The following is a 72,089-nucleotide window of genomic DNA, read 5'->3' on the forward strand; positions in this document are numbered from 1 at the left end:
ATCCAGAGGGACGCTGTTTCCTGCAGCGGATCTTGAGATGAGGGAGGTCGCACAAGGGACAGTTGTGTTTGAAAGTACAACAGGGATGTGCTGTGCAGGTTTTTCCTGTATGGAAGGCAAAGCAGTAGCCTTTGGGAACCCCACGAAAGGGCTGATTGAATCCCGTTCTCACCCCTGAAGTGGTCATCGGGACCGATTGATATGTTACTAGCTTTAGCATCAGTTCGGTGTGCAGTACCTCCCACTTCAAGGAGCGTCCTTGACGGGCTCTTCTGAATTGTTCATCGTATGCTCGCCATGCATTGTTCTGTGCAGTAATTGACAACTCCAAAATGTTGTTCGCATATTTTAAAATGTTAAAACATTCCTTTGGGAATTTTTCCAAGAAAATGGCTGCATAGATGTGGAACGCCTGTTGCCATTCTAAAACCGTGAGCGGTTTCCGTTTTTGGTCGCTCTCGACTCGCACTTGGTTTCCTGCTATAGTCACCGACATATGCGGGTCGCGTTGGTTGGGGAGCAGAGACCTTATTTCGATATATTGATCGTTCCAAATTTTTGTTTTGGTGGGAAGAGGAATGTCCGACCCCAAGGCAATAGTGTCCATCATTGTCAATTGACACCCAGTTGACGGCTCACCTTGGAGAAGGTCGCTGATTAAAGGGGTAACCGCTTCTTCCATCGCCGATGGTCCATCTCCCTCTGATGAATTAGTAGCAGGAGGCGCATCGGTCGGTTTCTTCATCTGTTTTGCTACGGCCTCTGCCAATTTTTCATAGTCGATATTAGCTGTTAGTTGTTCCGTTGTGGTTGGTTTTGGTGCCGCTGACCGGCGGGTGGACTTTGATTTCGGCATTTTACCTAGATAATAGTAATTAAAGAACAAAAAAAATATATATCTATATAAAGTAGTTGCGGGTTTATATCCCGTGGTAACATGTATGATTCACCCATCGATTTGCAAGTAACCTGGTGGCACAGCATAGCTGGTAATTACCCAGGTAAACATCCAAACGTGGGTGAGCCAACCAACCAAAAAGAAATATAATTAACATGGTATAAAAAGCTATATAAGCATAGTATGGTCGGCCCCACCACTTGGCCTGGAGGCACAGCATAAAACTGCTGGAAGTTACCCAGGACCGATAGTTGGTGGCTACGTTATTATAAATAAAAATACATTCGGCGGAGAGTAAAAAACTGCCAATCGATATGGCATAGTATAACACCATATATATTTTATCTGTATTTTATTGTTAACCGTTTTTGATGTTGTATTGTTTTATGTTTCAAACCTGTTAGTGGCGGTATTTATCGCTGTTGGTTTTGATTGAATAAAATAAAAATAAAAATAAAAAATAAAGATAAAATGGCCGACCATAAGATAAAAAGCCTGGTAATAGCTGGAAATTACCCAGGAAAACCATGTAATGAGTTGGTGGTTAGGTAGGCCTACCGTAATCATAGGTAGTAGACTACTAAGTAATAGTAGAAGAAAGATAATTATACTGTATAGTATAAAATACTATATCTATATATATAATATATAATAGTAGTAGCAGTATTATTGCATATTCTTATAAAAAAAAAATATCATCAATAAATTTTTTATTTTTATTTATTTTTTTTTTTTTTATATTTACTGATGATAGAAACATTTATTTAAATACTGGCCTTTTAAGAATTTTTTCTTCGTGCATCATCGCTCCTCTTACACTCCTCATATACTTGTACATGCCTGATGGACCGAGATGGACACCGTCTACATGTAGATGAGACAAATCGCCCCATAATCCTCTGTGCTTCCATTATACCTCCATGCATAGTATAACATCATGCCTATTTGCAAACCGCCTTTCTAAAGTTCGGTTGAGTTCAATGATCCTGTCGTTAAAGCGACCACCCACTACGTTCGGCGATCGTTTAAGGAGTTGACAAATCATCACGAGTTTACAACCTGTTCCGCATAGCAGGAAGTCAACTAAAGTGCATAAGCGTGCGACTATGTAGCGATTATCTCGGTCAGCTAGGTCGTTTTCTCCAAGTTGTATAATTACAACATCAGGCGACACAGGCCAAGCATATAATAAAGATGGGTATTGATGAAGTTTAAGACCCCCTCTACATCTGTAGGCAATAACAAAGTTGTGTTTCGATAGTCTCATATTAGCCGCATTGTTGAACGGCGTGTTGGCATAGTCACGTCAGTGGGACAGCCAGTCGACAAATCGTGTCAAATTTCGACTCGGAGAGGGCGCCCTACTTTTCTAATTTAGTTCAAAATTGCTAAATTTTAGGGTGTTGGAAAAACACAATATTTGTAAATTTAGCTGATTATCGGAAAAATATTGTTAGTGAAATAAATTCATAAATGGTTTTAATATAATTTGTCACGTAAAATTAAATGTATTTGAACAAAACGATAATCTGTAATTTAACGGCAAAATCAACCAATGTCTTTTTTCCGAAATTGTACCCTAGAAAATCGTTAAAATAAAATATTTAGAAAAATTGAACAGTCCTGAATTTAAAATCCCTGTTAGAAAAATTAATAATCTACAGAATACGATATTAAGATACAAAATTCGGTGGTTGGGATGCAGCTCCGACTATTCAAACTAAAGGTACCACTATTTGTTCCATCGAAAACTAGCGAAACCGCCATTTTGTAAACACATCGTCATCGTGTTTATGAATTTATTTATAGCGAACGATATACGCGATGTTTATAATTGTCCGCGTATAAGAATTCATATAAATAAATACATTCCAATACAACGTATATTATTACTTGTTTATTTATCACAGTATACATTTTAGTTGAGGAATATTTATCATAACTATTATAATAGCTTTTATACGAGTCCGAGGCCTAGCCCTATTTAGCGAGCGATTGTTCCAGGGGCGGAAAGTCACTTAGTGACGTTGTGATCGGGCGCGTCGGGCCTAGCTAATATTAATAATATGACCTGAAATAAGCGGCTAACAAGAACTGTTATATACTTGCTTACAATTGTTTTGTTATTGATGAACAAACAAGCAATTAGATTGAATAACAAATTATTTATTCATTTTTTTTTTGGGTAAAAACATGTACAAACTAGGCTAGTCCTGTATAATATAAATTAATAGTAATATTAAACTAATACAGTATTAATAAAATATAAAATAGGCCTAACATACAATAAATATTCAATTTTTAAGGTCTACCACATGACAATAACATAATTTACAGAGTATAGTGTAGTAGGTTTGCATTCAACATAAATATTTGTATTGTAATTCATCTAAATTCTCTGCAACATACATATAATATTTGTAATTCAACATTTTGTTTTAAATAATTAAATTATAGTTTGGGTATGACAATGTCAGTAGGTACCGGTGTCATCTTTTTATCCACTTCACTCTCAGTTTGAAGTCACAAAGACAAAGAACTCTGCATCATCAACGATTCCTGAAAGTGTCAGAAAAAATAATAAATATTATTTAAAAAAAAATTTTAATGTCTGGTTGTATATATAATTATAATATTATATGACGACATAAAAGCAGGGAGTTGTAACAACTCCCTGATAAAAGTAAGGCAAATGGAAGCTGTATTTTATTAATTAATATTACAGTATTTGCTATTATTATTTATATAATCTAGGCCTACTAGTAGCCTAGCTAGGCATCAATTGAGCCTAATAAATCAAATAATAAATGAAAAATAAATAATAATATTAGTACTGATTGAAAAAAAGTATTTTTTGGGGGGGATCAGATCACCAGGTTAGGCCGGCCGCGATTTTTTTTTTCGTACATAAGTTGGGGACCCCATCATGAAACGTCACAAAATAAACATGAATAATTCATCAGTTAAATTTTCTTGTTCCGTGTGCACCCAAGCGTATAGCAACAAGAAGTGATTACACAAGTGCGGTTACTAGGCCTATCTCCGCTGTGGTTGCCGCGTGCGATTTCATAATAGAATAGCGGAGTTTTGTGTGGATTGTCGAAATAATCAGCCTTTAGTTTATGGTGTTTTTAATATAGTTTATTACTAAAGAATTACGTGTTAAAATTATAGTTTCTATTGATACTATTAGGCTTAATTACTAGTCTCTAATCTAAACCCCTGTATATTCTAGTAGTAGCTGTGTGGGTGTGTGTGACTTGTGTCTTTGGGCTATGTCCAATTACTACTTAGTTTAATGTCTTGCCTAGCTGTCGATTAGCCTCGACACATTTTGCATAGTGGACGTGTGTGTGAAGAAGAGTGCGCGAAGGCAATCACGTGAATTGACCTAGAATCCTAGGCCTATTATTGTAGAAAGAATCGTATCGCAGTTGTTGTTCCGTGTGCACCCAAGCGTTCTTGGACATAGCCCAAAGAAAGCTTAGACCCACAAGAATAAAGAATGTGTATAATTTGTGTACTGTATTTTTTAAATTCTGCTATCAATTATCAAACAATATGCAATGTACTCAAAGGAACTTTAAAAATGCGCGTATATGAACACATGAGATGGGAAGATTTGACCCACGAGAATAAAAAATGTATTTTTGTGTAATGTTTATTGTTTAATTTTGCTGACTTATTACTCGGATTGTGTCATACCAAAGATAGTGTAACTATTGCCAAAGATAGTTACACTATCTTTGGTCATACCTAACACACACACACGTCACACACATCCACACAGCTACTACTAGAATAGACATGGGTTTAGAGACTAATAATTAGGCCTAATAGTATTAATAGAAACTATAATTTTAACACGTAATTCTTTAGTAATAAATTTTATTAAAAACACCATAAACTAAAGGCCGATTATTTCGACAATCCACACAAAACGCCGCTATTCTTCAACAGCGGAGATAGGCCTAGAATCGTACCGCACTTGTGTAATCACTTCTTGTTGCTATACGCTTGGGTGCACACGGAACAAGAAAATTTAACTGATGAATTATTCATGTTTATTTTGTGACGTTTCATGAGGGGGTCCCCAACTTATGTACGAAAAAAAAATCGCAGGCCGGCCAGGACCAATGATACTCGTAATCAGTACAACTTAACGACTATCGGATCAGCATCAACACAGTACAACACACGTCTCGCTATCGCCTATACTGACACACGTGTCTCGCGTTGCCGAAACCACGCTCACAGCTAGAAAATGTACCTACCTTTCGAGGCCTGAGAATACACCAACACATTTTGAACAGGATAGAAATATATCATACTCGATTAAACTAATATTATTCTTGATAAAACAATTGATTATAATTTTTTTAATTTGTTGGGATGCACCTCCGACTATTCAGAAAATGGACAACAAAACAGTAGTCAAATCGTACCACATTTATAAATTTCACGAGTCCCGACTTCAGTCGCCGAATGTATTGTATTAGCTTCGGTTTCTTTGAAGGAAACCGATTGGTTATTCAATTATACTTATTAGGAAATGCTTTTACCATAATAGGTAATGTTGGGCGGTTCTTAAATATTCATGCGAGCTTAAAATAAAACAGCACTTTTTTGCTAGGCGACGAAAAATCGTGGTTTCAGTTTTCAACGATAGGTGGCGCTTCAAAATCGTCAATGCGGAAGTAAGTCGATTTTACACGATTTAACGGTCAAAACGCGAAGTGGCTTTCCCACTGACGTAGCCTCCGAATAAAGGAGTGCCCGAAAAGGCATACCGTAATTGGCATGATACCTTTATAAATTAAAACAGTTACTTACAGAAACGAGGGAGAATGCGTAAAATACAGTTGAATTCTGAAGAAATCACGAATAGTTAGGATGTGATACGAAAAATTACTCTCCAAATATATAATGACAACGATGAAATGGAATTTGAAAATTGAGTTTTGACGCAGGACGTAGGTTTAGTCTTAATTAAAACAAAGGAGAGGATTAAACCACATGCGCCGCCGCTTATAAAGCCCCTCCAGCGATATGTTATGCATGACTTGGCAAATGAAACACCCTCTATAAGGAATTACAATTATACCTGTCTGCTAAGTGACACAAAACTATTTTCCTATATGCTTCGGAAAATTCTCTTCATGATCAATTTGAAACTCGATGATAGCTCAAACGCAAGCTGGGGGTGGTCCAGTATGAACGTCTGGCTAGTTATCGCATTTTTTATACCTCCATGGTTATCGTAAGGTTCCACTAGAGGATAAATTACACTTTTTCTTCAGTGTTCTCAATGTACATACTATAGTACAAAATTACGTCAGAGTAGGGCAATTATATTACGAATACTCAACCCCCTGACACAAAGATATTCCACCGTATTCAAATACAATTATCACATGTCGATGATGTACCCGCTGCTTACTTGGGTTCGAATCTCATCCTAGCCATCAGCGTCCCATCTGTATTTAAATTTACGTAAGGACAAAATTCGCTAAATCTCGCGTTACCCGGTTTATTAATTAAGTTAAATTAAAATTTAAGTCCCATTTCATCGTATGCAATATCCATATAAAGTCCAGTCTGGAAGAAAATATTTGTAAATTGTCAGAATGCACAGCAGTCACCAATAGGTATACTATTATACCGCGACAAATTATATCGGCGATCTACGTTTTTTTGTAGATAAGTTTCTGAGGATGCGTAGAATGAATTTCTGACTGACTATTTCCTTGTGTTGAGCGCGTCATGAGAGCAGGGAGTTGTATCTCTCTCCTACGAAAGAAGGCCAACACACTGTGTTCTGGAAAAACCCGTCATATGGGTAGTCAATTTGTTCATTTATTGCGTTTTGCCGGTTTTCCATAATTTAAGGTCAAATCATAATTTTGCGTATAGTTTTATTTTTTCGTGTAGTACCCTATTTATCTTAATTTCCGTATACGTCCGTAATATTACGCAGGTAGCAGAGCAAATTTTGCTTCTTTCTGCTAATTTTCTATCATTCATTTCTTTGTTTTATTATTTTTTATTGTACAGTTTATAATGGATAAATGAAAATGAATTTTGGAAATTTTGGTTTCAATTAACTGCGGATTTATTTAGCATTTAATTCAAAATAATACAATTTAAAGTTTTCCTCAATCTTCAGCTTTTTGTTATCTAACTTTTTTAAATCATTAATTGATAATCTATATATAAATTTACGTAAGGGCAAAATTCGGTAAATCGCGCCTTACTTCTAGAATTTTCACTCGATGGTATGTAAAGTTGGTTCGTACTTTCGGTACTGATTTTAACCGCCTGATGTAACCCTGTTTACTAATTAAATTGAGTTAGATAATTAGTTATTGACGATTAAAACGAATTTAGGTTCAACGATTTGCCCCAAATAGGGGTGTTTTCCGATTGTGGTATACACTGTCTAATGGATGTCCATCTTGAAAAATACCCGCCAAAAAAATGCGAGGAGGCTTCGCATTTTTCTATCTCCTCCTACGATAATTGTTTTTAATAGCTGAAAACCGGTTGAACAGCTAGAGTACACCATCATAATGTTGAAGACAGGCCGATTTTCTTTAAAAAATACTATTTTGATAGATTTAATATACGATTATACAAATGTATTGATTTGCGATGAATGGAACATCCCAATCTCTCAGTCTGCCAGAGTTTGGTTTAACACAAGTACTGTAGGTAAATTTATGAGCCCTTGGTTTAACACATACGGTAGGTAAATATATGGGCCCTTTGAGAATAAACTTGCAATACTTTGACAATACGGTAAATACCTATTAACTATTTTTCATTTGAATCGAACATTTCTTACTGTGAATGTTCGTACTGTTAGATGTAATATAAAAATATATACAAATAAACTTTATTACTGAGACTGTGGATAGGCTCTACTGTTAGATATACAAATAAACTTTATACTGACAGTTCCTTCTCAACGTTTGTATTAATTAATAATTACCAAAAATATAAACGTCGTAGTGGTGTATCGTGACATGTACTTTACTATTTCAATCGATTATGACAGTGACAGTTTTAACAAAGTATTAAATCGCAAATGTTTTAGGCCTACTGTATTTAGAGGTATATTATTTATAGGCCTATAAAACATGAACAAAATATTTCGTTACTCAGTGGATAAAGAATATATTTAAAAATTGTTCCTCTTTGTACCTATCCGCTTTCCCATCCCTCAACCCTAATGTTACATAGCGAGGAGGCTTCGCATTTTTCTATCTCCTCCTATACGATAATTGTTTTTAATAGCTGAAAACCGGTTGAACAGCTAGAGTACACCATCATAATGTTGAAGACAGGCCGATTTTCTTTAAAAAATACTATTTTGATAGATTGCTAGAGTACACCATCATAATGTTGAAGACAGGCCGATTTTCTTTAAAAAATACTATTTTGATAGATTTAATATACGATTATACAAATGTATTGATTTGCGATGAATGGAACATCCCAATCTCTCAGTCTGCCAGAGTTTGGTTTAACCATGGAGGTACCTCCATGGTTTAACACAAGTACTGTAGGTAAATTTATGAGCCCTTGGTTTAACCATGGAGGTTTAACACATACGGTAGGTAAATATATGGGCCCTTTGAGAATAAACTTGCAATAGGTTCGGAAAATGTTAAAAACCAATTTCTATTATTTGAATCGGTAAACAGTTTCCATTTATTATACATTGATAATGAAACATGAAATATTCCTATTTATGTCCCTCGAGGTTCATTACAATTTATATTTAGTAGTCCCACGGACTTCATCTTAGCCACTCCCCCGAGTGCTAAGGCCAAATTTATGATACCCTACTTTCTATGTAAGTTTATGTGCTTATAAATTAAGACTCATGTTAACAGCTTGATTACATCATTTTACAGACAAACGAAACTTTTTTAAACCTACTGTTTCAATAACTGAGTATAATACTGTATACGTTTTCATAAGTAAGCGCATATACATTTTCGTGTTTTCATTGACGAGATTGTAATAGTAACTTCAGTAACTATTACAGTACTTATTTATTATACGACACAAGACAATTGTATCTGACAGGTACGTACATTATTCTAAAAAATAAGTCTAGATAGATCCCTTAGGCGTCATAAATCACAGGCCAACAAATCAGTACTCATGACAGAAATTCGACCCAGTTTGGTTCACACAAATGTTTACAGGAATTTCAACACCACAACCGATGATTTGCCCTAAATATTTAGGTAGACTACAGTTTAATTTTTCACTGAATAGGAGCTTGCATTTCCGATTTCCATTTCGCAGAATTTCTAGGTCTATTTATTTAGTTTGGTTCTTATAATATATAAATACAATCAACTTTATTACTGCGGTTCCATCACCACCACCACGTGCCGCCCAATTCCCGTACGCGATTTTTTTTTTCGTACATAAGTTGGGGACCCCCTCATGAAACGTCACAAAATAAACATGAATAATTCATCAGTTAAATTTTCTTGTTCCGTGTGCACCCAAGCGTATAGCAACAAGAAGTGATACACAAGTGCGGTACGATTCTAGGCCTATCTCCGCTGTTGAAGAATAGCGGCGTTTTGTGTGGATTGTCGAAATAATCGGCCTTTAGTTTATGGTGTTTTTAATATAATTTATTAATAAAGAATTACGTGTTAAAATTATAGTTTCTATTAATACTATTAGGCCTAATTATTAGTCTCTAAACCCATGTCTATTCTAGTAGTAGCTGTGTGGATGTGTGTGACGTGTGTGTGTGTTAGGTATGACCAAAGATAGTAATACACTATCTTTGGTATGACACAATCCGAGTAATAAGTCAGCAAAATTAAACAATAAACATTACACAAAAATACATTTTTTATTCTCGTGGGTCAAATCTTCCCATCTCATGTGTTCATATACGCGCATTTTTAAAGTTCCTTTGAGTACATTGCATATTGTTTGATAATTGATAGCAGAATTAAAAAAATACAGTACACAAATTATACACATTCTTTATTCTTGTGGGTCTAAGCTTTCTTTGGGCTATGTCCAAGAACGCTTGGGTGCACACGGAACAACAACTGCGATACGATTCTTTCTACAATAATAGGCCTAGGATTCTAGGTCAATTCACGTGATTGCCTTCGCGCACTCTTCTTCACACACACGTCCACTATGCAAAATGTGTCGAGGCTAATCGACAGCTAGGCAAAACATTAAACTAATAAGTAGTAATTGGACATAGCCCAAAGACACAAGTCACACACACCCACACAGCTACTACTAGAATATACAGGGGTTTAGAGACTAGTAGTAATTAGGCCTAATAGTATCAATAGAAACTATAATTTTAACACGTAATTCTTTAGTAATAAACTATATTAAAAACACCATAAACTAAAGGCTGATTATTTCGACAATCCACACAAAACTCCGCTATTCTATTATGAAATCAGCGGAGATAGGCCTAGAATCGTTGTGTAATCACTTCTTGTTGCTATACGCTTGGGTGCACACGGAACAAGAAAATTTAACTGATGAATTATTCATGTTTATTTTGTGACGTTTCATGATGGGGTCCCCAACTTATGTACGAAAAAAAAAATCGCTTCCCGTACATACATTTCCATTTCTCCCTAATTTCTTTAATCCACATAAATTAATTGTCCTTTATGGAATCCAGTATTGGTTTTGTTGTCTCTATTTCTGAATACCCCAATTAGGGGGACACTTCCGTTTTTGTTTAGTGTCCCAAAAAAGTCCCCGTCCGTGGATTCTACTGTATTCGAGAACCATCTGTGAGCACCCCTAGATGGTTCGCGAGCGAAGCGAGCGTGCCATCTAGTAATAATTAATTTACATTAATTAATTATAGTTATTATAATTTATTACTGTACCAGAAGTACCTTCATCGGGAATTATCCTTGACATTCGCATTGAAGGCAAAATACTGATATCATATTGTTAGTCACGTGTATTTTCAGCTAAAATGTATTCGTGATTTTATTTCATCTCTGGCTTGTTACATTAACCTTACAGACCGGACTTCCAAATCCTTTTACTTTAAAAATATTCGCCCCATTCAATAAATACGAGGAGTTCCTTTTTGGTTTTATGAAAATCATAATGCATTTGATTTTAATATACAACTCCATTAAATTAGATTTACAAATTGAATTGAAAGATAGATTTTTCAGTTCACATTTATTTTATAGACACAGTTAAAATCCTAATTATCTAACAAACTTTTTTTTAAATGTATCTTAACAATTTGCAAATTTACTGTACACAGAAAAAAAAAGGACTATTAAGCAATCGTTAAGTAGTATGTACTATTGCACAACATGTGACCCACAATTGTCCATTCACATGACAGGAATTATTCCTGTCATGTGAATGGACAATTGTTTCCATATTAAATATATGGAAATGGCAAACAGATTTCGATTTGGGTATGGGAATCATAATAACCCATTTAGGCGTACATTTTAAGCAACGTTAAATAGTATGTACTATTGCATGACATTACTCAAAAATCTTCTCAACACTGTATTGTATTCTATACCGGGTCTCTGTTTTGGTTTTTTTAAAAATAGAAACCCCTTCCCAAATAAAGTTCACAGTATTATGTTCAAGAGGGTGGTGTTACTGTGAAATTATGAAAACTGAGATTCTTACTAAAAATTATCAATATTGTATTTTAGGTGGAGTCTTTTGTTTTCAATATTACTTAAAAACATAGACCCCCAATAAACTGTCAATATTATATCATTTATTTAGTACAGTAAGTAGGGGGAGCAAGCTGGTTTCTCCCTAGGACATTTTCCATTGCACATTTTTCCATGGACATTTTCCACAGGAAATTTTTCCCCCGAACATCTACTACTGGGTTTTCCGCCGGCATCAAATGGGGGAAACCATCTCTGTTATCAAGATTTATTGAAAACAAAGACGCCATTAACATTTTTCTAAGTGTGTTTTAGAGGAAGAGGTCTCGTCTCTGCTTACGATGAATTGTAAAAGCACTACACAATATTGTGTTTTAGAAGATGGTCTCTGTTAATAGACAGACAGTTTTGTCCTGTTTTGGATCAGTTTAACCTCAAATTTTGAGTGTTTCTATTTAAATTCCTTAATTCCGTACCATGACAATATTATAGGCAAAATACATTTTTACTAAAAATATAATTCTTGAAAAATTGTAATTTTGGATAACAAAATCAAAAATTACCATTTTCACCGAAAAACTTTACAATTTCAGCATGTAAAACATATCATGTTTGGTATCATTAGATAGATAATTAGAATTGCTATTTGATAACATATGTTACATCAGTCATAAGTTTTTATTTAAATGCCTGTAATTCAGTACCAAATAACGTTTCAGTTTTTATATTGTAAATTTTACATAACTATATTATAGGCAAAATATTTGTAAAATATGGCATTAAGTTATATTTTTACTAAAATATAATTATTGAAAAATTTAAATTTTGGATAAAATTTTAATTTTCACACAAAAACTATACCATGTTTACATGTAAACATATTAAGTTTCATTAGATAGATAATTTAAATAGCTTTTATATATGATAGTTTGATAAAATATGTTATACCAGTCATAAGTTATATCTAAAAAAGTGACTAATACCAACTTTGAAATATTTGACCTCTAATGACCCCTAAATAATATGTTATGTTCCACGAACCAGATCTTGGTATATTTTGAAAAGAAAGTGTCCTACTAGATATTGAATCAGATAAAAAAGGATTGAAAACTATTGCAATTTGTTTTGGGTTACCCCCTTTTTTTTCATAGATTGCCTAGGCTCGTGTATGTAATACGTCATTTACAAATTTCCTACGCATAGAAGTGTTTCTAGCGCCATCACATATTACCTCTAATGGATCGAGCATTCACACATGAACTTTGCATCAACAAAAACATTCATTTGCCATTTATCATGAATTTTACGTACTATTTACGGCCATCTAGGGGTGTCATTGAACAATTCGCTTCGACACAGGCCACACGATGTGGACTGTGGCTCAAATACTCAGTGAACAGCCCTGGATTCTTTGGGCAACTCTATTTAAAAATAGTCCTGCGACCGCCCCTGGTGACAGACAACTGCTCAACGTCAGTCCATTACAGGCTGCAGAGAAGGCAAAACTGAATACATCAATGGGTACCGGTTAGACCAAGACACAACGTTGCGCTGATCACTAGCTGTATTATTATGGGAGTATGTTTCCATACTTGTTTGATCCAAACAATGACCTGGGTAATAATGTGCAGCATAACTCTGAGAGCTTGCCTTAATTATATGCGCTATAAGAATGAACAATTAATTAATTTGTATTATCAACAATGGCGTCGTCTATTAAATCTCTCATGTTAAATATCTTCACGAGAAGAATTTCCTTAATGTGTTATTATCCTAGAAGTTGTAAATGTACAAAAAAAAATAATAATAGATAGATAGATTGATTGATTGATTTCTATAGCGCAAATAAACGATGTCTCTATGCGCTCGACAATAAAGAAAAATAGTGGAAACCAAAAGAAAAAGAACAAAAAGACAAAAACACCAAGCAACCAACCTAACCGGAGTATGGGGATACATCATCACCGCTAACTGCGGATCAGTGTGTAAGTACCCCAGGCAAGACAAGCAAAAATAAAACAAGGATTACAACGATGTTTGAATGCCTTTTGTTATAGCTTCTTGGTTAGTCTTTCTGATGATGTTTATTTAAAACGCGCATGAATAAGTATTCATCCTTCCATGTTAATTGGCAACAAATGCTGTATGTTGTTTTCTTAAAAACTTGAATGAAGTTGGGTTGTCAAAGGCAAATTGTTGTTACATTATTTGAGCCTTTTCAATTTTCATAACTCGAAGTCACCACTTGTTACTTGTATTCTTGTGCTCACTTTATAAACTCGGTAAAATCATATAGATTGTGGATCGAAATTATGAATCTATTAAAGGTAATGTAGCTTCTTTTTTTTTATTTATCAGAATATCTTTAAAAAAACATGCTGAGCACTTATGGTTCTGGTGGTTTGCATTGTAACATGAACGACGTGGCCTTATTAGAGTTTGAGCAATCTCAAGTATACGCATTTACATTTTACATATACTAAAACGCTGTCTGATTTTTTTTCTTAATCTATGTTTAAGTTATGCTGGTAAAATGTTATCTTTACCGCGTTTAACAACTTAATTTTCAACGAATAAATCTAAAACATGTGAAATGCAATCGGCACGTCGATACGCATCAAAATTGTCACAGATTTTTACCCATAACGTATATTAAGCATACGGATGTTGCCCTGCTTATTTGGTTAAGTATGACGTACTTTATACCCCTAACGTTAAGAGTTTGCTGGTGATGATGTGTCGTCAATGGCTTAGCCTTATTCATTTTTTAGATTCAAATCGGATTTATATAATATGTTTTAAATTAGACGAAGCTTCGGGTTGAACGATGAAATGAAACTAAAACAATCCGCAGCAACAGTACCAAGCTTAATATCTCAGAGGGAACAAATTATAACTCTCTTAGAGGCTACAGTATCAATCAAACATAAGTATCATGATAGGAGAAATATTTGCCTTGGAGCTCATTTTTTCATGGACAAAAAGGCTTAAGGCAAAGTCTGTCTAATACGGTTCACCTGAGATTCGGAAACAGAAACAAAAAGTTACAATATAAAGCAATATGGCACCAGGACTTTTTAATGTCTCTACGGTGTCTCCAAATTAACTAAAACATACAATATAGTCTAGGACAAAAATCTGGAAAGATGCTTAGAAACCATAAAATACATGGCATTTGTAAATTACACTTAGTACTTATGAATTGATTGAATGAGAATTAACTATGATACAAACTATTGGTAACACCTTTACCAATTTGAGAAGCAAATTCCAGATTTTCGATTTAATGAACTGATAAATTAGGCAACCATTTTGAAAAACGTTAGCTACTGTGGATTTAATCCTAAATAAAACTTTAACAATTTAGGTTATCAAACAAATTATTTAAATTTTTTTATTATAGATTTAATGGATTCCTAGCCTGAAAAAAAACATGATTATTTATCTAGATTAATTATTTCCGCTTTTAAGCAGTTTTTACAATTATCTTTTAACATAATCATATATATTATAAATCTGAAGAACATGCCTTTACAAACCAAAATCGTGAATTTACCATATTTAGATTATAAGAACATCTGGTATAAAATTGGTCTCCATTTTGAAAAATGGCCGCCATTTTAATACGAGGCAAAAACTTGTCAAATTGGTTGGATTCCGTGTCTGAAGTGCATGTGTTAGAAACCAAGATTGTGTATCTACTGATTTTATGCACATTTTATATAAAATTGGCAGCCAATTTGGAATCCGGAAATTCTGTCGTCTTAACTCCGCTCCGCTCACTCCACTCCGCTCACTTTGTTAAAGCTCATGCAGGGCCCGGGCAACACCCTTATTTCATACTAAATGTTGTTTCTGCCACTAAATTAAAAGTGAGTCCCATTTCATCGTATACAATATCCATATTTATACTTTCTAGACGTCCAGTCTGGAAGAGCATATTTGTAAATTGGCCGAATGCACAGGCCTAATATACCGCGCACAGAGATAAGTGTAGATACATTCCTGAGCATGCGTAGAATGAATTTCTGATTGACTTGTTGCTTGTGGTACGCGCTCCATGAGAGCAGGGAGTTGTATCTCTCTCCTGCGAAAGAGGACCGACACATACTGTGTTCGGGAAAAACCCATCATATGGGTCGTTAATTTGTTCATAATTATTGCGTTTTTTCTATAATTTAAGAGCAAATCATAATTTTGCGTAGGCCTATAGTTTTGTTTGTTCGTTCTTTCTGCAAATTTCCTATAATTAATTTATTTGTTTTATATTTATTATTTATTGTACAGTTTATAGTGGATAAATGAATTTTTAAAATTGTGGTTTTAATTAACTGCTGACTTATTTAGCATTTAATTCAAAATAATACAATTTAACGTTTTCCTCAATATTTATAGCAGCAGCTTCATATTTGTTGTCTAACTTTTTAAAACCAATAATTGATAATAATAATTAATTTACATTAATTAATAGTATTTTATTTATTACCGTACCAGAAGTACCGCATTGACGGCAAAAAAAAAAAATAAATTAGTTTGTGTGTTATCTAAACAAGGCCAACAGCCATTAAGTCGCGTGCTACAATACATGGTGATACCAGACCGACAGACCGAAAGACGGACAGACAGACCGACAGACCGACAGACAGACCAACCGACCAATCTACCAACTGACCGAAATTACTGAACATGTTTAAAAATGTTGAAATGTTTAAAAACATTTATATATTTTTAATTTACACGTGCGTAGCCTGTCACTTTTGACGTGCTCGTATAACGTAATTTCGAGTTGAAAAGTAAGTCAAGAAAACATAAATCGGGCAAAAAGAGTGCGCAATAACATTTAACGCGCAGTGCGCACGCAAAAATCTGCGCACTCATGGCAATTTTGTAAACGCTTAAAATTGCCTGAAACGTACTCTTATTTCATCGAAAATAAATTTTGAAAATTTTAAGCGCACGTACGCATGCGTTACATGCGCTACGCACGTAATTGTATTGCCATATGATGATTTATGCCCTGAAATTTATGAGTACCAAATTTTATTTAATTGTGATTCATGGTTGTGAAGATATGATTACAAACGTGATTTCGTTAAATCGTGCGTATACCGCGTAATTTTTTATTGCACACCGTGAAAACATAACCACATCGATACCTGGCCATAAGGAATATACTGTGAAAAATTGACTTAGCTAGATTAAACTGATATCAAGATAAGGTCAGAAAGCGATAAAACGCATAGTGATACCGGACCGACAGACAGACAGACCGACAGGCCGACAGACAGACAGACCGACAGACAGACCGACAGACAGACCGACAGACAGACCGACCGACATAGTGAACTATAGAGTCGCGTCCACGCGACTAAAAATGGTCACCTTTAACATTTAGGGGAGGTGGTACTTGGTATACTTAGTCATAAGTGCAGGACATTTTTTCATTGTCAATTTAACGACCTTCACACCCAAAATATTTCTTTGCAGCAAAATTGATTTAAAAAATCCTCCGCTTCATCACTGCATGAATACCTAATAACCAGACAAGAACGTATCTTTGTTACGTTTTACTATAGATCCATTTTCATATAAGGCAATCCGTTTTTCAACAATGTAATATAATAATAACATTTCGATTAAATCGTTAGGAATTAGCTACAGTGTCGACTGAATAAAGCATTGGTAATTTACTGAAAATCCAAAATGAACTTGTGTTATAATACAAACAAAAATATTTAATAAAAAAGAAACATGAGAAATATATATATAGGCCACAAAAAAATAAAAAGATGTCGGTCGATAAACGTCTGATGACGAATAAAACACCGACAATCAGTTAAATGTATTCGTGATTTATTTCATCTCTGGCTTGTTACATTATCATGACACATTACCGGACTTCACACTCCTCTCGCAACGAACATCAGTACAGATCTTCCCTATTATAGCTACGTCATTCACAAATTACCCACGCATAGCAGTGCTAATAGCGCCATCACAGATTACTTCTAATGGATCAAGAATTCACATATGAACATTGCTTAAAAAAAAAATCATGAACAAACGAAATATAGCCTATATTCATTCTTTTTAAATATTAGGCATATTTCCAAGGCCAATACTCGATTTGTCCATACTTATTGCGTTGTTCCCGGGGTTTTCTATAATCTAAGGCCAATTTTTATAGTACAGGAAAGATAAGCTCAGAATCAGTAAAAGGTTGAATAGATTTTAAGTTTGTATAATTCTATTGTTGTGACAGTACAAAATTAAATGAACTGTTTTATTAGACACCGTAGTCCTGCATTAATGCATAGGACTACGTTTTCTATTATTATAACCGTGGTGATATCTTGATACTTAAATGTGTGTTTTGCTGCCAAATAGCACTTAAATTAATATGCATATTGCAGTTGAAATGTAAAAAGCATTATAAAACCTGCTATCAAGTGGTAATTAGATGTACAATATATGTTTTTGTTCATTTTTAGAAATTTTTCGCCATTGGCAGCCATTTTGTTTAAAAAAACCTATTTCCTAGATTTTTAGTATGTCCATATATGGACCTTATAGAAATGCATTGTGGTGGAAAAAATTCTGTTGCAATTTTTCCTGTACTATTAGGCCAAATCATAAACAACACTTTTGTAAAATATATAGTGGATATATAATGAATTTTTTGAAATTGTGGTTTTAAAATCTGACTTTATTTAGCATTTAATTCAAAATAATCAATATATTTATAGCAGCAGATTCATATTTTTTATATAACTTTTTAAAATTATTAATTAGAATGTATTACCGTACTAGAAGTACCTTCATCAGGGATTTCCCCGTGACGTTAGCAATGAACGAAAAAAAATGTTATCCTATATTGTTAGTCGGGTATGTTTTGTTACCGGCCAAATAATATAGGCTACAGTTCTCTGTTTGCTAGTAGCGCACTATAGAGTGAGTAACATTTCCGGCGAACTAGAAGTGCAATTTATCATGAGTTTTACGTGCGAAAGTACCATTTGCGACAATCTAGGGGTTTCATTTAACAATTTGCTTGCTCAAATACTCACCCAGTGTCTACAGCCTTGGAATCTTTGGGGAACAGTCCTGCGACCGCTCCTGTCATGCAAAAATGATTCATTAGCACCGTTCTGTGACTTCCCGTCGTGTTTTGTGAAGTCCCTAATATTGTTCAAATGAACATCATATCCAAGGTCTACCAAAATCGGACATGTGGATTACAAGTAAATATAATTGTGATATTAAACATTCTAATTAGCATATTTAAATTTTTATATGACGTACCTATGACGCCATATGGTAGTTGTGACGTCATATACTTTTTTTAACTGCTTTGAAAATGACATTCTACTTTGCAAACAATTTAGTATCTGCAGGAAAGTTTCTTAACATTTTCTTGTTGAAATGAACATCATTTCCAAAGTTTACCAAAATCGGACGAAGTGGGTAAATAATCATAAATTCAAAATAGCCGCATATTTACTATACCATTTTGAAGCTCCGTATCTCCTTAACGGTTGGTTTTGGATCACCTAAGTGCATTGTGACTATAGATACAAATGTAATTTTAAACCTTCCAAAAACGTGTTTTTCCGTAGTAATTTTTTAAAACACACAAATGGCCTAATTCATGCTCTAAACTAATCAAACTTAATGTTGAGCTTTTTAATTGTTAACGAGCAAATTCACGTGCATGATTTTGAAACGCGTTTTTATTTGCTAATAGTTTTACCCTTCACTTGAAGTTTACATTTTATAGTGAATTTTATTGATATTTTATGACAAGTTATGCAGATAAGATTGATAATGTGATTTCACAAAATGGCGTATAAATGACGTCACGGATGAGTGATCACACTGAAAAGCTTAATAGGATTAAGTTAAATTGTTTGAAAGATATTGTGAAATGTGTGTGATCATTGAAATTTAACTTTTTGAGATAATTGTTACACAAAAAGTGTACAGTGTACCGCTTGAAAACTATTTCCAGGGTTTTCCGTCACATCCTGACTATTCATGTATTGATTCAGGCCCTCTATAGTTTCTGCCTTAACCTAATAGGAAAATATATAATAATGCGGTCGGCTAGCATTGCGGCCGGGTATAATTACCGTCAGGATATTATTTGTCAATATAGAAATTGTGTTTATGGATATGAGTTGGTCACTCCAACCTTAGGAAGTAAGGCCCCCGACCCGGAATATGCATAGTATTATAGTTTAGTTATAGGATTGATATGATTTGTTCTATACATTATAGGCCACGACTTTGTTCTGAAAAAAAAGTGATTGATTGATTCCTTAATTGATTAGCTAAATCAACTAGAGAAGAAAAACTGAAGCAAATCATAATACACATCCTCAAAACATCTATGTATTTAATCCCCGATACGCTATAATTAATAGAGAATTTCAGACTACTACTACTACTACTACTACTACTACTGATTGTCAAACCAAAATAATTGATAATATATCATTATTTCTTAAATTATTAAGTAGAATATAAATAAAAAAGCATATTTTATTGAAGAAAGAACAATATGTAATTAAAACTAAGTAAGTAAAAAATCGAGCAGAGTTTTTTGTAAGAATATTTCTTTTTCACTGTAGAGCTTCGTTTTTGTTTTAACATCGTGCCTGATACTATACTGCGTATTCTACAATTTTTCACCACAGTATGAATCCTTTGCATCACCAATACCAATGTATGATACAACACGATTATGGAATTCGCAACGGTAAGATGCCAATGCTACATTTTGAAATATAATTTTAATTGGGTGAATAAACTAAAAATTATAGTTTGAATAGCAATAACACGATAATTTTAAATATGTCCCTTTGACTAATTCCAAAAAAAATAAAAAATAAAAGATTTCGAAAAAACGTGGGTCATTTTGAAGTATCATAATAGTTATTAACTATCACCAAAAATGTTTCGAAAAAAAAAATAATTTAACTGAAATACAAACGTGTTTTTGTTAAAAAAATAACTTTGACTTCCAGTCAAAGTTTTCAATCAAAACATATCCCATAATGAAACGCGCTTGTTTGGCTACTCTGTATGCATAATCATAAAACTTACTCGTGATCTGTGTGAAAATACCTTCTTAACCGTGACGAATTGTATACAATCCTAATTTAGCATATGCATAATGCGTACTAATGGTTTCAAATCTTTGTTTACTTTTGCTCGTGACGATTTTCCAGATGAAATGTAATCAAACTAATTTACCTGTTAATTACGTAAACTTGTTGTTTTTGGCTCGAATTTTCGACTTAAAGTGAATAACTTTAATATTACTTTGATATGGCCACTTTAAATTTAGAATATTTTTACCTTCATTTTTTTGTGTTTCAAGGGACTATACATCTTTAACTAATTGTATTGTATTTTATTTTAATTTGTTGTGGACGAAACATTACTAATGTAATTATATTGTACATGTGTTTAGACAGTACTTCCAGAGTAGGTGTTTTTTTAAAGGTATGTCAACACTATCATAATGTATGGGACAAAACAGTGTGATGTGCCCATATATATTGACACGATGACGTTATAACACTACCATATTTCGGAATATCACTACCATTATTAGTCGCATGCAACACAACTCTACAGCTCACTATATGTCGGTCGCTTGGTCGGTCGGTTGGTTGATTGGTCGGCCGGTAAACACTAAATAAAATTTGAGCACGCGACTGCAGCTATGTATATGGCCTTGTTTGGACACATAAAACTTTTTGTTAAACTAGTTTGATAGTTTAGACAGAGTTTTAGTAATGCGAGCCAAAGGTTACCAAATCTGTTGTTACCATTATCGTTTTAAGAAAATATTTTTGATAATAATAATCAATGCTTAGCGCTATTAAGTTAAATACATATTGTCGCATGTTTTTTTTTTATTTTGTGTTGAATTTTTTTTTTAAGAAACATTTATATTTTGCCTCCAAGAAGTATTAATATCTACTGTCAAAAAAAAAAGAAAAAAAGTGTGAATGAATATGAGTTAGTGTTTACCGACCGACCAACCTACCGAAATTGCTAAAAAATTTTAAAAAATGTTGAACAAGTTTTAAAAACATTTTTATTTGCCTCCAAGTATTATTATCCAGTGTCAAAATAACGAAACAAATATGAATATGCATTTGCTGAAAATGTTTAAAAAATATTGAAAAATGTTTTAAAACATTTATATTTGCCTTCAAGTATTAATATCCGGTAGCAAAATAAATAAAAAATATGATTAATAGTTGGTGTTTACCGACCGACCGACCAACCGACCGAAATTTCTGAAAATGTTAAAAAATGTTCAACAATTTGTAAAAACATTTATATTTTCCTCCAAGTATCAAGTGTCCAAATAACGAAAAAATATGAATATGAGTTAGTGTTTAGTGACCGACCGACCAACCGACCAAAATTGCTGAAAATGTTACAAAATGTTCAACAATTTTTAAAAACATTTATATTTGCCTCCAAGTAATAATATCCAGTGTCAAAATAACGAAAAAAATATGATTTTGAGTTAATGTTTACCAACTGACCGACCAACCGACCGAAATTGCTGGAAATGTTAATAAATGTTCAACAATTTTTAAAAACATTTATATTTGCCTCCAAGTATTAATATCCAGTGTCAAAATAACGAAACAATATGAATATGAGTTAGTGTTTACCAACCGATCGAAATTGCAAAATGTTAAAAAATGTTGAACAATTTATAAAACATTTATATTTGCCTCCAAGTATTAATATCCAGTGTCAAAAAAACGAAAAAAATATGAATACGAGTTATTGTTTACCGACCAACATAGTGAGCTATGGAGTGTCACGTCTATGATGCATTTCATTTTTATTTTTTTAGGTTTTTATAAGTATATCATTAATTTTAACAACCTATGACATTTGACATTTTGTCCATAACTAAAATGCACTAATATTTTGTAACGATATATTTGAGGAACGCATACCGGTACTTTATGTTAATACTATCTTTTTGAAAATTATCAGAATACAAATTGAAATCATTTTATTTTCTTTCGTTTTGAAGATTTTATATTTTCTTTCACTTCACAGTCACTTCCACTTCTTCTCTAACTATGAACTTAGTAGATGCTTAATTTTGTTTAACGTACGTAGAAGCAATTTGTAAACGTACGGAGATACTACATTTTCAAACGTACGTAGAAGCAATTTGTTACCGTACGCAGATGCAATTTTTAAACGTACGCAGATGCTTAATTTTTAAACGTACGCAGATGCTTAATTTTTAAACGTACGTAGATACTTAATCATTAGGCGCAGGAGCCCCGGATAGCGTTACGAAGTCGTTAACTCTGTCAGCCCATGGTCAACCCAACTAATGTGTTTTTCCCAAGGACAACTTATCAATAACTAAACTTTGTCACCACCCATAAGTGTGCTGTTCATTTCCTATTGACCAATGAACACCAATGTAACTGGACCTGAGTTTCTTGCTATTCGACCTTGGGTGCAAATTATACAATTAATTGATGTTAAGGCCACTGACTACTCTTTTCTGTATAGAAACACTGAATTGACTGAATAATAAGAAAACCCTACAATAATTTCTACTACTACTTGATATGGTGTTATACAAGAACTATATTAAAAGAATTGAATGTCTGGAGAATGAAAAGTTAAACGTTATAACTTATATGTAAAACATCACTTAGATGATATCTATCAGATATATCATTTTCTAAAAATTGTTTCATTAGTTAGAATAGATCACGGAATACCAATACTGATCTGGACTCGGAAATTCAAAATGTAGCAGGCAACGTTTCACCAATGAAAACTTTCAAGACAAACAAAGTATCATAATTATCATGATATCCATTTTTATTTTATAACGATAAATGGATATAAATATTTCGTCTTTTTTGTTATTTTGTGATGGAAAATATATTGAGTGAACATTGGCACTGAGCTTAAATGTTCCCCGTCCCCTTAATGTCCGCTTTATAGGAGTGTCCCCTCAGTAAGGATTTGCTGTTTTGCCCCTTAATAATAAATTATGATGTCCATCTTATCCTCTCAATTTTAATGTGCTACACCCGATAATAGAATACACATCTAGCTCGTGTGTACTTTAAAGAACCTAGTACATCTTTCGAGACGAGTGGGGGGTTACCCCGGTGTATTATCACAGCCACTGATCACCAACTGGGCCCTCTGGGAGACCAGTCTTTGATTGAAGAGGTTACCCATTATAAATATATATTTCAATTCAATAGAATAACTGTACAGTAGGCTCCCATTTGATGCAATGTGTTACCCAATGTGCTCAATTTGATTGTGCTACCCAAATCCATGCTATCCATTTGAAATAATTTGCTATCCATTTGAAATAATTTGCTATCCAAAAGAATGTGCTACCCGATAATCCGTATAGAATAATGTACAGTACAATTACATATATCCATTTGATTGTGCTACCTAATGTGCTATCCATTTGAAATAATGTGCTATCCATTTGAAAGAATGTGCTATCCATTTGAAAGAATGTGCTACCCGATAGTCCGTATAGAATAATGTACAGTACAGTACTATATCCATTTGATTGTGCTACCCAATGTGCTATCCATTTGAAAGAATGTGCTATCCATTTGAAAGAATGTGCTACCCGATAATCCGTATAGAATAATGTACAGTACTATATCCATTTGATTGTGCTACCTAATGTGCTATCCATTTGAAAGAATGTGCTACCCGATAATCCGTATAGAATAATGTACAGTACAATTACATATATTCATTTGATTGTGCTACCTAATGTGCTATCCATTTGAAATAATGTGCTATCCATTTGAAAGAATGTGCTATCCATTTGAAAGAATGTGCTACCCGATAATCCGTATAGAATAATGTACAGTAACAGTACTATATCCATTTGATTGTGCTACCCAATGTGCTATCCATTTGAAAGAATGTGCTATCCATTTGAAAGAATGTGCTACCCGATAATCCGTATAGAATAATGTACAGTACTATATCCATTTGATTGTGCTACCTAATGTGCTATCCATTTGAAAGAATGTGCTACCCGATAATCCGTATAGAATAATGTACAGTACTATATCCATTTGATTGTGCTACCTAATGTGCTATCCATTTGAAAGAATGTGCTACCCGATAATCCTTATAGAATAATGTACAGTACTATATCCATTTGACTGTGCTACCTAATGTGCTATCCATTTAAAAGAATGTGCTACCCGATAATCCGTAGGCTATAGAATAATGTACAGTACAATTATATCCATTCGATTGTGCTACCTAATGTGCTATCCATTTGAAATAATGTGCTACCCGATAATCCTTATAGACTAATGTACAGTACTATATCTATTTGATTGTGTTACCCAATGTGCTATCCATTTGAAATAATGTGCTATCCATTTGAAATAATGTGCTATCCATTTGAAAGAATGTGCTATCCATTTGAAATAGGCCTAATGTGCTATCTATTTGAAAGAATGTGCTACCCGATAATCATAGAATAATGTACAGTACTATATCCATTTGATTGTGCTACCTAATGTGCTATCCATTTGAAATAATGTGCTATCCATTTGAAAGAATGTGCTACCCGATAATCCGTATAGAATGCACAGTACAGTTATATCATAGTTATATCCATTTGATTGAGCTATCTATTGTGCTATCCGTTTGAACTAATGTGCTGTCTGTTTGAAATAATTCAGGGTTTTTTTTTAAAATATGTTTTGCTATCCATTTTAAACGTGCTAAACAAGTTACATATTTGTTGATATAAATTTGCGGTACACCACGTAGGCCTATATTAGTTCTGAAAAGAACTGTTGAGTTGCTTGACGTTTCGATTTAGGCCTACTCCAAAGTCAAAGTCTCCAAAGCTATTCCATCATGCCGTATTCGGGGAATCGCCCACAAGTGTTTTCTCAGAGAAGGGTATGTTCTGTATGGGGTTCTGTATGCTATTTTTTAATAATGTACAAAAAATGAAATGAAAAATCATATTAATTATCGGTATGTACGGAGGAAGCTCGAACAAGACGAAGCGCGAAACAAATAAAAGCGCAGCGCGAAACATCTGAAATGATATACAATTTCTCAAAACATGAAAACACAGAATATATTATATTAATATAACTTTTTAATATTTCCAAAGGCTCGGACAAAGAAGAAGGGCCTTAAAAAACTGAATTGCTATATGTTAGACCACATTTCCATAACTTTTCAAAACTCATCGAACCCTCTGCTAGTAGGCCTAATTAATATAGGAGCGTATCGCCAAATCATTAGAGAAAAAAAAACATGGCATGAAGATGTAATTAATCAAACAACGGCCAAAGAATACCAACAATTTTAATTTAGGTTTCGATTCGTAATTACTAATGTGGTGGACTAAGCCTAGTTTGAAACTATAGTGACCATTTATTTTAGAAAGAAAGATAGAGAAATTTGTTTCCATCTCCATGTTATTGTTAATACCAAGGCACTTTTCAATTAAAAATTCTGGCCTAGTATTCTTGCAAGGTCGTCACAGCTCCAGTTACAAAGGTCGTCACAGCTCCAGTTACAAACGGTGATACAAAGTGTCAATCATTTGACCAGTGAACAGCCCACTGGTAGGATAGTCCTTGAAACCGTCCGTAAAACACATTAATCACTCACATCAGTCATGCCGCTAATGGTTGAAAACCTCACTTTTTGGGGTTTTCAAACGTAACGCTATCCGGGGCTCCTGCGCCTAATGTGTTTAAACGTACATAGATACTTAATGTTTAAACGTACGTAGATGCATGATTAAACGTACGTAGATACTTAATTTTTAAAGTATCCATGCCAATTTCGTATCCTATTCCATTTTCCCAATTTTTGTTATGTTTGTATTACATATTACTTTCTTCTTCGATCTTATAGAATTAAAATTTATAAAAATGTATTAAAACTTATAATTGTTATATAAAAGCAAGTGCAGAACCGTCTTTTTAACGTTCTGTCTTTGCGCGCGCAACATAAACCAGTTGCAAAACGTTTACTCAACACTAATTCATTATTTAAATAAACTTATAGTCTGCGCTACGTGGAATACAATGATAAAACAATTATTCTCTTCTTTCAATAGGCCTACGATTGAAGTTCCAAAATGCAGCCCAAGACAAACTATAGTTTTCCTAAAGACTCACAAGACGGGTGGTACAACTCTTGCAAGACTCATTGAGTTGTACGGATACAAACATTCACTAACTTTCGTGAGGAAAATAGGACAAAGGGGATCAATTCATTTCGGTAATCGAAATTTTGAGTACAAATCTTATAAGATGTTTCTACCACCTCCCAATGTAACTAAGGGAGATTACTCAAACTATAAATACAATATATTTGCATTGCATGTTCGTTATAATCGATCAGTGTTAAATACATTCATGAAAAAAGATCCTGTTCACATTACAATAATAAGAGAACCATCGGCACAGTTAGAATCGTCGTTTATGTTTTTCCATTTGGTAAAATACGTTAACAGCACACCAGAAGGTATTCCGCCTTTTGAAGCGTTTGTTTCTAACCCGACCAAATATCGTAAAGCCGCGTCTTCTATCATTGGTTATAACGACCAAATATTTGATCTTGGGTTATCTAGGAAGAGTTTTCGTAATGAAACAATAATAAATAAGACAATAGCTAGACTTGATCAAGATATGGACCTAGTCCTCATAAACGAGTTCTACGACGAATCTTTAGTGTTACTAAGTAAACTACTTTGCTGGAGTCTAGAAGATGTATTATATCTTCCAAGAAATATGAGACCAACATCTAAAAAAAACGCTATGTCTGAGGAGATTCGTGAGAAAGCTCGAAAACGGAACCATGCCGATACACTGCTGTATAATCATTTTCTAAAACGACTACATGAACGCATAGTTGACTACGGACCATCGTTTGAAGCAGATCTTTGGCGATTCCGTAATATGACGTCAAAGTTGTGGCGTAAATGCGTCGACGGGCAGGTTACCGGTAAGAAACGTATGAAGTATACAATACGCAATTCTAGCAAGGAATGCCAATATCATACAGAAGCACCACAACAGATGAACAAACGAATTAGAAAGATGATGCTAAACGGGACAATTCCCTTGAACGGAAGAATCCCCCTGAACGGGACAATCCCCCTGAACGGGACAATCGTTAACAAGAAAAAAATGAGGAGAAGAAGAAGAAGAAGAAGAAAAACCATAAAAATATAAATATTTAGGTGTTCGGTTACGAGACAATTTAAAATGGAATGTTAACACAAATATGATTAGCATGTCAATCAATGAATATTCTACCACAAATATAAATGTGTTGTAATACAATATTGTATAAGTATGCACGTGCTAGTATGCTAGTACTGTTGTAGCAAAGATAGCACAGCGGCATGTTCTCTCTATTGTTCTCTTTCTCCCTCATGATCTTGGTGTATATCTGTATTTATAGTAGTAATCGTAGTAAATAATAATAATAGTACTAATATAGATTTAGCCTACTATATTCTTGTACTTCCTTTCTTATAAGGTTACATACTTAATAAAAGAAAAAATACAAACAAAATACATAACTCACTTTGACTGATTCATTGTGCATAGTTTTATAACAAGTACAAACTTAAAGTGCTTGTGTAAAGCAAGACAATTTAACATTTTTTTGAGAGTGAAAACATTTTCCGCCGTTTAAGACACCTCCGAGTTTGTTTGTGATGGTTACTAAAAAGTGTTGCCAAGATATTATAATAATGGGTATATCTTATGCGCGTGTGCGTATATCTTATGCGCGTATGCATATCAGCAGCGAGTAACAACCAACGTGTTCCACAGCAGATAGGTCAAATTTTTTCAGACTGTCTAACAAAATGTCAAATTGTTTAATTTTAATCCCATCGGTAGTAATTTTGAAGTAGAATATGCAAATGATCAATGATGAACAACATACTATGATATTAAAGACACGTTCCTACGTTTTTACAATCTAATTTAAGATCAGTAACTGCTTTTTATGTCAAATTAAATACTATGGATTATTTAAAATATTTTTCTTTGTCATTTAGGGAGTTTTCGCAATTAACACGAATACGCTTTACGAATATGAAATGGGGATCAGCTCAAAAGTTTCACAAATGTGTGACGTATCCGTTTTCGTTTTCGTAAGGTTGCGAAAACTCCCTATTAATAATACCAAATACCAGCATGTATTGCGTGCGGATTGGTATTTTCGTTTTCCTTCTGCGATTAACCCACTTTTGATTGATCGTGAAGGCTAAACAAATGGAAGAATCATATATTTTCAGTAAAAATACCAGGTTTTCCCCAATTTGTATTAACAGATTATGCAAATAACTTTGCGTAATCCAAAAAAGGTTATTTCATTACAGTAAAGTTAAAATAAAATTATTTTATTGAACAGATAATGTAATTAGCTATTAATCAACATTATTTTCAACAAAATACATCAAATATTTATTAAGTTATGGACAATAAAGTGCATCACTATAAAATGGCGGCCATTTTGACGCCATCTTGGATTTCAAGGTGACCGCAGTAAATTTGCAACGGCACACCTCATGATTATTTTGTCTCAGGGTATTAGCTAACAAAAAAAGTTGGTGTGCTGAGTGTGTAGAAACATGGCAATGGGACCTCTCTACAAGCTATTGGACCTCCGCTTAAAAGTAATTTACTAAAATGCTAGGTTGATTTTGAAAAATAGCACTTTGCTGTTACGCTAGGCTAAGGCAGCCAAGCAACACATACCTGCACTTTGTTAAAATTTACCTCAGTATTTTGGACGGCAGACTCAATAAATATAGATTTATTGAAAGTAATTTACTAAAAGTAATTTACCAAAACGCTAGGTCAATTTTGAAAAATAGCGCTTTGTTGTAATACAAGCCAAGCAACACATACTTTTGGACGGCGGCTTCAATATTTTGTTACCATGCGAAACAGATTTTTACTGGCTTAAACGAATACGTGTGCATGTGCGTATCCGTTTTTTTTATCATATTCGTAGAGTTACGAAACCTCTCTATTGTCTTTAAGTAAACAAATTCAATGGTAAGAAAGAAGAAAACTATTATAATATCAAAATATTTAAACTTTTTCCTCCAACTCATTGATAGGTTTCAAAATGTGGGTAAAATAACTACCCTCTACTGACAGTGGTTTAAAAATGTCAATGAAACAGTTTTATTACAGAGAAAACTAATGAATCAGTATAGGACTACATTCTTATTGATAAATATCTTTGATTTACAGCCACATTTTTTTAGTTTTCTTCACTTCACTTCTTTGCTTGAGCTTGCGCTGCTTTCTTAGCTTTTATCAATTCCACAATTTCCTAATATAAATAGAAAAAAAATTAAAAAAATATTAAAATAATTTTTTTTTTTTTTATTATTTTCTATTCCCTCGGAAAGTTTGTTTCCGACAAAAAAACGTCATAAATAAACAAAGCATTGTCTCACTCTTTCTAGATATAAGTACAGTATGTGGATTAATATTGTAAGGTGATGTTAGATCTGTATGAAGCACTTTTTACTAATATATTTTTTAAACTTCAACATACTACTATACAAGATTTATTCTAAAATCACCTTGTAACACTCACACTACTTCTATGTTAGCCTTAACGGTCAAAAATGTGTTTCATACAAATTGTATAGAATAAATTAGGTTGATAGACTTTTAAAGATGGAAGAGAATGTCGGCCCAAACTATTGTTTAAAAATACTTTTAGATATAATATCAGAAAACCTTAATGATTTACACTCAAAATATAGATTTGTGTGAATATATTAGATGAATGTATTATTATTGATGTTATGATATTGAAAATGACAAAAACACAGAATGGGCAGCTCATATAAAGCACCAATAAGAGATCGATCAATTTCCAACTGGAATAAAAATAAATAATTAATAATAATTCAAGCTTACATAGAAATAAAAAATAAACTTTTTTTTTTAAATTACTTATTAGAAGAAATCTAAAAAAAAAAAAGTTTTATTCTTGAAAATGACCATGTTTGTTGTGAATTGACCGATCTCGATCTCAAGAGCTATCTCATAAATAGACTTTTTGTGTTTGTGTAAAACTTAGATTTTCACTGTATAAATATTGTAATGTTGACTTAGAGAAATGGGGATTTGTAGAGCTTAGATTGGGGGCGGGGGTTGTGGAAGTTGGTGGGCTGTACATAGTAGGGCACAGCTTGGTTGTCATTTTTATTAATAATTTTATAAATGTTATTGTTAACTTTGTTGCATTGTAATGTGGTTGTTGGTAAACATTATAGTTTAAGTGAACGCACCTTCATGTTGAAGTGTGCAGCTGTTACAAAAGTGTATGTTTAATGCATTTTTATTATTATAGTAGACATTAAAACAATATTAAAGGTACAGTATTTGCTTGGTTTGTTATTGGTTAAATTACCCGATATTTGTCTATTTTACTACTATTCGTCTTTAATTCACGTATCGCGACCAGTGACGATCAGTTTGATGTTAAAAAATAAATGTTCTAGGTTCCGTTCCAGTGTTGAAATAAGCACTAGCACACTGGTTCCAATCAGGTTCGTTCATAAGTAGCTCAAAAAATGCTTTTGTGTGACTAGTTCCACTCAGTTGCTGTGTCAAAATAACCCACGCTTACCGGTATGAGCAATTATGTGAAATCTGTACCTACCTTGTATCTCTTCATACATTCTTTCTTCGTTCTACTTGGCACAGCTTCGGCTATTTTATCCCATCTGTCCGCACCATAATCTTTAGAGTAAGATTTTAATGCTTGTTCTAAACTTTTCTGCTCTTCACTAGTCCAAGCTTTTGGAAGATCAGCTTCGAAATAAACCAAAAATAATATAGGTCACATGATATTTGTTGCTGCTGAATGCTAATAGGGACTTTTATGAACTATTATGTACAAAGGACCAACGGCTTTGGGTGATGCAATGAAAGTAAAACATCTTGCTTGATGCAACCAGTATGGTACAGATACCTATCACAGGCTAGTCCAATATTACCATTATACCATCACTCTCTGGTATATACAGCAACCACCACAATTCCCAGACGTTCCCATGCAGAATGATACCAGGTCCAATACTAGGCTTCGGCAATCTGACGAGAACCGGTGTTTCAACGAATTATGACTGTATAAAAAAATGTATGATGTCCCACCATCTTAGTTGACCTAAGAGATCTTTTAAACACTGAAGATCTTTTCAATGTTTATTTATTAGTTGCATATGTATTATGGTATTGGTCATGAACTGATTTATATATTAACATTAAGCTCTGTCTGCACTATCAAACTTTATGTGACAAAAACAATGTGATGACATATCCATATACCATATTTGGGCATATCATATTTGATTGTGTAGACAGAGCTAAGTTAAAATTTAAAGTTATAATACTCACCATCAGAACGTTCAGAGGGATTTGAAATGTCTGCCTTTTTAGTCTTCTGCACCGACTGCTCAAACTTCTCAAACGCATTCTTGTTAGCCATTTGTTTCATATCTAACAAATTTGGGGAAAAAATAAAACTCTAATGTAATAACATTATATACTGTGAAAATCAACATATACAATTCATTTCAGTCCTTGACTGTCGTTTTGTAATATATTTTTATATACCGAATAAATAAATAAATTATTCGGAACAAAAACTGGCCTCTCATCTTATTTTTGTACAATTTTCTGGAAAATTCGCATTATGCAAACCTGGTTACAACTTGATACATTTTGCAGATGTGAAAAGAGTATAAGTTACCAACCAATTTTAAAAATCAATAAATCAATTAATTGATTATTAAATCAAACAAATAATTAATCAATCAATCAATAATCTAATTAATCCATACACCATATTAATCTAGGAACAGTTAATAATTCAATAAAATTGTAATATGATCAATTAATCAATGCACTCAATAGTAAATTATCAATACAAAACAGTCAATCAAAATCAGTCAGCTATCAAGTCAAACGATCAACCAAACGTACACAATAATATTACCCATAATGCAATACATCATAAAAACTATGCATAGTTAGTGGCCGAGCGGTTAAGACAGTGGAACCGTAATATGTAGCCGTAACATCAGCAAGGGTTCGAGGCTCAGTCGATCTATGGTTCTGGTGGTAGAATGAGTCTTACAAGGAATGTTGGTCCAGTGTACACATCTAGCTCATGTGAACCTAGTACATCCTTCGAGATGAGTAGAGGGGGGGCGGTTACACCGGTGTGGTGTACTAGTACATCACAGCCATAGCTGGGCCATTTGGGAGACCAGTTTTTGACTGAAGAGGTCACCCAGTATAAATAATAAAAAGTTACAACAATACACTTACCAACTTTCTGTAAATTTTTCGCTTTCTTCAAAACATCTTTAGCAACTCTTGTGACGCCAGAGGTGGAATGTTGATTGATGAAACTGGCTATCACCTCCCACCTACAGGTAATAACAATGTGTAAATAATATGGAGAACAAGAACACAGGAATGAGTGATATTTTGCCAAACCTGACATAAAATAAATGTACTCAATGCTTAATTTGTAAATTGTGAGATTGTGGTTAACTATATTTCGCAGTTGTCCTTGTTTTATTTTATTTTCACAAAACCAACAGTTATCACAAAACTAAACAATTAAATGATGGGAAGCCATGTTTTCAAAACCAAGTCCTTGAGGAACTGAATTCCTTTTATATCAAGTATACTTCAAGTTCAGGTTCAGGTTCAGATTTATTCACATAATGCAAACACAATCATACAAAAATATAATAGATACAAATGGTTGGAAATTAAGTAAAGTAATAGTTGCATTATGCCTGGAGAAAACCATTTAAACCCCAAGGGGCTTTGAGCCTGGATCCACCAGAAAGAATAAAGTAGAGTTAAAAATAATAATAATAAGCATTGTGACAGACAGGGACGGACGATACAAACACGACAGGAAGGACAAACAGTATTTATATGATTCGCTTAATTAAATTTAATTTTAGTATTAATATGATCAAAATAATTAATTTACTTTATATTTTAATATTAGATAAGATTTGTAGTTTATTTTTAGAGTATTATTTTGTTTTGCTATTAGTTATTGACGGAGAGAGTTCCAGAGTAGGGGACCGGTATGTAGTATAGAGTTAATTATTTGCTTACTGTTATAGTTTTTGGAAATGTAGTTGTTTGCGTTCCTAGTGTTATATGTGTGTAGTTCGTTATTTTTAGTGAAGAAACCGTTGAAAGCGGTTGGAAGTTTGTTATTTGAGTACCTATACATGAACTTAAATTGTTTATTATAAAATAAAAACCTTTGCAACAACATTGATAATAATCTCATTTGTTTTTCGACATTGTTGAGCAGAATGAGAAAATTGAGAAAAAAGTGGTGTTACAAGAATCTAATTCCTTATTATATTTAGTTACAAAGGTTTAAAGAATTTTGTATAACATTATAACATTTTAACATTTTTATACAAGTGAACGAGCTAAGTATTATGCTATTGTTAAGAAATTCAACTTTAAATTGTGTTTAATTGGTTTGGACACAAAAACATCATACATTCCAATGTGTAAACTGAAACAATAACACACCTAAAAAAGGATGATATAAATAATATATTACCTAGAATTCTTTTTAAAAACATCTCGGAATACTTGATAGAAATTTTCTTTTGAATATGTATTGACGCTTGGGACGTCATCCTCAAACTGAGGATCAACACTATCGTATGACTTTCTTTTGGTTGGGTTGCCAAGGATATCATATGCTGTGAAAAAGAAAATCTAAATAAAAATGTTGCATAAATAATAAATACAAAAACAATCTTAAAAGAAGGTGGATGTATTTTTATTTAAGTAGTGAGACAAAACACGAATCAAATAGGTATATTAAAGCTCTGTCTACACTATCAAACTTTATGTGACAAAAAATATGATGTGCATGTGCATATAAAGACATGATGATGTCATCAATACCATATTTAAGCATTTTATTTTCACTATCATATTTTAGGTATATCACACTTTTTGTCACATCAATTTTCATAGTATAGACAGAGCTTTATACATCTTCAGTATTATTTAGTAAGCAAAAGTTTTAATTGTTTGTAGTAAAATAAAGTAAGGTGTATAGCATGGTATAAACTTGGATCTCCATTAAAAACCACTCAGTGAAAGTCAACTACTATGTATTCGTCAATGAATACAATTACTTGCAACCGTAAGTAATTGTATTTCATTTTTTATAACTTATTTTTCAATAATAATACACCACTATTTATTTCATTAGCTGTTTTGAGCTTTGTAGTGAGCATTATTATGTTGTTTCTAAGAGCAAGAATTAACATGACTAGCTTTTAAAATGAAGGATATAAATTTGATTTAAATAAATTTTTAGTTTACTTGCTAATTATGTTATTTAATAAAAATAATATTAATAAAATAATAATATGGATATATTTGGAAATAATGAAAATAAACTGCTACCTTTTGTGATACATGTGAAGTAATCATCATCTTCACTGACTTGCACAGTGCCTTCAAGTTTCTTTCATTTATCTGGGTGATGTTTTAACACTTTATGTTTATCTGAAAATATAATAAAGTACATAAAGTACAACTCATTACAGAATCATGAGTTAGCATCAAAAAGTAAATAAATATATCCAACCATTAATACATTTTAATAATATATAAAAAATTGATAAACAATATAAAAAATAAAATTAGGAATTGAAATTTTTAGACAATCATGAATAAGTATTAAAGTGCAACTTACCAACCAATCATGAATAAGTATTAAAATGCAATTTATCAGTCAATCATGAATAAGTGTTCAAGAGAATAAGTATTAAAACACAATCAAATGCATCACAGTTTTGAAAATTAAGTAAATCAGTAAAATGTATTAAACACTAATGAATTTCTAGTAACTTACATGCTTTCTTAATGTCATCCACAGAGGCTCTATACCTTAGCTTAGAGAGGCCTAAAACAGCATAGTGGTCTTGGTCCTGTATCAATAAAGATTTAACTAAATAACTAACAATATGAATTTCTATTAAGAAACTATCAACTTGTGACCACTGAGGACTGACAACCAATCTAGGTCAGGTCAATCACCTGGACCTAGAAACTATAAAGCCAGTGACAATGTGAGGAGCGAGGACACACGAACTGACATGGCAAAGTTTGGTTGTCGGTCGTCGCAAATCATATGCTCCCTAGGCCTAGAGTGTCTCTAGGATGTTGGGGAAAGTGAGTAGGGGATCTATCCAAGTCACAAAAATGCTTTTATCATCTTTCTAAAATTGGGAAGCTTTATGGTAAAAGAAATCTAAATACATGTGACCGCGGATTTGAACACTATTCCTGGGAATGGTAGCCAAGAGATGCAATCTCACTCACTCACAGTATTTTATATTTTTAAACCATTTTTGTAGCACTTTTATACCTTCCAATCTTTTGGATTTAGTGTCTTAAGCATAGTGTCATCTTCTTCGTCGAATATCGTTTCCTCTTCTTCGTCAGATGAGCTACTGGATTGTACAGATTCATTGTGCGATAGTGAGTCTATTGGGACGAGGTTGAGAGAATGCCTCATACTGTACCACCTGCCTACTGGTTCAATTTTAACATCGGACCTGAAAATAATACATTTTCGCATGATTTAAGATTTCAACAATCTGATTAACAAAGGATGAAAATGTTAAGATTATTATATGATAGGCCTATACCTTTACTAGCTAGGCCTATACAATATTATTTTTAGGCCTTCAGAGTCCTAGCTAGGACAGGTCTAATAAATAGTTATCGGCTATACTGTAAAAATACATCTATTCTAGGCCTATCCTATACTAATAATGGGGATATGACCGGTTGGGCCGCCGACAAGTTGAGCCGCCGGTGATTTCTATGAAACGCCCAGTGCATGCGTCTTTTACGACATTTCGCGTAGTGATTAGGATGGTGTCCTAGTACATAAGTTCATGGTCTTGGTTTATTGTGTCATGAAAATAAATAATATATAATTACATATTATAATTAACAACACAGCAAAGGAAAGTAGTAATATTTAATAATGTAATTGTTTTTAATCTTTCGAGGAAAAAATTCAGTGCACTCATAATTTTTCTCGCCGCGTGTAGGCCTATTACGTAAAGTCACGTTGTCCTCTCTCAGGACTAATTAATACTAATAAGAGTATTAACATTCTTCGAATGAGGTTAAATAAATATTATTTTTTATTTACTAATCTTTTAATATCATATTTTATTGAATTTTACAATGTTAATACACCAAATATTTTACTAAAAAACGTGATTTTATGTAATTATTTTACCGAAAAATGGAGTAAGCCTACCTAGTTGTTTACGTCATTTTTGGCTAAAAACGATCACTTTCGGTGATGTTTTATATTTTGGAATCTACAAGCCAGATTTTCATAATTATTTCTTTAATTATAATATTTAATAATAATATATACTAAAAACCATGATATATAAACTTTTGAATATACGTCGATCCCTAATATAAATTGAACGAGCACCGGCGAAAGTTAGCATTTGGCGTTCCATAAAAAATAACGTTTTTCTGGTGGCGGCTCAACTTGTCGGCGGCTCAACTTGGCCTAATCCCTAATAATGTATTGTGTGTAGAAGGTTCGTGTAGAAGGCCTACTAGCCTGACATAGGGAGGGCCGCCTAGTTAGCTATACCACTGAACTCCCTGGCTTATTACTGGCCTAGAGATAGGCTTTAGTAGCCAGGCCTTAGTACTAGTAGGCCCAGAGGCTGGTAGGCCTAGGCTATATGGCTAGCAGGGAATAATTTCGCCAGTGTATGTAGCATAGCAAAAAGCTATACAAAACAACAATATTGCTACACATTTCTAAAATTGTGTAGCAAAAAATACAATACAAAACATGTTTCTTGACTCAAAAATCAGTTTGATTAGCAATTTTGCTAAACAAAATTACAAAATGAAATTTTTCCCTGGCTAGGCTAGTTGCCGCCTACTAAAAAACCCTACATAGCATAGCCTATAGGCCTAGCCTAGCTAGGCCCAGCCAGGGCCTCGGCCTATGCCTAGCTACTGTAATATTAATGCCTAGGCATATTATGAATGTATGGTTTTATTGTACTTATATAGTTAAACAACTCACATGGTAGTCTTCCATATACAATAGACTCAGGCTGATTGTTCTCGTTTAATAACATTTTAAGCTCCGTTTTTCCTCGTAAAAAAGTCTACCTTCACAGGTCCCACCAGCCAGAAGAGACACACAGTTGTCGTATTCGATTTAGACTTTCACCGTTGAGTACAGTTTTTCCGTTGAGTACTTCTTTAACGGAGTATTTTGAGCGTTGAGATTGTTCTTAACGAAAAAGCTTTCGTTGTCAACGTTTTCTATTCGAATGACTTTCTGTTGAGCACAAATTTACAATTCGAATACAAAAAGTACTCAACGAATCTTTACGTTGAAAACGAAAGTTCCCAATCGAATACGACAATTGACACATGTTGTCAAAAACAGCAATAGCACCCTCAAGAACGTGAAAATGTATACCATACCAAAGATCTCAAAGCAGCTACTCTATCAATAGTGTAGGCCACTATGTAATATTCGTGTCATTTTTTTGTTAAAAGCAAAATTCCAGCTGATTTAGTGTCTTTAGGATGTAAAGTAATAAAAAAAATATGTTGCCATTTTTTTAAAAAAGCTTAAGGGTGTCAAATCCAAGATGGCCGCCAATACGTAAAATATCCAATAAATGTACCATATTGGACAAAACAGCCATTATGAATAACATTTTAAGTTCATATGGGTTCTCTGCTGTATAAGAATTATTATAAACCTATATTCATTAGTATTCTGACATTTTGAATTTCAAAATGGCCGCCATTTTTTAAAAATTGATTAAATCTCTTATTAAAACATGTGCAAGTTATGACGTTGATTGAAATCACATAAAATGATAGGCCTATGACAACAACATTGGTGATTAACACAAAATGGCGGCCATTTTGAATTTTAAAATGGCCGCCATAAATTTCTTAAGTTAAATAAAATTAGATTGAAATACACAAAATGATAATGCTTATGACAACAACATGGTGAGTAACACAAAATGTTGACCATCAGGAGGTCTACAGTACTGACAGTACACTTCTTCATATTAGAACATCTCATAAACTTCTTCAGTTAAATGACAACTAACTCTGCCAAAGTCCTTCAATGAAATATTTCTAATCTTGAATGCGATACAATAAGTTGACCTTCCTTCGTTCTCTACTACTGTGTCCATCAAACTTCCACAGACTGATCTGCGTTCCCAACAACCTTGTTCAGAAACAAATTGGCAAAATAACTGAAATACCTCATTTCACCGGCAAATAATCTCTATAGGAGTCCTCTTTTACTTTGATAAGTTTGTGACCTGTATTCACCGTCATATATATTTTTTGCCAATATTTGTCTTTTTCTTAGGATCCCATATATACAGTTTGCCTTCTACAAGACTTTTACCAATGCCTCAAACATTTTCTGTCCAATTTCATCATGCAATGGCCAACAAACACCTTTGTGCGAATTGCAACATTCTTCATTATTCGGGATATCATCTCCCTTTAAATATGTTAACTAGATTTGCCAGCTCTGATGAAATCATTAATTTGTGTTATTCCAATTATACCACGCTCAATGACCCTGATCAATTGATGTAAATCCAGCAAGTCCCACACATACCCCAGTCAAGACATGATATAAACCACATATCACTATGATATCAGAAACATCTCACACGACTGATATCGTACATGTGATACAATTAAGATATCAGTCTGATATCAAAAACTTTTCACACTAATGATATCATACACATGATACAACTCAGATATCAGTCTGATATCAAAAAATTCTCACAGTAATGATATCAAACAATATGATATAATTGAGATATCATTCTGATATCACAAACTTATCACACTTTGATGTCATACAATATGTTAAAACTCAGATATCAGTCTGATATAAGAAACTTATCACACTTTGATATCATACAATATGATATAACTAAGATATCAGTCTGATATCGGCAACTTCTCACACAATGATATCATACAATATGATATAACTAAGATATCAGTCTGATATCGGCAACTTCTTACACAATGATATCATACAATATGATATAACTAAGATATCAGTCTGATACCGGCAACTTCTCACACAAATGATATCATACATTATGATATAACTCAGATATCAGTCTGATATCGGCAACTTCTCACACAATTATATCATACAATATGATATAACTAAGATATCAGTCCGATATCGGCAACTTCCTAGACAAATGATATCATACTTATGATATAACTCAGATATCAGTCCGATATCGGCAACTTCTCACACAAATGATATCATACATTATGATATAACTCAGATATCAGTCTGATATCGGCAACTTCTCACACAATTATATCATACAATATGATATAACTAAGATATCAGTCTGATATCGGCAACTTCTTAGACAAATGATATCATACTTATGATATAACTCAGATATCAGTCTGATATCGGCAACTTCTTACACAAATGATATCATACTTATGATATAACTTAGATATCAGTCTGATATCGGCAACTTCTTATACAAAATGATATCATACTTATGATATAACTAAGATATCAGTCTGATATCGGCAACTTCTTACACAATGATATCATACAATATGATATAACTAAAATATCAGTCCGATATTGGCAACTTCTCACACTAATGATATCATACAATATGATATAACTAAAATATCAGTCCGATATTGGCAACTTCTCACACTAATGATATCATACAATATGATATAACTTAGATATCACTCTGATATTGGCAACCTCTCACACAATGATATCATACAATATGATATAACTAAGATATCAGTCTGATATCGGCAACTTCTTACACAAAGATATCATACAATATGATATAACTAAGATATCAGTCTGATATCAGCAACTTCTTACACACTGATGATATCATACAATATGATATAACTCAGATATCAGTCTGATATCGGCAACTTCTTACACAATGATATCATACAATATGATAGAACTGGGATATCAGTTTGATATCGGCAACCTCTCACACAATGATATCATATACATAATATAATTTAGATAGGCCTATCAGTCTATCAGAAACTTCTCATACTAATGATAATACAATGATATAATTCTGATATGAAACTTTAACAGCGTATTCTAAACGTTGATTCAACGTTGAAATAACATTGTCTTTCTAACTACTAACCTTTTACGTTTATTTATCAATGTTAATTTAACGTTGAAAAAATGTTCAAATTTAGTTGACATTTTTGTCAAAAAAGGTTGAAGTTATGTAGTGTTTTTAACCAACTATTATGTTTGTTTGTTTATCAGTGTCATTTTAACGTTAATTTAACGTTGAAATTCATTTGACAATTTTGGTTAAAATGACACCATGGTTTTATATATTATACAGTATTTGTTTTAATACAAATGTTCTACATATAGTAGGCCTAATGTATAAAAACTATAGCCTATACCAGTTGTATTGAATCAAAATGACCTTTCACGCAAGATCAAATTTCATAAGATACAAGCTTGTCATTGGTTGGTTTCATTTTGATACACTTTTTAAACTGTTGTCAGTTGCTTGGTGTTGATGGTGGTGGTGTTGAGACAAAGACTCATCTTTTTGATAATTGTAAATACAGGTAAGAAAACAATCTTGTTTTTATTTAGTAATCTACTAATTTATAAGCTTAGTCCTTACAGTTTAACTAGTTTACAATAATAACTATAGCCTTAGTTCACTTGGCTTGTGTTGTGATAATAAGAAACTAACTAGAGCCTGGCAGGGTGCTGAACTCAACTGTATTATAATTACTGGATACTATGCCAAGGATAACTCCAGTACTTTTTATGAAGGTTATAAAATGGTATGTTGTAGGCCTGGCTAGGCTGTCTGCAGCTCCTATAAACACATGCTAGGTATCACAGCTATACAATACACTCACTCACTTTCTTTTTTTTCAGATGTAGGCCTATAGCCTAGTAAGTAGCTAAGTAGGCCATAACAAGCCATTACTTAGCTAGAAAAGACAGCAATGGAATAATAACTGTTTTAATACAGTTAACTGTAATATCTTCTGATATACGTTAACGGTTGTTTTACATTAAAAGGAGTAATACACTGATACTGTTGAATGTATATGAGCTTTATTGAATTGAACTAATTTTGCTTGTCCGAAGACTGGAGAGAATATAATAATCTATTAACTGTTCACTGAGTTGGTATATTGTGGAATTTATAATTGTTCTAATGGGATTTCTAACGGGAGTTACTACAGTATAAACAAGTGTTGCTGTCCAGTGGTCCGATTTGCCCTAGCTTTCACTGAGGTGAAGGTGATGTGACATGATGTGCATCTAAACATATACAGATGACCATTGAGATAATATCTAATATGGGATGATCAATGATTTCAGAAATAAAAGGTTGGTATAGTGCTTAACTCATTGACTTGATAATATGTTGTGCAATAATTATTACACTGTTAATATTATTTATATTCATTTATAATTTGAGACTTTATATAGTGATTGTGTACATTATTTATCTAAGTACAGTACTACATATTGAACTATTTATAGACCATACATAACTTTTAAAAGTAAGTACTGTAGCCCAATGCTTATTATAAATACGAGATTAAATTATCTATTTTCAACATATAATGTGGTTGGAATCTATAACTATTAACTTTAAATCTGTTAAAAAATGTTTAAATTTTAAACATATTACTGACCAAACTCTGTAGTTTTTCATAAAATAATAATTTTAAAATAGTTTTAAGTCCTTTTTCTAGGTACTACATATTGAACTATGTATAGGCCTATGTAGATGTTTAGTAAAATCTGTAGCCCAATTCTTATGATGCTGTGCTGCACCCTGATCTCACTCAAGATATAAGTGTACAGTACTGTACACAATTAAAGCTAGAAATGCTTTAGTCCTGTGAGTGGCCCGGATCTCGGCGAATTAGATTTGCTTTTGAAAGGGGGGTGGCACATATTTCTCAAATTGGGTAGTGCAATAACTGATTTTTTAATAAAATGAAATATAATATATTATTTATTTTGCTGTTGCAGCTACAGTGAAACACTTCCACAAGGATGACAACATAAAAGTGAAGAGGGGAAAGGAGTACATCAATACAACAGTAAAAATGGAAGCCGGAAAACAGATGGAGGTTTTTCTTTCAAATGCTGCGAGCAGAATTAAAAGAAAAGCAGCCCCACCAACTCCAAGACACACATGGAACTACTATTTTTTTAAATAACATAATTATAACTCCGCTTTAACCACGTGCCGTAGATCCGATAAAATATACCAACAAACCAACATAGAATAACAACTTTTTTCAGCTTCCTTTTTAATTTTAATAGACACTTTGCTTACTAGTTTTTGTTTTAATCAAGATTTTAAAATAGCTTGTAATAATAAAATGTTACTTGCCTATTATTACATTACTTGTATTGGTTTATTTATGACTCGCGGTATGGGGAGGATCATGTTATTGAGAGTGTAAAATCTAGTCCGCAAGAATAGGCACTAAATCAAGGATATTTCTATGGTATATTTATTATTGTTAAGCTCACAGCGATCTCACCATGATCTCCTATGATTATTTATTATAATTATCTCATGGCGACCTCATCAGGATCTCATTGTGATCTTACCATGATCTCATTAGTATCTCATGGCGATCTCACTGTGATCTCATTATTATCTCATGGCGATCTCACCATGATCTCCTCATTATCTTCATGGTGAGATCTCACCATGATCTAATTTTATGATATCAATTGCTGATATCACTTTGGTATCTATTTGTGATTTCAATATGATATCATAATTGATCTCTTGAATATCTCATAGGCTGACATCAATGTAGAGATCGCCATGAGATCATTCTATGATATCAATTGCTGATATCACTCTGGTATCTATTTGTGATTTCAATATGATATCATAAGTGATCTCTCAAATATCTCAGAGGCTGACATCAATGTTGAGATCAACATGAGATCATTCTATGATATCAATTGCTGATATCACTCTGGTATCTATTTGTGACTTCAATATGATATCATAAGTGATCTCTCAAATATCTCAGAGGCTGACATCAATGTTGAGATCGCCATGAGATCATTCTATGATATCAATTGCTGATATCACTCTGGTATCTATTTGTGATTTCAATATGATATCATAAGTGATCTCCCAAATATCTCAGAGGCTGACATCAATGTTGAGATCAACATGAGATCACTATGAGATCAAATTCTTACCTGGGACATGTCCTCTCATATACATATATAGGGATATAGTTTAACCACATCATTTAGAATTCGTCGACTCTCTGTATTCAAGTTAATATCTTTATGATCAGCCTCTTTAAAACAAAATGATACTTAAACTTAGAATCTCTTTTTTCTCTGTCTGCATTTGTAGAAGCAAGTTGTAGAGAGAAAGCAGAATTAGTGTGCTTCTGTCCTTTAGAGATGTTTTCCATTTAAGATATTTGTGTCACTGGTTGTATACCGTAGGTAATACAAGTTCAGTTTCAACAAAAGCACTTGCCTCAACACTATTTTCACAATGATACATGTCCAAAAGCCATATAGTTCACCGGGTCGACATAATAATTGCTTTTTGATGTCATCTCTGTCCACCTCAACTCATCTCGGGCAAGAGTCATCACCAGGCATTCTTGTCTTTCCCTAGTACATGAGTTTGTATACCACAACCATGTGCACTCATCAAACCAGTGTATAATACTGGTCTGTCTGTACATATCTAATGAACTTGGTTGAGATTGTAGAAGATGAGAAGTAGGAGTTCATTCATTTACAAGGTTATTTATAGGCAGAGCTGTATCTGTATTTCTTTCAAGCTTCTGCCAAAAGTCGACAGATTTAAAACTTACCAACCATACTGGTGACTATGGCCCTGAAGGTTCAGAAATTGAATTACATAGCAATAACGCATTTATTATTTAACATATTTATACAGGATTTCACAATAAGGTATAAATGCACTTGTTTTATATTGTGGTCCTGTCTCCTTTCAAGTTTCAGTTTCATGAAAAGAAATGAGATCTGTAATTTAGAATCTATATAATATATAAATTATGGTTAATTCTGACATAGGCGAGCACAATGGAAAACTTTGGAACAAATTTCTGCCTTGGATAAATACCTGAACTATCTTAGGTGTACCGCGAAATGTAAAACAGTTTTCACTATTACGATATTGTTCCATATTTCTATCTTAGGAATATTCTGATTCATTGGTAGATTTTCAACTCAATTTCAATTGTACGCGGTCAAATTAACTTCCGCGGGTTCACGATGAGTTCACAGGTTCACCTTGCAACAACTACCTGGTTTCAGTTAAGTTGGTCGTTAGTGGCTATAGCTATTTTATTTTTTTGTTTATTTTCGGATCAGACCGCGCGTGTGAAGGTACAGTAGTTAAAAAATAAAATCCCGACGATAGCCGAGTTTTATTGAGTAAGCTGGCAGGAATATCTGTAGGCTATCTGTGTCCCATTAGGGCCCATATTGCAAGCCGTCTAAAACATCTTCTTGGGCCGAAACGGCCTACACTGTCGCGGAAAATAGTTTCAAAAGATGTTTAAATTAAATAATGTATTATGATGGTATTTATTTGAATAAACGCCTCCCCAATAAAACATCACTTTGAATAATAATCGCCTACACCGCCCCCTCCCCCAAGTAACCCTTTTCATCTGGCCAGACGCAACACATGGCATCTCTATTTCTGAACAACTCTGGATACTGTACGTTGTTTTTATTCACATCATGAATTAGGGTTGCCAAATATGCGAATGCGAATTTAAGTAAAGGGCTTGTTACAACCGCTAATGTAGAAAACGCCAGCTAATGTCGAAACAGCCGCTAATGTAGAACAATCCACCAGCTAATGTTTGTAGAAACACCAACAGCTTATGTAGTAAATACAAATATACACCAGCTAATGTTGAACGGTCAACAGCTAATGTAGTAACGAAAATTGCCTCCCAGCTAATGTAGTTATTATCGCCAGCTAAATTAGAAAATATAATATATTTTACAAATCTATGTCTAATTCATGCAAATGTTAGCAACCACCTCTATTGAACGACCACCATCTCTGTTAAGGGACCGCTTCTCATAATCGCCCACCTCTTGTAAGGGATCATCTTCTTTCATAAGAGACCGCTTCTCATAATCGACCACCTCTCTCGTAAGCCATCACATCTTTTAACGACCACACCTCTCGTAAGTGACCACATCTTTTAAGGGACCACAACTTCTTTCTTTCTCTTAAGGGACCACTTCTAATAATCTATCACCTTTAGCTACGAACACCTCTCGTAAATGACCACCTCTATTGAACGACCACCATCTCTGATTAGAGACCATTTCTCATAATCGAACACCTCTTCTTGATAACCTCTTCTCATAAGGGAACGCTTCTCATAACTTTCGTAAGCGACCACCTTCTTAACGACCACATCTCTCGTTAGAGACTACCTCTTTAAAGGACCACCGTTTTAAATGGGCTGCTTTTCATAATCGACCACTTCTCGTAAGCGACCACTTCTCTTAACAACCACAACTCTCGTAAGTAATCACCTCTATGAAGGGACAACAACCTCTCTCTCTCCCCATGACGAGAGGTGTGTTCGTTAAGAGAGGTGGTCGATTATGAGAAGCGTTTCCTTGACAGAGACGGTGGTCGTTTAATACAGGTGGTCACGTACGAGAGGTCGTTGTTACGGAAGATGGTCGATTATGAGAAGCGATATCTTAAGAGAGATGGTGGTCCCTTAAGAAAGATGGTGATTCTTTAAAAGAGATCGTCACTTACGAGAGGTGTGGTCTTAAGAGAAGCTATCGATTAAGAGATAGACTGATAGCTAAGTAAAGAAATGCATTTACACATGATGTAGACAAATATATAATATTTTCTACATGCTGGGAGGCAATTTTCGTTACAACATTAGCTGTTGACCGTTCTACATTAACTGGTGTTGATTTTGTATACATAAACAATTTACTACATAAGCTGTTGGTGTTTCTACATTAGCTGAAGGTTTTACTACATTAGCGGTGGATTGTTCTACTTTAGCGGTCGTTTCGACATTAGTTGGCGTTTTGTACATTTGGTGTTGTAACAGATCATTTCAATTTCATAAAACACGAAGGTGTTTTTGAAGGATTATGTATTTGATAATAATTTATATAATTGTAATATAACTTGTATTCGTGACATTTCGTAGGCCTAGAGGTTTTATATTCTCTGTACTTACTCAGAAACTCGGTAAAATCATATTAGATTGTGGAAATTATGAATCTATTAAAGGTAATGTAGCTTTCTTGTTATTCTTGTCAGAATTTTTTTTTTTAACAGGCTGAGCAGTTATGGTTCTAGTGGTTTGCATTGTAACGTGAACGACGTACTAGCCTATTAGAGCAATCAATAGGCTAATCTATCTCACGTATACCCATTTTACATTTTACATAATACGAACACGGTTGAATTTATATTACGTTTGGGCCAAATAATTTTAGATTATGTTAGAGATATAGTCTAGGACCTGGGTTAGATTTGTAAGAATTTAATTTAGGAGAGAATATCTCAACTGTTATAGGATAATTTGACCCCAACGAACAACATGGAATGTGTGCCAAATTCGCTATCCGAGACGAACATGCACAAAATCGGTGTTAAAAATGTGTGGTTCTTATATCTCGACAACCACTTGGCGTACAGATTTGATTTTGGTGTCAAATTGTTCAGAATATACATATTTATATTCGGTCTAACACAACTTTTAGCGAAAAATGCTTTACTGACCTTTGACCCAAAAATGATCAAAAAACACATTTTCGGTTTAAATTATTCTTTAACATGCCAATGGACAAACTGTATGGTATCAAATGAAAGCATATACAATATGCTACCCATTGCTACCCAACTTGTATTGAAAATGTTTAATTATGAAGCTAATTGTATGGAAAATGTGCATATTTCGATTACTTTTATACACAAAAAATGAATATTTGGCAGCGTAATTGTTATGTTTATTTATATAAAATTAAATAATTTAAGTTTTTGGAAGAACAATTTGTCCATTGGCATTTTAAAGAATAATTAACCAGAAAATGTGTTGTTTGGGCCTGGGTCAAAAGTACTGGAAAAGCATTTCCGGTCATTATTTCGCTAAAAGTTGTGACCGAATATAAATATGTATATTCTGAACAATTTGACACCAAAAGCAAATCTGTACGACAAGTGGTTGTCGAGATATAAGAACCATACATTTTTAACCCTTGACCCCAGTTTTGGGCATGTTCGCCCCGGATAGCGAATTTGGACCGGAACGTATCCCCATGTCCTTGGGGTCAAATTATCCTATAATAGTTAATATATTCTCTCCTAAATTAAATGCATACAAATCTTACCCAGGTCCTAGACTAATAAATATAGTATAGTTAGCCAGGTTCATCGGCGCATCTAGCAGAAAAGATACTAAAACTCTGTCTGTTATATTTTTAAGTTTTGTCGATAAATATTATCTTTGCCGCGTTTAACAACTTAAAGATACCTTCCCTATGTTTTTTAGATCTAATTTAAGATCACAAACTATATTTAATGTAAATAATACTATATGGTCCTATTGCGATAACTGTTTACGTCTTTAAATGGTTAAACATTTGAAAAATAAGTCGATTCTAATAATTATAGCGGCCCGCTATAAATCCCAAAATGCATTGCGCGCGGATTGATATTTTTGTTTTTCTTCTGTAATTCACCCACTTTTCGATCGATCGTGAGTCCAAAACAAATGGAAGACTCCTAACTTTTCAGCGAAAATACCGGGTTTTCTCCAATTTGTATCAACGTAGTCTGGCAAAAAAAACTTTTTATCATAATTTACCATAAAACGTACGTTTAAGACAAGGAATGACCTGGTTTAATGTTTTTAAAGTAATACATATGTATTATTTTTACAAAACGTCACAAATTGTAGGGAAGGTGTCTTTAATTTTCAACGTGTGAAATGCAAACCTCACGTTGACCCACATACAAAATCGGTATCACGTACGGTAAGATGTGTATATATATATATATATTTTTATAAGATGACGTAGAACCCGATTTTTACCCATACATATACGGATACGGAGGTTGTAAGTATGACGTACTGTATACCCCTTTAACTTCACGAGCATACTGATGATCATGGTGTGTCGTCAATGATTTAGTCGTATTAAATTTGTCCATATTTGCAAATAATCTGATTTATATATAGGTTTCAAATTATACGAAGCTTCAGGTTGACCGATGAAATGAAATTTAAATAATCCGCAGCAACATTGCCAGTCTTAATATGTCAGAGGGAACAGATTAGGCCTATTTTAGTGTGTACAGTATGAAACAAACGTAGTATCACGATAGGAGAAATCTTTGCCTTGGAGCTCATTTGCATGGACATACAGGCTTAAGGCAAGTCTGTCTAATACGGTGTAACATTTAACGCATTCAGGTTAAGATCATGAAGTTATGCAATAGAACTGTCACGACAAATATGGTCCGGGGCCAAAATCGGTCCGGCCGGACCAGTTTTGGCTCTAAAGTTGTGGCCAAAAGCAGTCCGCCACTGCCAAAATCGGTCCGGGTTTTTCTTCTGTCGATTTTAATTGAATTACTAGGCCTATGATGCTGTTTTAAGTTGTTTATGGCTAGAAAAATATCCCATGATATATATAAGTAAGTTATCTTGTCGGATAAATACTGTAAATAAATGTATTTTATCTAAAAACATGACTTAGGTGTTCACTCATATTTCAACCTGCCACACACTCACATGAACGGGTATGAGACGCTGATATTGCCAGCCAGATTTTATTTTATGATTGATGCCTTTTTCCTTCCTCAGCCTAATCAATATTGGATAATTGTTTTATAATGATTGTAGTGAATTGATATTGATTGATTAACCATAAATTAGTAATAAATTAAATTGTTTTTAACATCATGGGGAAACGAAGATGTTTAAAAAACAAAAGAACAAAATGGATTAAAAACAGGCAGAGAATTAATTGTACACAAAAAACCTAAAAATTAGTACTAATTATTGATGAGTTACTACTAATAGCAATAATGATGATAAAAAAAAACAGGCTTAATTTATAATATTAAAATAACAAATAAAACCCCGTAGTTTTCAATATATTATAAATGACTAATCATGGCCTTTTTAAATGATATATACATTATGACTCATTTTGCGCACCATATATTTGCAAGATCGGACCATATTTGGCGGCCAAAACAGTCCTACTGCCCGGACCGATTTTATCCAGGCCGGACCAGTTTTGGCGGCCAAAATTGGTCCGGCCGGACAGGTTTTGGCAGCCATAAATGGTCCCCCGGACTGATTTTGGCAGCCAACACTGGTCCGCCGGACCGATTTTGGCCCGGACTGATTTTGGTGTGACAGAACATTCCAGTTAATTGTCTGCAACTGCATCTGCATCTTTTATAACTGCTATCTTATATTTTAAATATCTTAAGTCTGTTATGAATCTGGGGTTTAATAATTCGACCATATCCTAAATATAGAGTTGGATCACAGTTCCCAATACAGTACATACATTAAAGTAATAGTTGGCGCCGTCAAAATAATTCCACCATACATAGGCACAGCAAGTCTCGTCTACTTCACTGGCTTTTGTTAATTTTGGACTGAAGTTCTTGCTTCCAATATAATATTCATCCCTCTGTTTCGGTGATAGTGCACAGCGTTACATAGATGTTGCAAATTTGCTCCTTCTCATATTTTCTTTAACTAACGATTATTCCACTATTTTGTTTATTAAAACGAAATCGCTTGTTGTTTAATGATGGCAAAGTAATATATTTAATAGCGCATTTAAAGTTTCTATTTCATTTCGAAGTTTTTAAGCTTGTTGAATAGTATAATGTCATTAAGTTCAAATTTTAAATTTGATTGTGACTGTCCTGTTAACGTTAAACGTTATTAAAATTGTTATGTACAAAGTCGTATTTGAACTTTTTATGAACGTTCATTGTACGATAAAGATAAAAGAAATATTTATGTATTTTAACGTTATTATAAAAAGTTAATCTAACATTAGATGAACGTCGTTAAAAAGGTTCACTGAAAGTTATTTTTTGACCGTTATTCTGAAAGTCTTTTTAATGTTCGATAGACCTTATTAAAAACATTCTGTTTAAGTTAGATTTAAACATCATTGTGAACGTTCTTTCAACGTAAGATTAAGGTTTTAGAAAAAGTTATGTAACATTACATTTTTATGTTATTATGAAAGTTAATCTAACGTTAGATGAACGTTGTTAAAAAGATTAATTGAAATTTACTTTTTGAAAGTTAATTTAATAGTTAGTTAGTTTGATTTGTACGTTATTTTTTGTTCTTTTTGCTGGGAAATAGCCAGGTGTTTTATCTACAACATTGAACCAATTAAATATTGAATTAATATTAATTTACACATTATTATTATACTGTATTTTACATTTTTATCACATCTAAAAATAATATAATGAATTTTAATTTTATTATCAAATTCGAATAAAAAGAAAACGTAAATTACTAATAATAATAATGCGTACCGGTGTTTATGTGTGTTATACAAATGCTATTCTAAGAAGAATTTTATCGAAGAATCAAAGTACAATAAATGTATCTACAACATTGAACTAATTAAATATTGAAATAATATAATAATTTAGGTATTTGTAAAGCGCCAGAATCAACTAAACCGAAGTAAAAATCAAAGGCGCTTGTATTGGATGTTAAAAAGATGCGTTCTTTTTTAAAAATAGTAATAGAGGTTGAATGAGTAAAATGACGAGGGAGAGAATTCCAAAGAGAAGCAGCAGAGAACATAAAAGACCTTTGTCCATAAGATTTGGTGTTAATTCTAGGAACAAGTAGTAGGTTTTGATCAGCCGAACGAAGACAAGCAAGAGGGGTGTAGGTGGGAAGAAGATCAAGGTTTAAGAAGTAGCGCTTTAATTGTTAGTAAAAGGATCTTATATTTTATACGGGAGTCAATAGGTAGCCAATGGAGGTTATATAAAATAGGAGATATGTGTGAGGATCTTCTAGTAATAGTTAGAATGCGTGCAGCAGTGTTCTGGAGACGTTGAAGTCGATTCATTGAAGATTTCGGTAGGCCAAAAAAAAAGAGAGTTGCAATAATCAAGGCGAGAAGTGACAGAGGCATTTATTAATGTAGAGGCAGTACGCTTTGACAGATACTTTCGAATGCAAGCAATGTTACGTAGATGGAAGTTAGTAGTTTTTTTAACATGACTTATATGTTTGTTGAAGGATAATAATTCATCAAAATAAACCCCAAGATTTTTAACATGGAAAAAAAATGGAAAAATTGAACAGGAATTAAAAGAAATCGAGGGAATATTGAATTTGGAACGTATGTGTTTGGTGGAAAAAATGATAAATTCGGTTTTAGAATTTTAAAAAATAAAATAAAAAGCAAAGGCATGTTGGATGATAGCCAGGATGATATTTTAGAGAGACAACTTTCAAGTCGTTTAGTTATATCGTGAGATTCAGAAGGATTAAAATCGACATAAATATATCTGTAAGTCATCAGCTATTATAGGTGGTAGTGTTTTAATAAATTCAGTGAGAGGGGAAATATACAGAGAAAAAAGCAAGGGCCCAAGGATAGAACCCCGTGGAACTCCGCATTCAAGGCTCTTAGGAGCAGATCTAGTATCATTGATTTCTACGCACTGGGTCCGGCAAGTCAGACAAGATCAAAACCAATCTAAAGCACTATTAGACACTCCATAGTAATCTGAAAGACGACAGAGAAGGATGTTGTGATCAACAGTGTCAAAAGCAGATGAAAGGTCTAGCATAACAAGTGCAACAGCACGCTTTCGATCCAAGGCACAGACAATATCATTATGAATTTTGGTGAGGGCAGTTTCAGTATTGTGACCAACTCTATATGCAGATTGAAATGGATTTAAAAAATTGAATTTGTAGAGATAAGATATAAATTGATTTAAAACTATTTTCTCAAGGAGCTTTCCAATGAAGTGAAGATTTGATATTAATTTACATTATATTATTATACTGTATTTTACATTTTTATCACATCTAATAATAACATAATGAATTATAATTTTATTATCAAATTCGAATAAAAAGAAAAACGTAAATTACTAATAATAAATATGCGTACCGGTGTTTATGTGTGTTATGCAAATGTTGTTCTAGTGAAGATTGTTCTCGAAGAATCGAAGTACAATACATGTATACATTAATTAATGAATATTACAAAAAGCATTTAAAACATCTCATTGAGTTTACTGACTTTCAATTTTATTAAGCATTAATAATTAAAACATATTTATCATAAAAAAATAACGTAACCAACTACAGTAAAATTTCTAACGGTAACAGTCGAGTCTCTGGTGGTGTATGTACAACGTGCACTCTGGTCATATCTCGATAACCCTTTGGTCAAAATACTGGGAATAAATATATTTATATTCGTTGTAATAGAACATTTTTACTAAATGTAACCGGAAATGCTCTATGCCAATTTATATTTAAAATATACAAAGATGTATTTTTTTATCATAACAAAAATATACTTGTCACTTGCTTTACTCTTTTAATGGAAAAGAGTGAAAAACCAAATGCGCCACTCTTTAATACCACTCTTTAAAAGGATGACATTCACTCTAAAAGAAGGAGTGTTGTTTCTTTGTAATTTGGAATATGCTGGTTCAATTCAATCCGATAAAGTACATGGTGACTGAGTTGTTCAATCCACAGCTTTGGACAATTTGGGGGTAGCGAACATAAATATCTGTAAGTGCAGTTTTCCTTGCTCATATTTTTTGGTATCAATGTATAAATCATAAATTTCTCTTTATTTTGATGTAAGTTGATTGTAATTAGATAATTAATGACGTCACATAAGGACATAAGGACATTAAAGATATATTGTTCCCCAAAAACATGAACAATGAAGATTAATTTGAAAAGGTTATTTTGTAGTTTTAATCAAGTTAATCAATTGCTAAGAAAAAAAAAACAAATAAAATATGTTTTCACTAAAATGAAAAAATAAATGGTTAAATTCAATCAAAAATTCATTGGCTATTTTTTGCTTAAAATTACAGTTTTTTCAGGTAAATGATTTTTTTTCCCGATCCAAGTTTTGGTCAAAGTGGATAACTATTATGATATTAAAATGGCATAATCAACTAAAAAATGTAAAAAAACATATTTTGTTCAGAGGGACAATACATCATTAAATAAATAATGAATATTTCCGTATCTAAAACATGTCAATATTATTTTTAAGATATGACTAATATATCTAAAATTCTCATATAACTATATATAATACATGATAAGCCTATACTCTGATTCATTTAAGCATTGTTAGGCACATGTTTATAGCTATGAGTATGTACGTACACAAGTTAACAAAACACTGAGTTCTAGATTATTAAACAATTTTGGGTAGGGTTTTTGATAACAAATAGCCAGTTTTTCTTTTTCAAACATTTAATTCTTTATATCAATGTATAGAGTAATGTCTACTTTACATTTCGGTTTTAATATGTGATTCAATTTGATTTCAATTCAAATTTTATAAAATTACTTTACAAATATCATATCCTGAAATCAGAAAAAATACAATATCTGTAAGAATAATTTTATCTGTGCATGTTTCAACCAAACCCTTTTCATTGTGCAAATTTAATTTTTTTTTTACTTTGCCACCTAAACGTCGAAATTTATAGACAACAGTTCTTAAAAGGGTTTACTGAAAGTTACGTTTTAACGTTATTCTGAATGTCCTTCTAATGTTTGATAAATGTTCTGTTTAAGTTAAATTCATACATTATTGCGAACGTTCTTTTTACCGTTAGATAAAGATGTTAGAACAGTTATGTAATCTTACATTTTAATGTTATTATTAAAGTTAACCTAACATTAGATGATCGTTGTTAAAAAGGTTCACTGAAAGTTATATTTGAAATGTTATTATGAATGTCCTTCTAATGTTCGGAAAACGTTATTAAAAACGTTATTGTATAAAATTAAAATCAACTAATATGGGTCAGCAAAGTATAGCATATAGAGGACCTAAGCTATGGAATCAACTTATAAGAAATATAAGAGATAGTGAAAATATTATATCAATATTTAAAAAACTATTACTAAATAAATACATTAATAGTTATAAAGAAACAATATATCTTTGCGAAAACAACATTTGTAAACTATGTCTAACATTAACTTGATTAATTACATTTTCGTATATATTCTGAGACTGTGAAGTATATTATATTATAGTACGTTTTTTTTTTCGTTCATTTATTTACTACATGAAAACATTTTTGTAATATACTTGTAAATTTATATTTTAAGTTAGGGTGCCACAGATTAAATGCTTTGCTTGCTTGTGGTTACCCTGTTTTTCACACTTTATTGTACTAAATTGTTTATTTATATTTTGATGAATGTTGTGTGAAAAATAAAAGAATCAATCAATCAATCAATCAATCAATCAATCAATGTTTAAGTTAGATTTAAACAATATTGTTTAACGTTTTTTTCTCGTTAGATAAACATTTCATTTCTTTTATCATTTATCTTTTTATTTCGGAATATCATGGTGACATAATATTTTATCCATAGCAAAAGAGAGAAAAAAAAATCTTAATCTAACAGCTCATAGAACAAAAACAAAGATATGTAAATATATAAAGTCAATGCAACAAAGCATTCCATTGTATGTGCATTCTTGACACATTAAGAACGTGGCGATTAATGGTCATGATCAAGGAATTACTACTTGCGTTCACACGATTTTTAAAACTAAAAACAGATTTTCTAATGAACTCATCAAAGGATGGGACGTCATTTAAGACAAACATCATGCTTGCACTACAATGTCTAGGCTGCTTCAGCAGCAAACGTAAGGCATTGTTATAACATACTTTCAGTGATCTCAGAGTGCTCTTATTATATCTGCACCATAAGGTTGAACAGTACATGCTGACACAGTAACACTTAAATAGATAACATTTAGTCTTAGTAGAACATTTTCCAAACTTTCTATTTAGAGAGTTGGCCCTAATGCAAATAGATCGATATTGACGTTTGATGTCACTTTCATCACTCAGGTTATTACTAATCACATGACCAAGATAGGTTATTGAATTATCAACGATTAGAGGTGCCCCATTTAAGGTAATATGTGGAACACCTTTGAGGTTGCGGACTTTCGGGCAAAATAGCAAGCATTTGGATTTGTTTTCATTAAAAGTAATATCATGGTCACTAGCAAAACCTTCACAGAGTCCAATTAGGCTTTGTAAGCGAATCACTAACGGAGCCAAAAGGACCAAGTCATCAGCAAAGCTTAGGCAATTCAGTTTAAGACTGTTAATTTCACAACCTTCTTTTGACTTAGTCAGTTCAACAGTTAACGGATCAGTGTACACATTGTAAAGAAGAGGGGACATAACGCCTCCCTGGCGAACCCCATTACGAACAGTGAAAGAATTGGAAACGGAACTTCCCCACCTGACAACAAACGTTATTAAGGCAAGTTATTTTAATGTTATATTTGAACGTTACCATAAACGTTCCCTCAACGTTAAAATAATGTCAAACAAACATCGTCTTTTGAATGAATGTTATTCGAACGTCACTTGAACGTCCGAACCTGACCAAACAACAACCAAAAACTAACGTTATATAAACGTTATGTGTTTGTTTGGATATCACATTAATATCTACTCGTAATGCATTTACTGGTCTAAATCCAACCGATAAGGGGCTTCAAAATAGCAAATGGCGGCCATTTTGAATTTATGTTAATTAGGCCACTTCCCGATGTCCGATTTTGGTAAACTTTGGACATGATGTTCATTTGAACAAAAAACAACATTGTAATTTGTTCTAGATTCAACCATACATTTACTGGACTAGTACCACCTGTCATGGATTGATAACGCTTTCGCTTGAAACTTACAGGCAGAGAAAGAATCATGGACATCACCTATTATATTACCATGATTTTTCTCAGAACTGATCATGTTACATACGTATAAAAAATGCACAGTTACATAGTAATATTTACCAAAAAACAAGTCACGTGACCAATAAAGGTATTCAGTACAACATTTCATTTTCTCAAATATTATACTGTTTGATATCGTAGTATAACCTTTTCTATTCTGAATACAGTTTTACAGTTTATTCGATTTTCCTTTGTTTTCTTTTTCAGCAGAAACGTAACTTTGGAAAGTAATCTAAAATTGTCTTATCTGCTAGTTAATGTATTTATAACTATCCAGTGCAGTGGTGTCTATGTTGTTTTTTCAAATATGGTTTCTGCCAATAGAAAAGAATTATGGCTATCTGAGCAAGCAAGCGGTAACCACAAACCATACATAAAAATCAAAGGGAACTTTTAGACGTTAAAAACACAGTAATTCTTATTTGTACAATATCTTGGTAGTCTATAAAGGTAAGGCAGTAGGACACTGACTTGTCTTTATTTCGTGTTAATTTGTTGGGAAAACTAATTTATTTAAATTTTATTAAAAACTTCTTAAGATTTTGTTATAATTTCACTGTATAATAATATAAAATGCAATTATTTTTGGTTTTTTTTGTTTTGCTGCATTTCATCTGATGTTCAAAGAGAAAGGCATGTTAATTAACAATGGCATTGTGCACAGATGGCTTTATATTGTATGGTACCAGATTTGACAAAATAACACTGTTATACAAATGATTGTTAACGCTATGCAAATGATACCATGGCCCTAGCATTTTCTTTTTACGAAAACAGAAATTTTGAATACTAAAAATAAAATAGATTCAGAATTTAACAAGCTATCCAACGAAATAAAACAAAGATGTAATTTGACAACAGTTTATTTCACTTTTTTCACAGACTAAAGCTATTTTGATTTTAAATAACTTGGAAACTTGACATTTTATGGCGTAGTAAGTGTAATCCAGTGCTGTACTTATATTTAGTATTATAAGATAATATGTAATATAATATAAAACATAGGCCTATAAATGGACAATTATGACAAAGTAGACAGAAAATCAAACAAATATTACTAAAACTGTATTAAGAATGAAACAGTCGCGTGCTCAAGTTAGTGTTTACCGACCAACCGACCGACATAGTGAGCTGTAGAGTGAGCTAAAAGGTTATCCAACGAGCCCAATTAACTATGTAACCATACGTTTATTGATATTGGTAATGGAATAAAATGTATCAGTATTACATTCCAAAGATAACATGGATGACCAGATTTAGTGTGGAACCTCGGCCGTCTTGAAATACAAGATGGCGGCTGAAGAAGTGGTTGACAAAATGGCATCTAACTGTTTTGGATTCATGAGCATCTGAAGAATAACACAATTAGCTAAAAAATATATTATGTCTTCGAGCTGGAAGACATAATAATTCTTACTACATACCTATGTGCAATAAACAATGACTTTGTGTTGGCGGTCAACCTAGGCCAGGTAGCATTGCGCGGGCGGGTATAATTACCGTCTGTATATGTCAACCTAGGTCAGGTAGCATTGCGCGGGCGGGTATAATTACCGTCTGTATATGTCAACCTAGGTCAGGTAGCATTGCGCGGCCGGGTATAATTACCGTCTGTATATAATTATTGATATTATTTGTCATAGAAATTGTGTTTTTGGGTATGTGTTGGTCACTCCTACCTTAGGGAGTAACGCCCCAAACCCGGAATATGCATAGTACTATAGTTTAGTAACAAGATTGATATGATTTGTTGTATACAGTATAGGCCACAAACTTTGTTCTGAAATAAAAGTTGATTAATTAATTGATTGATTAATTGATAACCTAAATCAACTAGAGAAGGTCGAAGGACAACCGAATCCAATCATAATACACATCCTAAAAAACGTATGTATTTAATCCCCGATACGCTATAGGCTAATTAATAGAGCATTTCAGACTATATTTTACTACTACTACTACTACTACTGATTGTCAAACCAAAACAATTGATAATAAATCATTATTTCTTAAATTATTAGGAAGAATATAAATACAAAAAGCATATTTTATTGAAGAAAGAACAAAATCTAATTAAAACTAAGTAAGTAAAAATGGAGCGGAGTTTTTTGTAAGAATATTTCTTTTTCACTGTAGTGCTTCGTTGTTGTTTTAACATCGTGCCTGATACTATGCTGCGTATTCTACAATTTGTCACCACAGCATGAATCCTTTTCATCACCAATACGGGATTATACAACACGATTACGAAATTCGCATCGGTAAGAACCCAATGCTACATTTTGAAATATAAATTTAAATTAAATACTGTAAGCAAAAACGTATGATGACATTGACTCTATTAGTTAAAAAACGTTGGGTTTTTTTTTTGTCCTGATTACTTAATTGGGTGAATAAACTGAAAATTATAGTTTGAATAGCAATAACACAATAATTTTACATTATAGTATTGTATTTTATTTTAATTTGTTGTGGACGAAACATTACTAATGGAATTATCTTATCTTGTTCAACGGAAGTTTGTACGATTCTTGTCTTATAACTGTGTTAATTTTGCCTTTTCCATTGATTCTGTCAGCAATCGTCGAACGATATCTGATATGGTTTTTTTATATAATAATATTTTAAATTCTAAATATGACTGTTCATTAATTTCACTATTTAGTTTAAATGTCCCTGGTCGTACACGAAATAAACATTTAGTGCATATTCCTTTTAGCCGTGTCGACTGTACTAAAAGGGGAATTTTTCATAGACTACCATATACATTTAATAATCTAAATAGCAATCATATTGATATTTTTAATGATAGACTTGGTTATTTTAAGAGGACGATTATGTGTTCACTTCTTGAACAGCCTGCATAACCTGTTAATATAAATTTTAAATTGAAATTGTTTATGGCATGCCGATCTATGTTATATATATATATATATATATATATATACAGTATATATAAACAAATCAGGCAAAGAACAGTAATTCTAAACCGCCCGGTGACATACTGAAATTTAATTAATTAATTTTATACGATAAAGATGAGGAAATCTGTGAGAATGAGAAAAAGTCGCCCCAACCCAGATATTTTATTTGTATTTTATTGTTAACCGTTTTTGATGTTGTATTGTTTTATGTTTCAAACCTGTTAGTGGCGGTATTTATCGCTGTTGGTTTTGACTGAATAAAATTAAAATAAAATAAAATAAAATTGTACGTGTGTTTATTAGTTCTTCCAGAGTAAGTGTTTTTTAAAGGTCTGTCTACACTATCATAATGTATGGGACAAAAAAATGTGATGTGCCCATATCTGGACATGATGACGTTCATTACTACCATATTTCGGAATATCACTAACATTATTAGTCGCGGGAAAAACGACTCTATAGCTCTATATGTCGGTCGGTTGGTCGGTCGGTCGGTTGGTAAACACTTAATCAAATTTGAGCACGCGACTGCAGCTATGTATATGGCCTTGTTTGGACACATAAAACTTCTTTGTCAAGCTAGTTTGATAGTGTAGACAGAGTTTTTGTAATGCGAGGCAAAGGTTACCACATCTGCTGAATGAATATGAGTTAGTGTTTACCAACCGACCAACCTACCAAAAATTGCTAAAAAATGTTTAAAAATGTTGAAAAAGTTTTAAAAACATTTATAATTATTTGCCTCCAATTATTAATATCCAGTGTCAAAATAACGAAAAAATCATGAATATGAGTTAGTGTTTATCGACCGACCGACCAACCGAAGTTGCTGAAAATATTTAAAAAAATGTTTAAAACATTTATATTTGCCTCCAATTATTAATATCCAGTGTCAAAATAACGAAAAAATATGAATATGAGTGTTTATCGACCGACATAGTGAGCGATGGAGAGTCACGTATAGGCCTACCCTTTTCTGTTGCCCAATAAAAAATACCGTATTTTTTTTACCTGCGACATGAGGTCAAGATCGTGTTTTTATTTTCTGTCGCTGTCAGCTGTTTTACACACGTGTATAGATATATTCGGCGAAAATGTGGAGCGAAGACGTCACAGTAGTTACTATATAAATCTGTGTGGGGAAGAAGAGGGTGGGGAAGCTAAAATGTCCAACCAACTAAAAGGTAATAAAAGGGACAACCAAATTTATAAAGACATTTATAAAAAATAAAGCAGGAGTACGGAATAGACTTGTCTCCAAAGTAAGTAAACTCAAAGCTGAAGAGCCTGCAAAAGCAGTACAACATTGCAAAAGACAATAACTCGGGCAGGGAACGAATTACATTGTCCCCATTACGACGTTTTCTGTGCTCTCACAACATCTCTATCACTAGGGCAAGGCTGTTGAAAGTGAGACGTAAAACTTCCTTTATTGCGATTTTTAATTATCGACCAAATAAAATGAATGGCAATTTGTGTAAAAAGGATGAAATTTAACACAACCACCCAAGAAGTATTGTTAGCAGAAACGGGGTACTAAAAAATACCGTATTTTATATACCGTGTTTTTATACCGTATTTTGAGCAGTTGCAGCAGAATCAGGCCCTTAGGTGTTGGATGATGCCGGGGGATGGCTGGGTGGGAAAGATTGAAAAGTTTGTAAAACTATCGAACGGCTAATTTAACAATGAAGTGTGCTAGTATGCATCTTAGTAAACAACTGAAAACACACTGAATTTCCATTGGTTGCCAATTAGAAATTAGCCTATCCTACATTGTTGTGGTTCCACTATTAGATATACCCGTTGGTCTATAGAAATACATTGTCAATTACTGTGGTTGGAACTTTGATAAAGTGTCTCCCTTGACTACTAACATTCCGTTTTAATTACCTGTAAAAACAATATACCATTCATCCTAACACTTCTATTACTCTGAAATCTACCCACATTTATATACCACATCCTTAGTTAAAAGAAAGTACTTGTGCTGTGTATCTATATATAAATTTACGTAAGGGCAAAATTCGGTAAATCGCGCCTTACTTCTAGAATTTTTACTCGATGGTATGTAAAGTTGGTTCGTACTTTCGGTACTGATTTTAAACACCTGATGTAACCCTGTTTACTAATTAAATTAAGTTAGATAATTAGTTATTGACGATTAAAACGAATTTAGGTTCAACGATTTGCCCCAAATAGGGGTGTTTTCCGATCGTGGTATACACTGTCTAATGGATGTCCATCTTGAAAAATACCCGCCACAAAAATGCGAGGAGGCTTCTTATTTTCCTATCTCCTCCTACGATAATTATTTTTAATAGCTGAAAACTGGTTGAACAGCTCGAGTACAGTATCATAATGTTGAAGACAGGCCGATTTTCTTAAAAAAATACTATTTTGATAGATTTAATATACGATTATACAAATGTATTGATTTGCGATGAATGGAACATTCCAATCTCTGTTCGACAAGTTTCTCTCTGTTCCACAAGTGTCTATTCCCTCAGGCGTCGTAAAGGCAAGTACTGTATACTCATAACAGAAATTCGATCCATTTTTTTTTCAATCTGTGCTGCCGAGGTTGGATATACAGTAATTTTTTTTTAAACGGATAATGAGTTAGCGTTTTCACTCGCCGTATATTATGTAAAAATCTTTATTATTGCAGTTAAACCACCCACATCATCACCCTTCCCTCACTGGCATGAGTTGTAGTAGTAACTAATTAAGTTAAGTTAGATAATTCAATATTTATTGACGATTAAATCGAATTTATGAATTGCCCCGAATAGAGGTGGTTTTCACAAATTGTTTTACATTATATAAACATATACACGTCGTAGTGATGTATCGTTACATGTACTGTACACTTTCAATCGACTAGGACGGTGATAGTTTCAACAAAGTATTACATCGCAATGTTTTACTGTGTTTAGTGGTATATTATTTGTAATATTTCCTTACTAAATAGATAAAGAATATATTTTTAAATTGTTCCTCCTTGCACCCATCCTCTTCCCCATCCCTCAACCCTAATGTTACATACAAAACACAACTTATTAAGTTTGTTTAAATTTGACTTAAACAATTTTAAACAGTTTCTCTTGCGGAAGGAATTCCCAGGGTGCTAATTTTAGTTGAGTACATAAATCAAAGTGTCTATTTATTCGTTCCTGCGGTACGTACATTTGAAATCGCCAGTTTTTTAACGCTGAAATTATCCAATGGAAGATAAGCGCTCCCCTAGTTGAACATGTGTATTTGGATGAAGATTCATTTTTTTTTTTTTTTTACATGAAGCAACAGCAGGGAGGCCAGGATAATTGGATGAAGATCCAATGGGAGGAAAAGCACTACCCTAGCCGAACATATGTATTAGGATGAAGATCCATTTTTTTTTTTTTTTTTTTTTTTTTTTTTACAACATGAAGCAGTGGCAGGGAGGTCTTTGAGAATTGGAGGAAGATCCAATGGGAAGATAAGCGCTCCCCTAGTTGAACATGTGTATTTGGATGAAGATCCATTTATTTTTTTTATTGTTTTTCACATGAAGCAACAGCAGGGAGGCCAGGATAATTGGATGAAGATCCAATGGGAAAAGCCCTCCCCTAGCCGAACATGTATAATATTTGGATGAAGATCCTTTTTTTTTTTACATGAAGCAGCAGCGGGGAGGCCTGAATGAAGCAGTGGAAATGAGCAAGTGGTGTGAGAGAGGGGAGGAGGAAGGAACGGGACGTTCTCACATGTCATTTTGTGCTTGTTTAACTACTTCTAGATTTGTTCTGATGTACCTAATATAGCAGTTGGATGTCCAACGACACATTGTTTTAATAATATGATCCTCCACTCCTGCAGCCGCAGCTGATGTTGCCGCCCCTATTCTAAACGAATGTCCGTGAAAATGTTGATAATGACCACATATTTGTAGTATATCATGAAGCCAGGATAAGAAAGTTACTCGTGATAAGGGCTCCGTACTAGATTCGTTCTTTAGAAAAAGTGGCGCTAGTGGAGATGCCCCTTGTCTTAACCTAATAGCGATGTAGTTAGACATCGTTCGAACGGGACTTAAATTATCGTTTTCAAAAATAGGTATTTCTACCCCTGTTCTAAATGGGTCGGTTTTAGATGCCTTTAAACGAAGTAAAAAACATTGTGATTCGGGCTTTAATGTAACATCATTAATTTGTAGGTATGCACCTGACCCTCTTATACTTGTAAATTCGCCGCATCTTAAAAACCCATAGAAACCTAATTTATAAAAATACATTGTAACATAATATCTATGAAAGGTGTAATTATTGTCCTACCAACAGAAAGTATGGCGCACATTTCGCTCAGGATTGCTGACGTTATCGGGGCGCGTTTTGCCTTACAGGTGTTTTGCGACTTCTTAATCCCTCGTAACACATAGTGGAGTCTGTTTGCCCCCACTGTAACATCTCGTAAACCTGCTTTAATATAGTGGAAACGTATTCCCGCCAGATACAAGTTGATTGTTTCAAATTTCAGATCTAGCGCTTTTTGGGCAATGGGTAACAAAGTATATAAGTTGGTCCTCGTCAATTAGCGGAAGTGTTGCTTTCTTTACTGGTACGCCTGACATGGTCAAGAATGTTAGGAAACACCGCAATGCAGATTTATATACTCTCTTCGTAGAATCAGAAATAGAGTTGTCCCATAACTGTTCAACTTGTAGTTTCAATTCATTAGAAGCTCTGAATGGTGTATAGTCCAGTAAAATATCACCTTCACCATTGCATAACGTTAGTAGTCAACGAGATTCTCACCGTAGGTTCTAAACATTATGTAAAGATCATTTATATATGTTGCGTCGCGTAAAAGTTGGGATTTGTGGAGAAAATGAAGTTTTTATACGCAGTTTTTGCTTCCTTTCGTCGTGGTTTGTTTTCATCGAAAAATGACGTCATGGGGCATAAGTGAATGACACGCCATTGTCGACATTTGCGTTCGTATTAAAAAGTGAATTTTAAATGTACGAATATGGTATTAATTATCTGTATTACATTGTATTATTATGTATCGCATATATAACAAGTCATTTTGATAAAAAATAAGTCAAATAAATATGAAAAACAAAAGAAAATTGTGATTTTTGCATGTCATCTGAAGTGACCTTCCATACAATGTGATAGCGCCCTCTATAAGTATTGATACACTCGCACTTCAAACTGCAAGCTTTTTGTTGTTATAAATTCATTCATTCAGAAATACAATTTAAGGAAGGAATCGAATCAAGGGCATTATTACTTGGTTTACTATATATTTATGATGTTTTCCCCAAAAATAATTACTACATTTTGCGAATTGTAGATGTACCGGCGGTATGAAATTAAAAAAAGCTGTTTATGCGGTCTGTAGCCTAACGATATAATAATAATTATATGTATAAAATAATTGTTACTTTTTTCTGATAGATCAGTATGAATAATAATGTTTACTTAACGCTGCTTTAAGCACCATATTTAAAAAAAAGAAACAAATTGATTTAAGCTTACTTTTTGTCACGTTTTCTGTAATTAATCGTCTTCTTCGCTCTCACTATCTGATTCGTCACTGTTCTCATCATCCGATTCTGTTTGAAGAGGCCCCAGCAAATCGTTATCGCCAACGCACCATCCGTTATTGTCTTGGGGTTTCGGCAACTCTTAAATCGGCGTTAGTGCGAGCTTCCAGATCATGACCAAGATAGTTCGATCGTGCGTCGTATATGTTGATGCAAGCATCTACGCGACGGTGGAAAGTTAGCTAAATCAATGTTTTTTAACACTGATTATCCGTCTTTTTCCTTGCATTTCCTGCGAAGAAAGTAAAATCTAAGTTCATCGGTACTCCTTGCTTTCGATCGGGATCCATATAAGACAGCGATGTTTTTTTTTTTATATTGTTACATTTTGTTTCGTCCATTATTGCAAAAGTCCTATTCGATACAGGCAGTGGCAGGAATCGACGAATAACCAATCTCACCAGTTTAGCCACCACTGAAATCACCCCAAGTCGATGTAATGCCATTCTAGGGCTGCATGCGTTCACAAAGTGCAGCACGACCAGCGCTTTCAAGGGAAAAGGAAAATTAAAGGCCATTAAACTTGTCGAAAAATATCCAAATTTGAAGAGGTTTTCAAGAAAGTAGGAGAAAGTTGGAAAGGAGAAGAAGAGTTAATGTTGGAACTGGAATAGTTCACGTGCCTGTTATTATTATATGGATTCCGTTCGAAAGCAAGGCGTAGGCCTACCGATGAACTTAGATTTGACTTTTTTCGCAGGAAATGCAAGAAAAAAACCCCGGAATAATCAGTGTTAAAAAAACATTGATTTAAAAATTAGCTAACTTTCCACCGTCGCGTAGATGCTTGCATCAACATATACAACGCACGATGATCGAACTATCAAGTCAGGATCTGTGGAGGCTCGCACTAACACCGACTTTACGAGTTGCCGAAACCCCAAGACAATAACGGATGGTGCGTTGGCGATAACGATTTGCTGGGGCCTTTGTGGTGTGAAAGCGAGATTCTTCCAACAGAATTGAACGGGCGATTGCTGAGAACGACTCCTTTAACTCGGATGATGAGAACAGTGACGAATCAGATAGTGAGAGCGAAGAAGATCGACAACTAATTACCGAAAACGTGACAAAAAATAGGCTTAAATCAATTTGTTTCTTATCTTTTTAATAGGGTGCTTAAAGCAGCGCTAAGTAAACATATTCATACTGATTTATCAGAAAAAAGTAACAATTATTTTATACATATAATTATTATTATATCGTTAGGCTACAGACCGCGTAAACAGCTTTTTTTAATTTCATACCGCCGGTACATCTACAATTCGCAAAATGTACATACTAGTAATTATTTTTGGGGAAAACATCATAAATATATAATAAACCAAGTAATAATGCCCTTGATTCGATTCCTTCCTTAAATTGTATTTCTGAATGAATGAATGAATATAACAACAAAAAGCTTGCAGTTTGAAGTGCGAGTGTATCAATACTTATAGAGGGCGCTATCACATTGTATGGAAGGTCACTTCAGATGACATGCAAAAATCACAATTTTCCTTTGTTTTTCATATTTATTTGACTTATTTTTTATCAAAATGACTTGTTATATATGTGATACATAATAATACAATGTAATACAGATAATTAATACCATATTCGTACATTTAAAATTCACTTTTTAATACGAACGCAAATGTCGACAATGGCGTGTCATTCACTTATGCCCCATGACGTCATTTTTCGATGAAAACAAACCACGACGAAAGGAAGCAAAAACTGCGTATAAAAACTTCATTTTCTCTACAAATCCCAACTTTTACGCGACGCAACATCAATAAATGATCTTTACATAATGTTTAGAACCTACGGTGAGAATCTCGTTGACTACTAACGTTATGCAATGGTGAAGGTGATATTTTACTGGACTAGTACGCATGGTGTCGGAAGAGCATTGGCTGTTGGTACAAGCCGTCGAAATTTCTGCATCTGGTGGCGAGAAAGAGCATCAGCTATAACGTTATGTTTCCCTGCAATATGAGTAGCGCATATATGATAATTATGGATAGCAGAATGATATGTTAGTTTCCTCATCAATTTCATAATATCAGGTATTCTGGACCTACCTTTGGAGACCATTTCAACCGTGGCCATATTATCGCAAAAGAACATTATTCGTTTCCTAGACCAATTATTACCCCATAATACACATGCCATGACGATGGGATAAAGTTCAAAGAACGCCATGGACGTCTTGTCCGTAAGGTATATTTGTGGGAAATTTTCCTGAAACCATTCGTTCCGATATATACCACCAAACGATGTGCGTGTTGCATCGGTGTACAGCGAAATGTCATTAGCAATTGTTATGTTATCATTTAAAAAGAAAGATACACCATTCCAGTGTTTTAAAAACAGGGACCACATCGCTAAATCGGCCCTACAATCTTTGTTGATACGGATATGATGGAGTAGTTTCTTAACTGTAGTTTACAGGCTGATTAAGTGCGATACAAATGAACGGCCAGGGTGTATGACCCTACAAGCAAAATTCAGATGCCCCAAGAGACTCAGTAATTCTCTTTTTGTACAGGAGGCACGCTTACTGAATTTCGTTGTAATATTTTGAATTCTAGCTATTTTTTCTGTTGGTAGTCTCGCTTCCATGTAAATCGAGTCGAGGTATATACCAAGGTATTCTAACGACGTAGAAGGTCCTTCTGTTTTCTTTTCTGATAGCGGAATACCAAGGGTTTTAAACATATCCAGAAAACGTATTTTGGTTGACTGTGCGTTTGCCGTCGGAGATTCAATTACAAGAAAATCGTCCAGAAGATGAAGAATATTATGAATGTTATAAGCGTTGGAAGCTATCCAACAAACTGCTTGGGATAGTGTGTCAAATATTTTTGGACTTGAACGACAGCCAAAAACAAGTTGTTTAAAAAAGTAATATTGTTCGTTCCATTTAATTCCATGGTAGCATCTGAGTCCGGGGTGGATGGGTATTATTTTGAATGCGTCGGTTATATCTGTTTTTATCAATAATGCTCCACGACCTTGATTTTTAATAATTCTAATAGCGTCGTCTATTTTGACGTATTGTAGTGAATACTGCTCTTTATCTATAAGTTCGTTCAAGCTCGGGTTGTTAATATCATCGTGCGGAGCGGACAAGTCAACGATTAGTCTCTTTTTGTTTGAATATTTACCTTCTGCGATGCCAATAGAGTTTATGCGATATTGATTGTATGAAATAACGTTGTATGGGCCTAATAAATATCCCTTGGTAACTTCTGTTTTTATCAATTCGGCAACCGTATCGAGTTGCCTTGTAGCCGATTTTAAGTTCTTACATTCAATCGATTGCTCTGGAAATGATTTGATACCTGTAGAAAAACCATGTACCAACCCGTCTAACAAATAATAATAATAATAAATGAAAACTTATATAGCGCCGGTATCCTCCACCCATGTGGCGCTCATGGCGCTTTGTGCATTAACAACGTGCGAGAACATCAGCGAATAGCGACGTCTTTAGGTTGGTCTTGAAACTGTTTAGACTAGTTGAGCATTTAACTGTTGCTGGTAAGCTGTTCCATACACTTGCGGCCGCAATGTAAAAAGATCTCTGACCCCACTGATTTTTTGCTCTACGCTCTTGAAGAAGGTTTTGTGACAATGATCGTAGGCCTCTGCGGGATGATTCGTAACGATCCACAAGGTCAGATAAATAAGCAGGAGCACTGTCATTTAGGATCTTGAATACAAACAACGCAAGTTTGTACTTAATACGTTGTTGAACAGGCAACCAATGCAAATCCATCAGAACAGGAGTTATGTGAGCGTTTGATTTTGCATAAGTTACAATTCTAGCTGCCATATTTTGCAAGCGCTGCAAACGTTGTATTTGAGATTTTGGTATGCCAAACAACAAGGCATTACCAATGTCAATTTTAGAAGTGACAAATGAGTGTACAATCAATTCAGCTGTTTTCTTGTTAAGATTACCGCGAATACGACCAAGGTTCCTAATCGATATGCATGCTGCTTTGGATACAGTTGTTATTTGTGCTTCCATAGTGAGATTACTATCCAGCATGATTCCCAGATTCCGGACCACCGATGAGGGAGCGATGTTAGAGTTTCCGATTCTGATATGTGTGATGTTGATTTTGGAGATGTTACATTTAGACCCGACGATAATAAACTCTGTCTTTCCATCATTCAACTTTAGGTAATTTGTTACTAGGTAATTGCGAACATCTTATATACAGGCTTCCATCTTACTGATTGCTGCAGCAACATCCCTTTGCACTGGATTTACTGACACATAAATCTGTGTATCATCTGCATAGAAATGGAAATGTAGACTGTGTTTGCGAATAATGTCACCAAGGGGAAGCGTATAAATGGAAAACTGGCCAGGCCCAATTACTGACCCCTGTGGTACACCATATTCCAGGCAAGCTTCATCTGAGAATGCATCATTGATACAGACTAGCTGACGTATTCCTGTAAGATATGACTGGAACCAGTTAAGAGCAACACCATTTATGCCAATGCGATTTCTCAGACGGGTTATCAGTCTTTGGTGATCAACTGTATCAAACGCTGCTGACAAATCCAACAACACCAACAGCGTTATTTTCCCATCATTCATTCCTTGTAACAAATCATTCTGTACCTTTAAAAGGGAACTCTCCGTGCTATGACATGCACGATATGCCGACTGGTAATTCTCATTTAAATTATGCTTTTGAAGATATGGAGTAATGCGTGATGTCACTACACGCTCCAGAGTCTTTCCAAGAAAAGAAAGATTCGACACCGGGCGGTAATTTTTCAGCGTGTTATGATCCAAGTTTTGCTTTTTTATTAAAGGACGAACGTGAGCAATTTTCAGTTCATCTGGCACTATGCCGGTATTAAGAGAATGGTTAATGATTTCCGTTATTATTGGAACGACTGCGTCTATACACTTCTTCAGTATAGAAGTAGGAACTGGATCTAACCTGCATGATTTTGTTGGTGATTTCATCAGAATGTTGCGGATCTCATCTTGAGATGCTGGTGTAAATGTTGTGAGATGCTGATGAACAGCTGTCACAGGCTCATTAAATGACATGTCATCAATCTTGAAGTCGTCTCTGATGATCTTGATCTTGTCTGTGAAAAACTGACAGAACCTGTTCGCAAGATCTAAGTCAGAAAGACTATCTGGGAGAGGTGATACCTGGCGATGATGAAGGAGTTGGTTAACAATTTTAAAAAGTCCTTTCTGATCTGCTGCATGTTCTTCACACAAGCCAATGTAGTAGTTGGCCTTTGCCTTTCTTAACATGGAATTTACATTCCTCTTCTGTGCAATGTAAGCTTGACGATCTATTTCCAGATGAGAGATTCTCCATTTCTTTTCAAGCTTACGCTTTGTTCTTTTCTCAGCATAGATGTCACTGTTATACCAACTAGTGCTTGGTCGGACCTTTACTGTTCTCTTTTTCGGTGGTGCGTGTTTGTCAAGAAGTTCACTCAAAGTGGTGACATATAGTCGTACTTTACTTGATAAATCAAGATTTGAGAGCGAAGTTCCGAGATCAGACTGTGTGATATCTTTACTTAATGTCTCAAAATTTATAGCATTCCAATGACGAGTTTCGATGGATTTAGTGATTACGGGTGGCTTCTTGATAAGGAGATTACATGTGATTGCATAGTGATCTGATATACCATCAATGACATTAAGGTTTGAGAAAACAGGAGGATCAGATGAACGAGTGATCAGCAAGTCTAATGTGTGACCATGTCGGTGTGTAGGTGTAGACACATGCTGTTGAAGACTGCTTGCTACAAGTAGATTCTGAAAATGAATTGCATCTGCATCATTTGGCATATCCACATGGATGTTAAAGTCTCCAACGAATAGTATGGGAGCCGGCTTCAATACATAGTGATCAACCAAAGTTGAGAATTCTTCAGTGAAAACATTGAGACTGCAACCCGTTGATTTGCTTTGAGGACGATATACTGCTACGAGGAAAACTGAGGATGCATTGCTGACTATTTCCACATTTAGCAGTTCAAATGATTTTGGTAATAATCCCGTGTCATAACATTTAACCGCTATGCTTTCCTTGTAAAGAAGTGCAACTCCACCACCTCTTTTAGTACCAGCACGGGGAGCATGTTTGAGAGAGTATCCGTTGGGTGTAATATTTCCTATAACTGATGTGTCTTCTGGTTTAAGCCACGTTTCCGAAAGGGCAACAACATCCAGATTATGTTCGATAACGAAATCCACAAATTCTGTTGTTTTGTTCCGAACGGATCTTGTATAAATAGTTCTTTAGATACGTGTATGGACACAGTGCCATATGCTTATGTAGCTGTTCAATATTTATAGGGGTGGTTATTGTTGTTGTCCGTTTTTTGACCACCTGCACGCTGACTGTGAGTGGCCGCCTTTACATAACAAGCAAATGTGAGCTAAATTGCAGTTTCTCTTTACACACCCTCTATCACCGTTATAATTGTTGCAGATTTCTCTGCCTTGATGAAAGACGCGTCGTCGACCATACCAGTCGTTGTCTGCGTTAGGGATGGTCGTATTTCTAGTAGCTTTCTTAGGTAAGTTTTCGGATATATCGCAGAAGGCTGTGTAGTGTGCTGCTGCAATAGTTGCATGTGTTAGGGCGACTATTGGCAAA

At 33.7% G+C, this 72,089-nt stretch overlaps 2 protein-coding genes across 2 annotated transcripts; one reads left to right on the top strand and one right to left on the bottom strand.

Moving 5' to 3' along the window:
- The first annotated feature begins 26,705 nt into the window (after positions 1-26,705).
- LOC140058237 (galactosylceramide sulfotransferase-like) lies at positions 26,706-28,009 on the top strand. The gene has a single exon (XM_072103799.1). It carries the CDS (start codon positions 26,706-26,708, stop codon positions 27,855-27,857), a length of 1,152 nt encoding a protein of 383 aa, XP_071959900.1. The 3' UTR covers positions 27,858-28,009.
- A 365-nt stretch (positions 28,010-28,374) lies between these two features.
- On the bottom strand, positions 28,375-38,166 carry LOC140059133 (dnaJ homolog subfamily C member 2-like). Its single transcript, XM_072104979.1, has 9 exons — positions 37,825-38,166; positions 36,115-36,304; positions 35,599-35,674; positions 35,148-35,249; positions 34,285-34,429; positions 33,006-33,106; positions 32,070-32,171; positions 31,333-31,484; positions 28,375-29,985 (listed from the first exon to the last, which is right to left on the bottom strand). Exons 7-9 carry the CDS (start codon positions 32,167-32,169, stop codon positions 29,929-29,931), a joined length of 309 nt encoding a protein of 102 aa, XP_071961080.1. The 5' UTR covers positions 32,170-32,171; positions 33,006-33,106; positions 34,285-34,429; positions 35,148-35,249; positions 35,599-35,674; positions 36,115-36,304; positions 37,825-38,166; the 3' UTR covers positions 28,375-29,928.
- Between the last annotated feature and the right edge of the window lie 33,923 nt (positions 38,167-72,089).

Source organism: Antedon mediterranea, chromosome 9, assembly GCF_964355755.1.
Source record: "Antedon mediterranea chromosome 9, ecAntMedi1.1, whole genome shotgun sequence".
NCBI classification, from domain to species: domain Eukaryota; kingdom Metazoa; phylum Echinodermata; class Crinoidea; order Comatulida; family Antedonidae; genus Antedon; species Antedon mediterranea.

Coding starts and splice junctions, on each gene's coding strand:
- LOC140058237 (XM_072103799.1), top strand. CDS start 26,706: ATGATAAAACAATTATTCTCTTCTTTCAATAGGCCTACGATTGAAGTT.
- LOC140059133 (XM_072104979.1), bottom strand. CDS start 32,169: ATGAAACAAATGGCTAACAAGAATGCGTTTGAGAAGTTTGAGCAGTCG. Junction 31,485..32,069: donor TCCCTCTGAACGTTCTGATG/GTGAGTATTATA, acceptor TTTATTTCGAAG/CTGATCTTCCAAAAGCTTGG. Junction 29,986..31,332: donor AATGTATGAAGAGATACAAG/GTAGGTACAGAT, acceptor TATTTATATTAG/GAAATTGTGGAATTGATAAA.